This window comes from Elgaria multicarinata, chromosome 2 (genome assembly GCF_023053635.1).
Source record: "Elgaria multicarinata webbii isolate HBS135686 ecotype San Diego chromosome 2, rElgMul1.1.pri, whole genome shotgun sequence".
In the NCBI taxonomy this organism is placed as follows: Eukaryota; Metazoa; Chordata; class Lepidosauria; order Squamata; family Anguidae; genus Elgaria; species Elgaria multicarinata.
This window is the reverse complement of record NC_086172.1, coordinates 22,369,410-22,430,451: the sequence shown is the minus strand read 5'-3', so window position 1 is coordinate 22,430,451 and position 61,042 is coordinate 22,369,410. Positions and strand designations below refer to the sequence as shown.

Below are 61,042 nucleotides of genomic sequence, written 5' to 3'. Positions count from 1 at the left end.
CACTGACACACTGCTGCAACTGTATACACCACCTTGCTTTAAGTGAAGGCCTTACTTCGCATTCAGTTAGCTACCAAATGTCTCCAGGGGCCTCAAGGCAGTCAAAGCTGTCTACTTTCACTGTAGAACGATGTCCCAAGAAAAAGTGTTTCACCTTGAAATAGTTGTCTCATTTATGGCTTTACAGACACATGCTAAAATGCCCAGCTTCCTGCCAGCTCTTATCCCCTACCAACAACAACAATTCAACGACAACCAATTAATAATAAATATTCTGAATAATTGAAAACAGGCAGCTCCTTTGATCTTTTGTTTCTAAAGGGCCATTTCGCACTGGTTGACCTTCTGCCTCTCTAGAATGTGAGACTGGAACGTCTCCTGGTTGCTGAGAAACAAGATGCTACTATGGAGACGAGAAGCAAGAGGGAAGTAATTATCATTAACACAGGAAGAAGGACGTTATATAACAATGAGCTGCCATATTTACTACGAATTTGTGGTCTCCTCTTTAAAAAAGAAAAAAAAAGGCGAGATAAGAGATAATCTTTAAAATTCAAAACACACTTTTGCAGCTCTCAAGACGAGCAGCCTCAAGGGTTTCAGTACCTCAGAACAGTGTGGTTGTCTCATAAAATATCTCATTCTTGCTGGTGCCGTGGAAATCTGGTGCTTTGTAACTATAGTTTGGGGCATTTCACACAATTAAATATAAAACAGGATATTTAAAGTTCGCTGTGCTTTAAAATGTAGTAGGTTTTCTAATGAGAGTTTGAGATTTATGCAGGCAACCGTGAAACCTCCTTTATCAGATGGAGAGTCAAAAGCCTGCCAGGTCTGATGGTCAATTTCTGCATAGCAATTAATCAGAGTAACGGAATTTATCCCCTAGGATTCACTCTCTCCCTGGGTGCTCCACTCCAGGGTGGTAAAGAGAAGCATTATGGGTGCTTAGACAGAAGGCTCCTAGCGCTACCAATCAAAAGGCACCGAGAGCCAGTGTGGTGTAGTGGTTAGAACGTTGGACTTGGGGCTGGGCAAACCAGGGTTCAAGTACCACTCAGCCATGGAAGCTCATTGGGTGACTTGGGGCCAGTCACTGATTCTCAGCCTAAACTTCCTGACAGGGTTGTGGAGAGAATAAAATGGAGCAGAGAGGAATCACGAGTTCTGCTAGTGGAAATTAGCTTCCAAACTATGTGCAAGAGAATTTAGCTAAAGTTATATTTGTGGAAGCTGTTGTGCAACAGAAAGGTTTGGGGGAGCTCTCCTAGTGCGTGCGCGCGCGCGCGCACACACACACACACACACACACACACACACACACACACACACGAGTGGGACCTGCAACAGAATGTTGCAGTGTATCCATGCCTTCCTCCAGGCTACTACACGGTCCATGTAAGGTCCATACATTTCAAAAATTGTCAGTAGTTATTCCATTAGGAAAAAAAATCCAAAACCATACTATTGCAGTACCTTTATTAGGACTAACAAATCTGTGACAGAGCACTAAGCATGTTTTTGAGTTCTCCAGCACTCTTCTTCAGGCTGACCATTAAGCAAAGCAATAACGAAGGGGTAAAGGGAAGAGGAAGCAGGGATGGAAAAATGACCTTTAGGATGACCTTTTCACTGCACAAAAAAACAATTTCAACTGGTTTAATTCAAATACTTCATCTCAAATGGATAAAGTCGGCCATAGCACATGTGTTTAGTGGTCAAGAAAAAAGGCAAACATGCCTACATTTTGACATAGCTACATTCTTCATTACATAGAGAAAGAAGCACTGACGTTTTCCTGCACCGAATCTATTGTTGTTGAGTCATAGAAGCGAACATATCCAGGAATATTCTCAGCTACAGCTGAAGGGATCAGTAACAAATTATGAATTGTATTCATTATTGCTCAAATCAGCCTCTGCTCAAAACAAGTCAGGAGCTGCAAAATAAAAATAAATACATAAATAAATATAATTTAGTTTTGAGTTGTTCTCTATTTCCTTTTCCAAATAGGACAGTCTAAGACATTCATGGAATACCCAATTAAATGGCTATCCACGATGTTCATTCTTTTTGACTTTACCAGGGTACAAAATCTGCTTTTAGTTAATATGTGTGTGTGTGTGTGTGTGTGTGTATTTGAAGTTCTTGCTGCCATGGTATTTTATTACCTCATGGCTCTGTTTAGGTGGTCATGATTATAAAACAGCAAGTTGTGAAGTCAAAACCAATGTTAGCCTTTTTACAAAAACGTATTATTTTATAGTCTATAAAATTACATTTGCATCATTCCAGGGAATGAATGAACTTCTGGGCATTTGACTGATGGTGCCTGGTTTACTTAGCCTTCACCTGAAACACCTAAAGATCCAGGTCATTCATGACATGACTAAAGTAATGTCTTACTGTAAGTGATATCCTGACAATGTTAATGGAAGTCAGAAACCAAAGCAGATTTGAGAAGGAGATATAAACCAACAAATGTAAGCTGTAAACTGAAAATAAATTTGACCAATAATGACAACTATATTCATTCTTCACATGATGTCTTCTTGTGTTATATGGCTGTGTCTTTTCCCTTCTTACGTGGGAAGGCAATGCAGCTGTTATTACCAACACCCCAAAGAGTAAGAAAAAAGGTATTTTTCATTAAGCTTTCTGACCCACCATCTGTAGTTTCTTCATCATTTTCTTCGAAGAATTCTTCAACGTTTCCTTCTTCCATACTCCTTGACTCATTGGGAGAACCTTCAGTCTCTGTGATGAAATGAACAGTTAATTTTTCATATTCATACACAAATTGCTTTCCCTCCTCTATTAATATATTTTGACTTCACTTTTACAACGGAGTTTTAAGAGAAACACGTGGAATGTCCATTTGGGCTCTCCATCATTCATGTTGACCAGTATTCATGATTCAGAAACTGCTTCAGAATGAGAAGGGGGTGAAATATCTGTGTGCTCCAGTGAGGAGAATGTTGGGCTTTGGATGGAGAAAATGTGAATTCAGTCCTCAGATTGAATATGAACACATTGGATGGCCTTAAGCAAAGCCATCTTTTTGCCCTGACCCAGTTCCACATCTGTAATACTAGCTTGTGTTTAAGTACTCCAGGTTAACTGAGGTCAATGGGTATGATCTAGAGACTCTCTTTAAGTGTTTGCAAATGCTTGTGTGCATGCTTCTGGCCTTTTTTGGTTGCTCCTGATGCTGTATTAAAAGCCACTTTTAACCCTCCAAACCTAACTGCAAAATTGCCTTATCAAGCAGGGATGCCATTAGGAAAACAAGAGTCAGAAGCTATGGATTGTTCTAGGGTCATCCAAAGGTTGTTTAACTCTCAAATAACGCATGACGCCTGGGTTGCATGTGACAAGATAACATTCAGTGCCCACCTGCACATCATGGCTTACATGTTCAAAATGGTGGTTGGTGTGTGTCTCGGAGCACCCCGGGTTAGTTCACACATGATGTTTGTAATTTGATATTTGCAAACCAAGATGTAACTTGCACAAATAACATCAGAATTAGAACTTCCATATCTCCTCACAACACCTAAAATATCATGCTTTTCGTGGGATCAATTCACACAATCAGCTGCTTTTTCATCAAGTACAGATCTCTAACCTTGCACCAGCCATGGGGTGGTGGGGCGGGGAGCAGATGTGGGGGGAATAATTTGGAGCAGGAAAGTACCAGTGGGGAAAGACTTATGTAGCCTCTCTCCATCTAACCCCCCCCCTTTTTTTTGCCCTGCAGCACACCCTGGCTGGTTTTGGCTTTTAAAGACCCATGGAGGGAAGAAATCCAACCCCCCCACCCCCAAGCTCTATTAGATTTACCTTCAGCAGTTTGATCTTCACTTTCCAAAGGGGCTCCTTGTCCACTTGAGAAAACTAAAAGAAACCAAATTAAAGAACAGACCAATTCTGTAAACTTTTGCAATGAACATAGTAGTTCAAAGGTTCAGAAGTGCTGCCACAGGCACAGAAAAAGTCACTAGTGGGGCCGTGCCTGGTCTTTCCCTTTGTACAGCAGGCAGCCCCAGAGCCCACAACAAGCCCTTCTGTGGGTTTCTCAGAGCCATTACAGTTTCCCTAGAGTCCATCTGCTAGCAAAATTGTAAGGGGATTTTAAGGACAGGCAGTGGCATTTGCTCTGCCCTATTGCCAAGCATAAGATACCACTTTCTGTAGTGGTAGAAATCACTGGGGAACCTCCCAAATTCTTTAGTTGGTCTTGCAATGCTGTCACGTTCACTAGTTTCTATACTGACAATCTTTACTGGGCTCCACAGTCAGTTACAGAAAGTGCTGCCAGGTCCTGAACATGAGAGAGAATTCAAAAACAGTATTCCCATTTTTCAATACGGTCCACTCTCTCGTCTCAGGGTTCTATCACCTAATCCTTCTGCACTTGTAATCCAGGCTGGTTGTTATGCATATTAATTATTTAACTCACCCTTTTCACGGATAGGGACTTTGTAAAAATTAATTGTGGCATATCTTTGGATATATTTTAGCATAGTAATATATCTCAATTTTTTAGTATGGTTTTGTTGTTGTTTATTCGTTCAGTCGCTTCCGATTCTTCGTGACTTCATGGACCAGCCCACGCCAGAGCTTTCTGTCGGCCGTTGCCACCCCTAGCTCCCCCAAGGTCAAGTCTGTCACCTCCAGAATATCATCCATCCATCTTGCCCTTGGTCAGCCCCTCTTCCTTTTGCCTTCCACTTTCCCTAGCATCAGCATCTTCTCCAGGGTGTCCTGTCTTCTCATTATGTGGCCAAAGTACTTCAGTTTTGCCTTTAATACCATTCCCTCAAGTGAGCAGTCTGGCTTTATTTCCTGGAGTATGGACTGGTTTGATCTTCTTGCACTCTCAGAATTTTCCTCCAACACCACAGTTCAAAAGCATCTATCTTCCTTCGCTCAGCCTTCCTTATGGTCCAGCTCTCGCAGCCATAGGTTACTACGGGGAATACCATTGCTTTAACTATGCGGACCTTTGTTGTCAGTGTGGTGTCTCTGCTCTTAACTCAATAATGTTTTACAATGACATTTTACTTGCAGCCCCTGAGGAAGGAAACAACTTTTCGAAATGTGTCAGCCTTATTAAAGGATTTTCAGGCACCTGGCAATATAGAATCATAGAATAGCAAAGTTGGAAGGGGCCTACAAGGCCATCGAGTCCAACCCCCTGCTCAATGCAGGAATCCACCCTAAAACATCCCCGACAGATGCTTGTCCAGCTGCCTCTTGAAGGCCTCTAGTGTGGGAGAGCCCACAACCTCCCTAGGTAACTGATTCCATTATCGCACTGCTCTAACAGTCAGGAAGTTCTATCTTGTTTTTTGACATTGCTAAATGAAGAGTTTATTGCTTTGACTTCTCCATCTTTAGACCATAACAGATAAAAGACATTGTGAGCTCATTTGGAAAAGAAATCCGTGTGGAGTTGTTGATTGTCATTGCATTTGTGTGTGCGTGTATGGAACTAGAAATTTGTAATATTCTGCAGGAACCATAATTTGCATGGGGTGGGGTGGGGGGAAGAAGGCACATTCATGTATTTTTTTATCAAATTGTTACTACTTGAATGTCTACCATCATCTGAGCCATAAAAAGTCTATTTAAAATAAAGGAAGCTCAATATTGTGATACATCTTCTCAGTACCAGAGTGCATTGCTGCTGTTTGTATTTTTCTATCCTAAAATAAATCTGGGGTTAGGTTAATGTATTTTCCAGTAAAATTATGCACTTAAAATATTTCTTTGTCCTACCATCAGGGACTTGATCTTCCACTGAAGAAATGTGTGACACACGAATTTCTGTAAGAAAGAATGACTATGTTCAGCCATTTAACTATACTATTTTTATTATTTATTTATTTATTTATTACATTTCTATACCGCCCAATAGCCGGAGCTCTCTGGGTGGTTCACAAAAATGAAGAACCATTAAATACACATGGATTGAAGTGAAGTAAAATGTGGTAACAACTGGGTCATTATATCTTGGTTTTGAGGTCTAGAAGAAGCCTATTGGGGTTGGGGGGAAATGCAAGAAATAATCTCAAGAATGACTTGAGCCTGTAAACTCCAGGAATATAGTCAAAGGGCAGTGTCCGATGCTGCTGCTGCACTTCTGCTCAATGTGTTGTGCTGTGCAAGTGGGACCCACCTCACAAGCAACGGAAAGCAGTGGTTCGAAAAGCAACCCTGGAAACACAGGGGAACACTTGCTTCCGTATTGGGACAGGTCAGCAGAGCTTTCTTCTGCAAGTTCTGCTGAACTGCCTTGTATTGGAATAGAAGTGTTTCTGCTTGTTCCTGGCTGCTCCTTGAACTGCTAGTTCTTGTTGTATGGAACAGATTGGATACTGCCCAAGTATTGTAACAGTTCTTCAGTGTTGCTTGATGTTAAAGCTGCAATCCTATAACCACTTACTTCTGAGTAGACCTGGATAGGATTGCATTTTAAATCAGGTCTGGACTGTATTCAGCACTTCATAGTTTACCTGGTGCTTGAAAAAACTGATGAACTTCTTATTTGGGGGGCCCTACAGCTGCAGAAATGGTAAACCACGAAAAGCAACGCCTGGGATCCAAAGAACTGCTTAGACAGAATTTTCTGCTAGCTCAGTGAAATTTTGACTCCCCCTAATACCGCTCTGAAGAGTCGTATCGCAAATTATTTTTGAAACTCGCCCCAGTTTCAAAAGCAATTTGCCATGCGGTATATTTGAGGGGCTGTTGTTTGCAAGAAAAAACAAATGTAAACCATTTAAGCTCATTCAATTAATTTCACTGTTAACATAAAAACTTAAGAGGAGCCATGCTGGATCAGACCAAAGGTTCACCTAGTCCAGCATTCTGTTCACACAGTGTCCAACTAGCTGCTGACAAGAAACCCACAAGCAGGACATGAGTGCAACAGCACTGTCCCACCCATGTTCCCCAGCTTACTGCCTCTGATACTGGATTCTGGCCCAGATATCTCTTTGTATTTTGAGATGGAACAATCTTTTACCATTTTTGACATTACCAGTCAGTGTACATTGATGGTGCTATATAAATAAATAAATAAATAATAATAATAATAATAATAATAATAATAATAATAATAATATAAATGTAACTCAGATTGTATGGCCCAACACTGGACTTATAGTAGATTCCAAGAATCTAGTAATGGATGTGATGATTAGACTTTATTCAACTGTGGCTAAACCCCAGACATGCTCAATTCACACCTTTTGTTCAGTTTAAAAATCTACTTCTTGAAATTGCATGACTTTAAATTTGGGGGCCTTCCACACGCCGTACTGAAGGCGCATGCATGAGCCCCAAGTACGACCCCAAAACGATAGTGTGTACTACAGCCAGAAGAGACGGAAGAGGCGGCGGCTGGGGAATCCGGGCGCGTCCTTGCCGCCACCGCCTCCCCGCCGGCCTCCTGCTGCCTGGGTAAGAGCGACCCGGGTCGGAGAGCTCGGCTTCCGCCTCCGCGGAAGGACGTGCCCGGATTCCCCAGCCGCCACCTCCTCCGTTTCTTCTGGCTGTAGTACACACTATCGTTTTGGGGTCGTACTTGGGGCGCATGCATGCGCCTTCAGTACAGCATGTGGAAGGGCCCTTGGTCTTAAGTTTCAATTTGTGTAGAAAGCACTCTTACTCTACCGCTGATTTTTACCTCGTCTCTGTGGATACATTTCTGCTACTTCACCTAATGCAACTTGTTTTTCCTGCATGAGAAAAGAATATTTAGCACACAACAGCTCTAGTTGATACAGCTATTACATACACCTTAAAAGTGTATTCTGATTAATAAAAAATTCAGATAAACAGAACTAAAAATTCCTTTTTTCAACATATATATATATATATACATCTGTTTCTCTTGTTTAATGTTAATGCATTGCTTCCAAACTATCACTGGTGCTGTTTTTATGTGGGGAAACCTATATAGGATGTATGTGCAGCTTTGCAGCTACTGTGGGGATTTCCCATGAAGCTGCACATTGAAAAAATCGGGGACTTACCCAACTTTTTCAATGGGAGTGAGGTCAGTACAGCTCTTCTGCTGTCTCATGTCGCTCTGGGGCCAATCTGGGGCGCAGTCCCTGCTGGAAGGTGGGGCCAGTGATTGGTTGCCTTCCACCAGGAAGAGAGTGGGGGCGGCTCTGATACCCAGATGGCCACTGGAAACCACATGCTCCTTCCTTGGCATCGGGTAATCCCGACGCCACCGCACAGGCGTAAAATTGCAGGGTTTCTGAGGGTGGGGGCACCAACTCAGCGCCGTGAAGACAGCCCCACTATGCTAGTGCGGGATTTATCTGCTGATACCACAAGTGTTAGGGACTGAGCCATGAAAATAGCCAAGCCTTTCAAAACTTTAGAGTAGCGTGTTTCAAATATTCTTTTTCCACCCATTTCAAAATTCTGAACATGGCAAATTGAAAGAAATGAACAATTTAGCAGAAATCTCAACAATAGCACTATGCCGTCCTGGAGTTAATTCGTTTCCTAAAAGTTTTGATCCTAAGCGCACTACAACATCTGCTGAAATTGAAGGGAATGGACTAATTTGGGCATTATGCTTCTGCTGGTTTTGTGCTGGTGAAAATCTCCAAATGTGCAACTCACAGAGCTCACTCGCGGGCAACTTTATCTTTAGGGTGCAATCCTACGCATGTTTAGGCCAAAAAAAGTCCTATAATTTCCAGCATGCCCCAGCCATTGTAGCTGGGAGTTGTAGGACTTTTTTCTGTCTAAACATGCATCAGATTGCTCCCTTAATGTGCATTTTGTAACTTTCTAGAACTGTGAGTTACTGCTTCGAACATTACATGTTTGTGCCATCCATACAGATGTGGGAATTTATTATTTTGTGTCCTGTATGCAATAACCTGCCTAACTGTGAACTAGCCAATTAAATAGATGAAATCTAGCAAGTATTGAGCACCTTAAGTGTAACTAAACTGTACAATTTCATTTTAAATTACTAGGAAGGGCTCAGTTGATCTCAAATAGAGCCTTCATAGTAGGAATGGGAAAGAAACTTATTCAGTTCACATTTTAATGTGAATTTACATACTTTTGCAGTTTTGAACCCCTATATAAATTAAAATTCAGTTGTCCTTCAAAATTTGCACTTATTTGAATTTTAAAATGGAGTTTTCCAATTAAAAATACATACAAAAATTCATATATTAGAAAAAGTATTATACTAGGAAAACTGTTTTCAAACACACACATAGCAAAATGCATACAAAAATGTATATATTAAGGAAACTGCAAAAATGCTTATGAATTTTTATGCAATTTTTTAAAAATCTCAATGGTCAAGACAGAATTTAAGATTAGAAAAGGAGAAATTGAGAGAAATTAAAATTAATAGATTTGCCCATTCCTACTCCACCTCTCTGGATTCTCTTGTTTGGAATGTCTCCAAAACCATTAGGAAGAATCCTGGAATAAATATTACAGGACATGAAAGCATATGATGTTACCCGAATCAGCTCACAGGCTAGAATCTGAAGGTATTCTTGAGTTTTCTCATTAATTTCTATTTCTGTAAAAACCTTCCAGCTGCCATTCTCAAACCGTACAGGCATGGAGTAGACAATCCCTTCAGGAAGCCCAAACTGACCTAAGGAACAGAAACAGTTCCTCCAAAATGTGTTTCATCCACAAATAACATACTCGCTTTTAACATTAAAACCAGGAATGACAAGAATATGGAGCACGTCCCACCATTCTGCCTTTGGAACTTCCAGAGGAGGCTTTTATGACACCAACACGCTGCCTCGTTCTTGGAATTTTTCGGGGAAGGGGGGAGTTCCACATGACAATATCCTCCGCTCATAACCCTCCCATGTTTTCCCAAAAAAAACATTAAGCAAAAATACAGAATTGTGGCACGATGCCTTCTGATGGCTAATGCAAGAGGTAAAATCCAACATGTCCTATTTAGAACAGATTCATTTAAGTTAGTCATGCCTGACTGAAGTCCCATTCATTTCAATGGGACTACTCTAAGTAGGACATTTTGGATTTTACCCTAGGAGCCCTCCTCTTGAAGCACCCTTGTCTAGCTTAAGAAATGAAGCAGAAAATGCCCCCCTCTCTGGGGATCAATTTAGATGCTGAATGGAAAAGTGTGGAACATATGGAGGCATCCATGTCTAAAAGCCATGAGGAGGAAGGGCATGAAGGTGAGCTATTACCATGACCAGGAGCAAGGATTTCTTTGGGTTCTTTGTCAAGTCACAACTACATTTATATAGTCTGGAGGGTATTACAATATTTCTCAGATTACTTCAAGAGGTATTAGAAATTTAGATACAAATCATGCAATGAATCTTACTGCAATCTTGGTTTTGTCACATTTTTATATTTTAAAAATCAGAGGTATAAAAAGTGATAGAGAACTTACAGCTAGATCTTTCAGATATAGAGCTTACAGAAATATTTCTGGATGTACCTCTTCATGCAATAGCACAATGTGGTATTTACTAAATAATCCTGTTAACATCACCTCAAGGTCAAATTCAGACATTTAGCTCAATCCACGGGAACACAAGCACCACCCTGTGGCATACACTGGGCTATATTCAACATCACATAAATAGGAATCCACTTGTATAATGTGACTTCTCCTGCTTTCCTCCCGGCTTCACCCTTCTGTGCCCCCCAAATCTGCTCTGGAGGGACCCTCAGTCTTCTTGAGCAGATTTGGGGGCACAGGGGGGGCAGGAAATTCATTCTGCCAGCAGTATCCATTCTGTGGGCAGATGGACAGCTTTGAAAACAACCCAAACCTCCTACATAAATAGGGACTCACTCCTTTCGTATCAGTGACAGGGACTGTCAGAGACTTAGTGGATTCACATGACGCGGCAACCCATAATGGGCTGTTGTCTGAAACAACCCATGGAGGGTTGTCGTGTCATCCAAATCTGAACCACTTCTGGCAGGGTGACTTATTTTCGCAGCTCCCAATCAAAACAGTTGCTGCCATAGTTACTGCGAATGGGAACTGTGAAAAGGGAATGGACCCTAGATCTTTTTAAAAAGTACTTGCTGGAGACTCAAGTAAGTGTGGAATGGAAATAGCACCCCCCCCCAAGTGTTAGTTCCAAACTTAAAACTCTGGAGATCACCTTGCTAAGGGGGCGATCAGGTGGCCTTTTCCTCTCATCTGCCAAAACAGCACATATGCAGCATTATCTTGTATGTGTCATACTGTAGTCCCTTACCTGTGACAGCTGAAACATACAAGGCAATAGACAAGGCAAGGCTAAATGTATTTTGACAACCCCAAGTACTCACTTGCACAACTGTGAAAAACCAACAAAAACCAATTTTTTTAAAAAAAAATATTACAGAGACATTTGCATACATTCCTGTTTGTGCAAATGTTGGGCCCAACATTCCCCTTCACCAAAAACAAAACCAGGGAGCAAAAATAGAGTCATGATTTGAGGAGGGACAGGTTGGGCAGACAAATTGGGTTCTGAAGCATTGTAATTTCATTTCAATGTGTGATTTTGACATTGCTGATGGATATCCCCCTTTTCCATTGTATTGTCTATGTTCTCTACTGGAAAAAGGGGATAAAGTAATATATTAAAGGCAGAAAGTTGGCTTAATGACCTACTTCTTAAAAACAAACACCCCCGCCCCCACCAAAAAAACTTTCATAAATGTGGCTTTTCTTCTGTATTCCCATTCAGAATATTAAGGGCAAAATCCAGCCAAGGTACAGTATCATCTCTAAAGGTTTTAATTGGGATAGAAAAATACAAATCTTTTCCATGGCCTCTAGTGTAGAAGAGATAGAGAAGCATTTCGTAAGTACTTGACTAAAGGACAAAATTTACCTTCACTGATTACTCCCAGAGAGACCATCTCTCCTGGCGGGGAATCCTGGTACCAGTATCCCAGCAGAGTAGCAATGACATGTGCAGGCGCCATGCCTAAGCAATGAGTCCCCCAAGAACTCAGTAAACTCAGTGCAACCAAAAATTCAGTACGCATCCATTCACTGTCAATGAAAAAGGAGAGCTTTTCTTACGTGCAAATAAAGAAAACTACAGTAAAAGATTGTTTTCTATTAAAAAAATATATATCCCAAACTATTAACAAGGACCTTTTTCAAGAGGTTCAAATCTCAGATTCCCAGCCTAATATGCCACCACAATCTCTTCAGTAAGATTTGCAATGGAGTAGTTGGGACAAAATGTCCCTCAATTTTGTACCCCTCCACCTACAGGAACTAAAAAATGTCCCTCAGGCAGGCTGCCACCTGGAAATTCCTTTAGTCTGCTGCTGAATTGAGACATGAGGCAACCACGTCTTCTCCCAGCCATTTTCCCTCTGGTTCTGTGGTCTGCTTTTCTCCTCCATCTACTGCAGGACCTCAAGTGTGCCATAATGCTTGTGGAAAAGATCATGGAATATAGGCGAAGCGAATGGACTGGAGAAGGTGTAGCCCCCTCATTTTCTAATTCAGCAGCAGATCTGAATGTAAAAGTGATCCAGTGCGACGTAGTGGCTAGAGTGTTAGACTGGAAGTTGAGTGATCCGGGTTCTAGTCACCACTTGGCCATGAAAGTTCACTGGGTGACTTTGGGCCAATCACAGACTCTCTAGCCTACCTCTTAGAGTGGTTGTTGTGAGGATAAAATGGAGAGGAGGATTATGTACGCCACCTTGGGTTTCTTGGAGGAAAAAAAGTGGGATATAAACGTAATAAATAAATAAATAAATATAACAGTGGAGTCCCCAGGTTGGAAAGTGGCAACCATGTGTGGGAGACATTGGTCAAAATACTTAAAAACAAAAAAGCAACTTTCAACTTCAGATGTATTTCAGGACAAAATCTTTCTTTTGTATAAAAAGTTGTATTGGTCTGTGACCATAGTAAACAACTCATTCATTCATAGTAACCAGTACTTACAAACATTTTTGATGGAAATATGTGTTTCAAAAGTCCCATGTGGATTGACTTTAAAAGAGCACTGGAAGCAACCCGTTTATTTAGCTTCTTCATCTTAATAACTTTAAAGCAAACTACCACATTTTAGGTAATGATGCTGTTTCCTTAAGAACATAAGAAGAGCCATGCTGGATCACACCAAGAGTCCACTCTGCTCGCATAGTGGCCAACCAGTTGCTGACCAGGGGCTCCATCACACCAGCATTACAGCCCCCTGTCGACGTGGGTTGTGTGCAAAGGACTCAGATGACATCACCCATGTCCTGCCCTCACTCCCCCCCCCCCACTTAGCGCTGTTTTTTGGTGCGGGGAAAGTCTGGTTCTTCCGGTAAATCAAAAGGACAACACGCTACCCTCAACGTGCATTTTCATCCATCGTTTTCAATCCAATGTTCTGTGGGCATGTTTTCAAGGGGCGGTACTGATAACAAAAGAGAGGGATTGCCTTTTCTCCAGTGGGTGTTTATAAATTCCAATTCAAATCCTTTCCTCCTCCTGCTTCCTGGCTGCTGGGTTGAACGAAAGAACGGTCTATTGTACTTTCGTTTGTCCACCTTTGCTTCATGACTTGCTTTGGGCGGGTGGGGAAGCGAAAGGAGGATGCACTGGTGACATTATAAAGGCAGGTGGGAGTGAGGGAGAGGGTTCCTCACCTTCATTCCCTAGGAGGTTGGGAGAGGCTATCTGGCATGCTCTCTGGGCTGGTTTCTCCACCAAGGTGGTAAGCTGGACTGGGCTGGCTGCGTAGCTTCTCTCCTCAACTCTCCCCTTTCCCTCTCTCCCCCTCCCTCCACCTGCCTCTCTTGCTCTACCTCTCGCAACACTATGCAACCTCCAGTGGCAGCTGATAGGAGTTTTAGTTGATTAATCAATTAATCTATGGATTAAACTTGCATGTGGGTTATAAGCAGTCCCTCAGGAACAAGAAGAGGTCCCATTCAACTCTATGTGCTTACTCCTGAGTAGGCATTTTCACCTTAAAAGAAATGTGGAAAATGCACCCTCCTTGCTAGCAGCGCCCTTATTTTTAAAGAGATCAAAATTGGTACAGTGATAGCTCTTCAGCATGCCAAGTTGAATCAGATTGGGTCACCCCTTGATTTTTTATGAGTTTTCAAATCCCCCAAAACCCTTTTCCTGGTAGTGTACAAGTCTGAAGGATCGATCTTCCATGGCTTTGATTATGCGAAGCTGTGCATCTTCGAGTTCATAATCTATAGATCCTCTGGTTCCCTTACTCAAAAGTAAATCCCATTGATTTCAACAGCATTTACATCCCAGTAGTACTAAAATCACACGCAGGCTTACCTTTGAGTAAACCCCATTGAACAGAGAGAGACTAACTTCTGAGTAAACACATATAGAACTGATTTTTAATAGTGTGGTCACTCAGAAGCTTTGTTTTTTTAAGTCTTAAAACAGCAAACTGGAAAGAAGTGCTCTGCAATCCCATGCTTACTTCTGAGATCTTACTTCTGTTTACTCAGAAGTAAGTCTCTCTCTGTTCAATGGTGTTTGCTCAAAGGTAAGCCTGCATCTGACTTTAGTATGTTCATGTTCCAAAGCCTCCAGGCAGGGTGAGGGGAACGGGCGTTAACCACGTAGGGAGGATGAGGTGTCCAACTACCACCAACTAATGAACTGTAGGGGGAGGTACAAAGGAGCTCTGGAGGGGGGATGTGCATCTCAACGGAAGAACAGTGATAGGCTGGTGCGCAGGAGAGGAGAGGTGTAAAGATGGATGAAACGTAAAAGCGCAAAGGTGTAAGTTGATCAGGCTTTCCCACGCTATGGAAACAAGGGTAGATAATCTGAGGGTAAACCTGGGCAAACGTGCAGGTGTGGTGGAGCTCCAGGAACCCACAAGCAGGACACAGGTGCAACAGAATCCTCCTGCCCAGGTATATAGGCTTAAAGGTGTATATAGGCAAGTGGTGTATATATGCTTACTGCCTCTGATACAGAGGTAGCACATAGCTATCAGGACTAGCAACATTTCACATAGGTTCACATGAGCCTCATGTGGCGCAGAGCGGTAAGGCAGCAGTTTCTGCAGCTGAAACTCTCCCCACGGCCTGAGTTCGATCCCAGCGGAAGCTGGTTTCAGGCAGCCAGCTCGAGTCGACTCGGCCTTCCATCCTCCCGAGGTTGGTAAAATGAGTACCCAGTTAGCTGGGGGAAAGGTAATAATGGCCGGGGAAGGCAACGGCAAACCACCCCGCTATAAGGCCTGCCAAGAAAATGTCAGCGAAAGCTGGCGTCCCTCCCTCCAAGAGTTAGCAATGACTCAGTGCTTGCACGAGAGGTTCCTTTCCTTCCTTTCCTTCACTGGAGGGAAGCTTTAATTTGTAGCAGAGCTCTCCCTGGTGGTGGAAAGGATGCTTTAATTTTGAAAAAAAAAAAACTTGCACACCTTCTCTGCTCTTCACTTTAGGTGCTCCATTATTATTTTTAACAGTTGGTGTTCCGATGCAATTTTAAAGACAGGTAGAGAAAAACCTTGCTGTATTAAAGCCAGCCACAAAATCCTGATTGAATTACATTTGGGGAATTTTATCTTTGATTTAGCCCTGAAAAGACTCATGTGTCTACTTCTTAATACAATACTACATTTGGCAAGCCCTTGTTTGTTCAGGATTTTTCACACACCAACATATGGCCAAAATGTATTTTTAAGTAGATTTCAAGATAGCAAAATGCAAACATTGCTAATGTACTTCAGTAGATTCATAAGGCGCAAACACATTATACAAGTGCTTTATGTTTCTATAGTGCTTCAAGAACTACATAAAAGCTAATAGAAAGCAAAACATAGGTGTAAGTGTAAGTATCTCAAAACATACCGATCAAACAGCACGTCCAACAAAGGGCGGAAAAAGCTTGGGGGACCCCAGATGGCACCGTCATATCTATAGAGCTCTGTCTTACTCAGATCAACAAAGCTACCCCCACTGATGTTACCCCAGACGATGAGATTTTTTATTCCTGTTGAAGATAGCCAAAGAAAGATGAATGAACAAACTGGTAAGAACTTAAGAAGAGCCCCGCTGGATCAGGCCAGAGGTTCACCTACCCCAGATTCTGTTTCCCACAAAAGGTCAGAGCTCTATCACACCAGCATTATATTGTGCAATCACTGCGAATTGCATGCCAAGGACTCCCATGTTTTCTACCTTTTAATCTGCTGTTAGAACGAAGTACTCCGATGTGTCCTGCTTTGATTGTGCTTTATCCCCCCAAAAAGCGAGGTATTTTGGATCATCTTTTGTGCGAATCTTTTGTTGTTCTCCAGGCGGCCACTGGGGGCGCAGAAGGATGACGAGAGCAGAGTCGCCCATCCGCCAAGCAAGCGCAGCCCCCAAGCGAGTGCAGGAGAACCCTCCATACTGAAAAGTAAGTGTTCTGGCACTCAGGAAGGCGCTTACTTTTGTTAGTAAAGATGCTAACAGCTCAATCCTATCCCTGCCAGTCACAGCAATAGTAAGCTCTTTTGAAGTTCTGTTTGCTAGTGTGTGTGGTGTGTGTGCTTACTCTCGAGTAGAAATGCGCACAGAAAAAGCGGAGGGGCTGCTGCCGCCACCCGGGGTGTGATAAACTAAATACAACAACAGCTTTCAAACACTATGGGATAATTCAAGGGAAATGGGTTGGTGTGATGAAGCTTTCAGTAGGACACGAAGGCAAAAGCCTCTGCAGCATATTGCATGTAAACCTGAGGTTCCATATAGCCATCATCTTTTACAAGGAATGCGCCCGTCCTCCTATTGCCCCTTCTCCCCAAAGCAAAGCTTGCTCAGGATTCCTTTCCGCCATGCACAACGGTAGGGAACCGTTGCTCTGCTGAGAGATGGCATCCCCTATAGCAGGGACACAGATCTCCCACCTAAATAACAAGAAGTATCGGGTATCAGTTTAATGGATATTTTGTTAGCAAGTCCAAACGAGATTGTAAAGAGGTGGCAACATTTCACTGGAGAAATCTTCAACGGAATCTTACACATGTGCGTTGGTTAAGTCCCACTGCCTTGGACAGGAGTTAGCTGCTTTTTCTAACCCATGACTATTTTCAGGAGACGTATGTTTTCTGCTGTGTTCCAGGAAACAATGAACACTTCTGCTGTTTATAAGCAACTTCTATTGGTTTCAGCCCATGCTTAAAAATAAGTATGATAAAGTCACATGAGCACTGTGGTACTAGCAGTTTTAGTGGAAGGGGTTTTGGGACTAAGGTCTTGCATGTCATATTTTAAATCCTTGTGTCATACAGTTAATGACACTCTGCTCTTTTGGGGAGGATTATTGGGTACATGTTCATAATCCCAAACAAAGTTTAACCCACCAAAATTCTGCTTCAAATGTTCAGATGTACCCACTCTTTCATTGGATTCCATAGTGGTTACATCCATCATAGATACTGTTTGCTCTTTGCTGGTGATCTCAAATTGATGATTCAGCCACTAGGAGCCATTAGTCTTTCATTTGTGGTGAAGCTCCTCGTCCATTTCTAGATTTTCTTTCTAATTTGTTGGGGCCACTGGGTTGGTGGCAGAATATAAGCTTTGCCTTCAGAATATGCACGTTTCAGTCTCTAGTGCTTCCATTTAAAGGGATCTCCGATGGCAGGTGATGGGAAACAGCTCAGAGAGCTGTGGCCTGTTGGAGTGGACTAGATGGAACCGTGGTCTGACTCAGTAAAAGAAAACGTGCTATGTTCATTTCAAACAGAAAACCTTGTCAGTACAATGGAGCAATGGGAATTATATGAAGCATACAAATGTGCAAATCTGTGGTTTTCATGTTCATTCACTTTAAAATGTTTTAACGTCCATCATTATCTGGGAAGAGAATTCATCCCATGCATATATATATATATATATATATATATATATATATATATATATATTACATCATTCTTTAGAAAGATGTGCTCATTAAGCATAGACTAGGATACTTCCAGGCAAAAAGCTGAGTGCTCGCGTTGAGTGCGAGAACACAAAAGCAGAATGAAGTGTGTTAGTCACACGGAGGAGGCACGCGGAGGAACATGACGTGCCGCCTAAGTTGTTCACCCAGTCGCGTGAAGTGGAGAAGATGTATCAACCTGTCACTCCTGTGGAGGTTGCCCCTCGTGAACAGTCAGCTGGCTGATTTCTTATACGCACATAGAGGCATGTTTCGAGTCGCCCACTTAAACACCAAGCGGGTGATGGGGCTCAGTCAGAAGACAGTCACCCAAACTGAAATAGACTGGCCCACCTCTCGCTGCCGCCCCCCTTCAGCCCTACTCGAACACTGCGGGAGAGGGGGGGGGAACAAAGGCTACCCTAATGGGGCCAGCGTGTGACACCTCAGCTAGCTGCCATCTTGCCTTGTGAGGGCCGTGGTCCCTCAGACGACCGCCCACAAAGAAGCAGGGAGGGTGTCCCAACACTCAGAGATGTATGACCCTAATAACTACCCACAAGAACAGCCTATGCATGTCCATTCAGTTATCAAGTGAATTGAGAAATGTGTCAACATTTGCCCTGTTACCGCCCCAGGAGGCTACATACTCAAGGTTACTTGGGCTACATTACTAAACAGACTCAAGGAGTAAGCCCCATTGAATACAGCAGGACTCAGTTCTAAGTAAACATACCCAGGATTGCGCCACACATGTGAAATAATTACCACATGTGAAGTAATTAAGCTTCTTGTCACGCTCACAATCAAAGCAGTTACAAGTAATTTTTAATTTTTGTGAACCGCCCAGAGAGCTTCGGCTATTGGGCGGTATAGAAATGTAATAAATAAATAAATAAATAAATCTCCTAATACTGACAATCAAAAGGTATTGTGCAGCTCCCCTGTAAAATTCCAAGCTTGAGGCAGGGTAACAGCACAACGAAAGCTTGGTCTGGAAGTACCCTAGATGAGGGACAAATCCCTGAAGAAGAATTTTGCATCCGAATCGACCGCTAGGTTTTTGAGAATCTTCAGGCCCCAGCCAGATTTTATCTGAATCAGCTGAAGGGCTGTGAGGAATACTTTATCACAGTCCATAGGGTTCCGTGATGTGTCGTGCCTTGATATATCTGGTAGAAGCCTACAGGTGCCACGGTGGACCTATGGCATCATTGGTTGGCAAAAATGCCTAAAAAGCATTGTGGAGACTGTGGTTCACATAACACTGATCAGGTTTTCCTCATTATTCCCTTTTCCACTCACAAGCCACCCAACTGTACTACACAAATTGCAGCCCACATGGTGATTTTCAGTTTAAACCCAATGCCTAGCCCTAAGGTCCTCAGTCAAAGCCTGAACTTCATACGTCCTTCATTTTCAGTGTTGGCACTGGGATATGTAGTTCTTGGAATATTTGTAACCTTGAGGAATTTTATGGATTTTATAAGGATATATACTTTGGTCAGATTTTTATTTCTCATATGTTTTTTTGAAGTGTGGTTTCAAACATAATTTGCCCTGAACCAGGATAACATAAACATCCAAAATAATTCAATGAATAGTAATCAGCCCACAATTGTCTGCTGCTTACCTGCTGAATGCATTTTCATTTTTCTCGCCAACAAGGCCTTGGCTTCACTTTCCAAGAGTGTGGCTAGAGTGACAATATTTCGAGGGTTAATGGATGGAGCATGTGTCATAAGCATTAGTGCCTTCAGGTTGGCAAAGGTTTTCCCCATCACAACAATTCTGACATCACTTTTGGCATTCTTCTCTATCAGAGGACCATAGATTTCACATTGACTGGTCACTTGACGGATGCAATCTTCAATTGTTGGGATCGTGTCCTGAAGGATATCATCAAGCAAAATGATGACATCAGCGTCTAGAAAAGCCTCGTCCAGTTCAGTGTGCAAGGAGACACTGCGAAGGACAGGGGATGCCAAGTCCTGAGTCTCCATAACAATACTCTCAAGAATTTCTTCGCAGTTCTTTCCGTCAAGCAGATGGAGGCTGACTTCAGTTTCCATCCCAAATATTTTTCCATTGGTTAACAAAGGGATCAGATGATAGCAGACATGAGCAGATGCTCTGATTAAGAAAAGAGTGATAAGGAAATTTGTTAATATCAAACAAATTCTGCTGGTTTAATTACACAAGAGATTTTTTTTTTAAAAAAAATCCTTTTTATTTCATAAGTTTTCATGATCCTCAATCAACTGTTAGTGCTTACATTATAAGAAATGAATACTAATACCATGCCATGAGCTCTGGTAGTATCATTTTAAGACAGCAGAGCTGCAGCTGACTTTTTTTAAAAACAACAACAACAACCCTCATCTATGTGATTCATTATACGCCATAGGTTAAATCCTGCTTGAGGTAAGATAGGCTGCAAAACACCCTTTTGTTTCTATTCCTCTACACCCTCTCATGTTTTTTAATTAGCTGTTACCTTGCCCATAGGAAAAGACAGGCTTTTATATATATGGAGAAGGATGGGCCCCTGTTCCAGAATTTATTTTAAACTCCTTAAAAAGCAGGTTTACAAGTATGACAAATAGTCCAGCACACAGGTAGGCCAGCTTCCAAGCAAGGTAAGAGAAATCAACTCCAGTTTCCAATTCAATATATTTATAAAAGAACTAAGCACAGAGAAGGTGAGAAAAGGTCTGTTGCTTTAAAAATAAAAAGAAACTTCAGACTAGCTCACTAGCACTCACTTATCATCTTCCTAAGAGTAACTCACCACAACAGCTTACACTAGGCTGATGTTGCCACAAATACAAAGGAAAATCTCAAAGACCTAAAGTATTTCTAAAGCACTTCAGAAGTACATAAGAAGAGCCATGTTGGATCAGACCAAGGGTCCAACTAGTCCAGCATTCTGTTCACAGTGGCCAACCAAAACCCACAAGCAAGACATGAGTATTAAAAAGGGAATTTCAGCAGGTGTCATTTGTACATATGGAGAATCTGGTGAAATTCCGTCTTCATCACAACAGTTAAAGCTGCAGGAGCCTTGCCCTCTTTTGTAGCTGGTCACTCTAGTATAGCTCCTGCAGCTTTAACTGTTGGGATGAAGAGGGAATTTCACCAGGTGCTGCAGGTATACAAATGGCCCCAGCTGAAATTCCCTTTTTAATACAACTATTAAAGACACAGGGGCCCTGTCCTCCTTTTCATATGGTCACCCTAGACATGAGTGAAACAGCAACCTCCTGCTCATGTTCCCCAGCAATTGGTTTACAAAGGCTTACTGCCTCTGATACTGGAAGGAGAACATAGCCATGAGGACTAGCAGCCATTCCTAGCCTTTTTTGTTTGTTTGTTTATTCGTTCAGTCGTTTCCGACTCTTTGTGACTTCATGGACCAGCCCACGCCAGAGCTTTCTGTCGGCCGTTGCCACCCCCAGCTACCCCAAGGTCAAGTCTGTCACCTCCAGAATATCATCCATCCATCTTGCCCTTGGTCCTTCCTTTTGCCTTCCACTTTCCCTAGCATCAGCCTCTTCTCCAGGGTATCCTGTCTTCTCATTATGTGGCCAAAGTACTTCAGTTTTGCCTTTAATACCATTCCCTCAAGTGAGCAGTCTGGCTTTATTTCCTGGAGTATGGACTGGTTTGATCTTCTTGCAGTCCAAGGCACTCTCAGAATTTTCCTCCAACACCACAGTTCAAAAGCATCTATCTTCCTTCGCTCAGCTTTCCTTATGGTCCAGCTCTCGCAGCCATAGGTTACTACGGGGAATACCATTGCTTTAACTATGCGGACCTTTGTTGTCAGTGTGGTGTCTCTGCTCTTAACTATTTTATCAAGATTTGTCATTGCTCTCCTCCCAAGAAGTAAACGTCTTCTGATTTCCTGGCTGCAGTCAGCGTCTGCGGTAATCTTTGCGCCCAGAAATACAAAGTCTGTCACTGCCTCCATGTTTTCTCCCTCTATTTGCCAGTTATCAATCAAGCTGGTTGCCATAATCTTGGTTTTTTTGAGGTTTAACTGCAACCCAGCTTTTGCACTTTCTTCTTTCACCTTTGTCATAAGGCTCCTCAGCTCCTCCTCGCTTTCAGCCATCAAAGTGGTGTCATCTGCATATCTGAGATTGTTAATGTTTCTTCCTGCGATTTGTCCAATCCCCTTAAAGCCATCCGATTTGTTGGCTATCACAACATCATGTTGTAGTGAATTTCATAGTTTAGCTATGCACTGTGTGAAGAAGTGCTTCCTTTTATCTGTTCTGAATCTCCCACCAATCAGCTTCATGAGATGAACCCCGGTTCTAGTATTATGAGAGAAGGGAGCAGAGTATCTCTATCCACTTTCTCACCGCCATGCAGGTCTCCCCTTACTTGCCTTTTTTTTCTCAGTAAAACAATCCCAGCTGCTCCAGCCTCTAGATTTTTCACTCCAACATGTATTACTTTGAACCGCATTTGTTACTTCATTAATATAAGCTGAGTTACTGGGGAGGGGGAGGTAAAGCTGGAGAGTCAGCCTGGAATGTATAGAAATGTAATTCTGGGTGTCTAGGCTGGCCATGTTGTTGGTTCAACGTTGTGTCTAGAAAGATATGGTGGGGGAAGGTTGAGTTCGTCACACCTCTCTGTAATGAAAATGCTGTCCAATTCCATCACCACATTAAGTAAGTCAAAATTAACAATGGAAAGAAATCAAGGTAGCAGAGATGAAGAAAGAGATGAGAAGAGGAGGGGGGAAGAGATACTAGGAGCCAGAATGGATAGAGGAAACAGGGCAGTGGGTGGCAGAGGAGAATGGGAGTGGGGATAAGCAGTCGTTAGATCCTGAGAGTAGTAGTCACTTCTCCTACCATAGGGAAGAGTTAGATTTAGCACATGCCTCCAAGAATTCTTTCCATATTTACCCAAACACGTCATGGCTGCCTCACTGCTCATATGCAAGGATGGGGATCTTTGTATCACAAGCAAACAAACAAACGAACAGTGTATTCATTCATGCACATGTTCCAGATTCAGCAATCGTTCTGCTTTGCATGACAGTTGTATTATGTAAGGGAAAATGGATTAGACTGAAGGTTTTGAGACTCCATTGCAGTTCCTTTTCATCTTCTTACCTGTTCATCCAAATGTGCAAAGGATTGATAAGGCTTTTAAGTTCTCTCTCCTCCGTGTCAATTTCTATGTGAGTCTGCAAATTTTCCTTAGCTATCAGGAGCATCTCTGCAGTCATCATGTCTGATGTGATGTCATAGTATTGCTGAGTATTAAAAACAGTTATCAGCAGACATCCAAATACGGTTCAGACACACTTATCACCACTTACTGAAAAATCTGAAGGAGAGCAACTAATATTTTATTTTAAAAATATGGAAGAAAAAGAACAAAGGATAGAACTGGATGAACCCTCAGCAAAGGCCATCTATGATCTATGCTGTTAACTGCTTTGAGTACATTAGTAGAAAAGCAGGGTGGAAATAAGAAATATTCATCACTATCTAGGTCAATGGCAGCCAGAATTCATGCTTGTGTAGTCAAGCTGCCACGTAGTGGAGCTTAAGACACACTTTGCTCCAGTATTCCGTGAAATTGTGCACTGCCACTTTAAAGGCCCAGTGTAGCGACAAGCCTCTTTGAATGGTTTTAATTTTTGTGAACCGCCCAGAGAGCTCTGGCTATTGGGTGGTATAGAAATGTAATAAATAAATAAACCTCTAGGCCTTGAATCTCTGGCTGGAAGAGGCCAAAGTATCTTTCCATAATGGCTCAGTTCAGACAACATGTTTCTCAACAGTGGTTTTAGAACTCTACGGTGGAGTTTTTACACCAATGTTGAGAAATGTGATGGATGTATGGCGGGGGGAAAAAACCATGCAATGGTCGGGTTTTTTGGGAAAACACTCCACACAGAATATCCACACTGTGCAGAGGAGAGTTCCTGCACAAGCGTTGTGTTGCGTGCTGTGTGGAGCTTTCCGTTGTGTTCAGTTGACTTTTCCCACTGGCTACAGAGTTCCCTGGCAAGAGTGGTGAAAGGAGTGAATGCTACTCTAGGAGAGCCACTGGGATTGGGTTGTTTTTTTCCAGCAATGGCTGATGGGATACCATCAGGAGGACCAGGGGAGGAGAGAGAACAGAGGAACTGTCAATCAAGCATTACAATGGATTTTACTCTACTCCACGGTAGCCCACAGTCACACAAGGGTGGAGTTAGAACACGTTGTGTGGGGAGTACACCCTAAAAGCTAAACCGTTGAGTGGAATTTTCACACTGCGTTGACTAATGTGTTGTCTGAACAGAGCCATCTTCTACTCAGGACAAAATTAAGTAATATAACCAAAACAACCACACCAAAACTTGAGTGCCTCACAATTAGATTAAGGCACATTAATTAGTAAATAGGCCTGCACACACATCAGGCAAAGAGTTACATACCTCCAAAATACTTCCTGACTACTGATAAGTGTGATAAAATTGGGTAGAGGAATCTGCTCTATTGAAACTGTTGCCTGCTCTGGACAGAATCATTCCCCCCGCCCTCCATTATCTGTTGTGTCTAAAAAGTGGTTCCCACATGGACTGAGTGAGATACTCCTTTGTGTTATCCCTGCTTGAAAAACATTACCAAAATGCAGGACTTCAGTGTCCAGTGTTCCTGGCCTTAACAACAATACTGGTACCAAATGCTTCTGTTGCATGGCAATTTCCATGTTTCTGGCTATGTCTGTTGACTCCTGCTCCCTTTCTTGAATTCACACCAAAATCACTTTAAGCCATGGAACCTTCTGCCAGAAAGCCTCGACAACTTTTCCTGCAGAACACCCGGTTCTGGCTACCTAAGCCTGCACTTTTGACAAAGTGGTGACTGGCATACAGCATTTTTCAAGCTCCTACTTCCACAGCAACTGCAGGAACTTCCCTGCATCCCGGACCCATTTTCAAGACAATCCAATGGGGTCCTAGGAGAGGCATCTTTCAATTCTGCTGTATTTTCTGGCGGTCCTTTCCCTACAAATTGTAGCCTCTACCTCTTTGACCCACTTTCCTATCATGTATTTGTGTGAATGGAAATTTGTTCCATTTTTGGAACCAGCTTTGGTTTGGAATCTCGGTCACTCCCTGGTAACCCAGTGGAAAGGACTGCAGCCAGGCTCCTGTTCTGTGGTCCACCTTGTTGCCTCTTCATGCCTGTTGTGATTGCCAAAATCCCCTGGTGCAGAGGGTGCAGAATCTCAGGCCTGGGGATTAAATATGGCCCTCTGGGATTCCCCAGTTAGCCCCACCCCCTTCCCCTGTCCCACCCCTTTTCCCTAATCATTGGGTAGCTTTCTGGCTTTTGTGCAGCTTTCTCCCCATTCTAAAAGTTTGAAATGCCTTCCCTAAAGCTTAATTCCTGCCAGCAAGAGCTTTCAGCTAAAATGTGTAGGCATGTTTGTATTTTGGCCCCACCCTTTTTGCCATTGGCCCTGCCCGTCACTGGGATGTGGTTTCAAGAGCTTCTCCAAAATGGAATGCAGACCCTGGGCTAAAAGAGGTTCAACCCCCCTGCCCTAGAGTATTTTGGCAAGACGCAACATAATCTGGAGCCTTAGGAGCCCAGAACTGAAACAAGAAAGATGGACAAGCGGGATGTGCCACAGAAGGCACTGGAAATTGGTGGGGGTATTCTGAATTTAGTGCCCCCAACCACTAGATTCTCCCTTCTTGCCATGGTGATTTGGCACAAGGACTAGCTGATGCGCCCTGCGAACCCTTTTTCTGTCTGGGCAATCTCCCTCTCCCTTGCCTCTTCCCTTCCCTTTTTATCTTTCAGAAAGCTGGAGGACCCAGTTTGCCTAGCCCCAGCTTGAGCAGCTTTGGAACCACGGTCCAGCCATTCAGGTCTGTGGCCAAGCCTTCTGGCACAGCTGCTCTTAGTTTAAATAATGAGCAGGACATTTAGCTAATTTCTCCACTTCTTGAGTCCTGTGCGTGGAGATCTATGGTATTGGTTTGGTTTTCTGCTTCGTAAGCTTAATACGTTTAAGGATTGTAATTTACAAGCTAATCCATTCCCTATTGGAATTCTTTTACGCCTTAGCTAGACCTAAGGTTTATCCCGGGGTCATCCCTGCCTGCTCCCGGGATATCCTGTGTGTCATTTACATGAACAGGGATGACCCCGGGACGATCCCAGGATAAACCTTAGGTCTAGCTAAGGCCTCAGTGTCTCATGATCACAATCAGCTAATTATCCATGACATTTTTTATTCTTTTGTGACAAATAAACCATCCCCTTTTTGAATAGATGTGTGTGTCTGTATCCTTGGGACAAATCTTCTGAGACATGCTACTGCTGAGGTTAAAAAAAAATCCCTTGTATGCATGTATTTTGCAACATGTGTGTATGCTTTACGCATGTCTGGAGAGCACACTTGTTAATACTTGTCAGATCTAGTTTCTTTTTTTACTAGAACCGTCAAGACCCATCAAGCAAATGCAAAAGACATATACTTAGGTTAAAAGAAGAGGGTGCCTCTGAGCATGGCTTGAGCCCATGCCGGGGAATTTACTTTCAGTAGCAGAACTGAACTGAGCTCGTAGTGCTTTCACACAAAAGTCCACTCCTGGTTATCCTTTATTTCAGCAGCCTAATTTACATAGTAAAAGTCATTTTGTTGTTGCTACTGTTAAACAATTGGTAGACAGAAAGTCATGCTGTTCTATTGCAACACTCAGATCTACTAGTCGATCCCAATCTACCTGCCTACCCGTGATCTAGGCCAGTCCTTTGCAGTGCTGGGATTCTTTAAACTTAAATTAACCACAACCTGCCTTCACGGTGCAGAGTTGGCGCCGTGTTCCTCCTAAACTCAGTGTTTTCACTCCTACGGGGTAGTGTCGGGTAATCCCCACACCAGGACAGAGTGTGGGGCTCCCAGTGGTCATCCGAGTACTGGAGCCCCCCCTTCTTCCTGGCTTCCAGGGACCAATCTCCCATCGCTATTCACCCGGAATGCCCCATCTCCCGGATTGACTACTGAGTGAGATCAGAAGGCAGAAGAGCCGGGTGACCTTGCTCCCAGCAAAAATGCCAGGGAAAGTCCCCGACTTTATAAAAGTGCAGCTTCACAGAAAAGCCCCGCAGTGACTGTGAATCTGTGGCTACATCATATAACTGACAGCCCCCAGTGCTCTTGCACAGTGCTGACCTATATACACCCTACCTCTTCCTTGTGATGCCTGCCAATAAGGACTGGGGGTTGGGTTGCTTCCCTTAGGTTGCCATTCATTAGAGCCGGCCTAATGAACGCAGGGCTGATTCTCAGCCACCGTGGGGCTGGGTACACATATAGAAAGCCCCCCAGTTTCATGATTCCAAAATTCCTACAGTTAAGAATAATTCCTTGACCATCCAATTACATCCACTATTCTTGTCGAACTTATTGCTTGTTGTACTTTCCCAGTGGCCTCAGTAAACACCTGTTCCACCTCTTTATAGCAACATGTTATTTCACATTTCCCAAACCCATTATGTTCTTTCAATGCGATTCTAATAGGTTTACTTGGAAATATTTGCAATATTTTGTTGGGAGAGAAGAATAAACAAATGCTGAATACAGGCTAAATGCAAAGACAAAATAATCTTAATACTAATAATAGTGAGGAAAGAAGAAACAGACAGAAAATTCAGAAAGTAAGCATTTTACCTGAGCATGTTCTAGGAAATCATTGAATCCTCCCAGAAGAAGGCCCTTTCCCCCACGGTCCAACAATTCCCTCCAAATAATTGGAGAGCGTGTGTGTTCCCATCCATTTTTTTCACAGATCTCCTGCACCCACGTCTAGAAGCCAAAGCCCAAAAGGAAGCATGACATGTAATGTTAATGTGTATTAAATTTTAAAAAAGCTTTCAAGACAATGTTGAAACTAATGTTCCAGTTTCCCAAAATGATTCAACCAAATATGTTCCCTTCATATTTGACAAGAGGCTCATTATTTTGTATTTAAAAATCTATATATGCATACAGAGCGTAACATGAGAGAGGGTGGAATTCTTACATGATTGAATCCCTTAGATATTGGATTTCTACTGCTTCTAAAATCAGTGGTAATTCTGTCACCAAATTTCAGAGGCATCATGATGACATTTGCATTAGTCGTACAGTGTAAGTGGACATTAAAAAGTTGCAAAACTCACACAACTAACTTAGAGAGAAGGGTAGCAGTAACTGTTACTGGAAAAACCTTTCAGTTCAGTCACAATGCTAATTAGGTCACATATTACTACATCCTTTAAACTTTAATTGTGAGCAGGTGCATCAGAAATTGAAGCTGCAGTAAGGAAAGAGAAAATAGAAAATTGTGTGGTTGAATATGCGAGTGAGTCAATGTGGCTAAGTAACTAATAGTACAATGTGTGCCTTTTAGCAGAAAAAAGTCTTGACTCATTTTTGAGTCAGATTTATAAATAACGTATATTCTGCTACATCTTACTGGAACGTGAAGTGGATGTGGGGAAGACCCACACCACTTTCAGCAAAGCATCAGTAAGGGCTTAAAAATACAATTGCACCACTAGTGGACAGATTTTCAAACTTTCTACTAAGCCACTAACCAGCGGCTCCTACATCTCCCCATACTTACCCGGGTTGAATTATAATTCTTTCTAAAGAAAGAAAACAAAAGAAATACCAATGATCCCAAGCAGGGCCAACACAGGTGTTGTGAACACATTCGCTGTATGTCAGTGCTAGTCCATCTATAAATGTTTGCAGGGAGGGGTTGTGTGCTTGAGAAATAAAAGGCCATTGCTGATTCGCCCACACTTCATTGCCACCCCCATATCTGATATTTGAACTAAAATAATGATAAACATAATCAATTTCAGTGGTCAGGATCCTCTTGTGGAAGCTGAAAAGGTGCTTTGGAAGATTGTGGAGAATTCCCTTTGGGAATCCCTGCATTAGTGAACCAGATTGAAAATTTTTACCTCCCAGTTGTCAGGATGTTGAGTAATCTTGTGTATCCTGAAGTTAGGCAAATTTTTCTGCAGATAGTCAGCTAGGAGTTCTGCCTTAGCATAGTAGGGGCAATCTGCCTTACCTGGAAGTTAAATAGTTAATGAAAATTGTACATATTCATGAGCTTGTGATAGTGAAGGAATCTATTTGACGTTAAAAAAACGCTTAGTGCAAAAGTGCTAACCAAGAGAGAACAACAATGCCATTAAGTCACAGAACACACAGAATTTTCTGCCATAAGATGTAATGATGACCATTGATTTAGTTGGCATTAAAAGGCAAATTTGTGAAGGATGGCTTTTATTGTGCCATCTATCTCATTCATGGAAATTTATGGGGGTCCAGATGAAATTAATGCTTTTATTGTAGGAGATGCCGCTGTTGTCCTGTGGGAGACATTAGCACAGGATGACCTCTACTGCCCTAACAATTCCATGCATGGATGACAAGCGAGAGACAAAGCAGGGAGACCTGCCGAATATTTAATTTCCCCTTTTCCCTCCTCATCTCCGTTTCCTTGCGTGTCGTGTCTTTTTTTAGTTTGTAAGCCTGTGGGCAGGATCTGCCTTATTTTACAATTGTAAGGCGCTCTGGGAGCCTTTGGGGTGGGTGGGGGCACAAATATTTTAAATAAAATAAAATAAATTGAAGCATCGGTTTTTATTTCTCTCATAAGAACTGAGGGAAGAAAAACACACACTTCAAAATTGAGATATTTGGCGAGGGAAAGGCACTCTGCGCACGTTCAGAGACACTGTATAAACTGATATACCCGAAGGTAGAGCAGCCTCGGGAACAAACTAAACTTCGGAAGGTGCGTGAGAGGCTCCTGGACGGACCCTCACCTCACCTCACCTGCGAGCACGAACTTGGCCATCAGGTAAGTCCAGCGACAAGCGCCGTCTTCTCCCGTCGGAGGAGCGGCCGAAGGGACGTTGCTAGGCAACTTGGCGCGCACTGTCAGAGGGAGGGGGGCGGGGAAAACGACGAGAACGACCGGTGAATTATTTTGTCCCCTGTAAGCACTCGTAAGCGGCACTTCCGCCGGGTAGGTCACGTGCCCCGTTTCGTAATGGCGGCTCCCGAGTGAGGGACATGCGTGGAGTGGGGCCGGTAGGTGAGCTGGGCGCAGGGTTGAAAGAACGGCGCCAGGCCAGGTGGGCCCCGGGCACGGTTTCCATAGAGATGGGGGGGTGTTGCGTGTCCCTTCGCCGCCTTCCTCTCAGAGGTGTTACGTGGGGCACAGGATCATAGCAGGGTTGGAAGGGGCTTATAAGGTCATCGAGTCCAACCCCCTGCTCGATGCAGAAATCCACCCTAAAGCATCCCTGACAGATGATTGTCCTTAGAATCATAGAATGGTAGAGTTGGAAGGGGCCTATAAGGCCATCGAGTCCAACCCCCTGCTCAATGCAGGAATCCACCCTAAAGCTGGTTGTCCAGCTGCCTCTTGAATGCCTCTAGTGTGGGAGAGCCCACAACCTCCCTAGGTAACTGGTTCCATTGACGTACTGCTCTAATAGTCTTGAAAGCAGCTGGACAACGTAAGCTACTTACATAAATGGATTTTTGTGCAGTTCACCTACAAAAAGTCAAGAAATACTTTTGTAAGCCGCCGTGAGAGCCTTTTTTGGCTGAATGGCGGCATAAAAATCCTAAAATAAATAAATAAAAAGTCGTATGACAGCTTTTCCCAGTCTGATGCCCGCCAGTATATCGGACATAAGCCCCGGCTAGCATTTGCAATGGTCGGGAATCCTGGGAGTTGTAGTCCAAAACATCTGGAGGGCACCATGTTGGGGAAGGCTGACTTACTAGATTTGACGGGATCCAGCATCCAGGCTATAACAGTGGTCAGCCACAAGTTTTAGGGGATTTTATAAGCAGGGCACAGTGTTCACAGCACTCCCTTTGTTGTGTATCTCCCCCCCCCCAGGTATTTCGAGCTGCACCGCAGTTTGGATGACACGCTAATCAACTGGGGCAGGGGTAATAGGGACAGAATGGGAAACAACCCTCGATTAGCGTGTGGTCCGAACTCAGCCCACCTCAGAAAATGCATCCCTAGCTTGTAGACTCAGTGGAAGGTGGAGGTTCCAATGTCAGTGGGGCTGTGAATCTGCTCAGGGTTTCGCTCAAGCTTCGAATGGAGCTATTCAAGTTGCGGAGCCTGGGGATGGAATTCAACATGTTGGATAGCTTCTTTAGAGTTCTGACTGAAACCCAGAGCGGATTCACAGTTCCACTTACACTTGAGCAACCAGACTCCATTGAGTAGGCTGCTTCCAGACAGTGCTCCTAGCGCTGCTAATTAGAAAGCGGTGTGTGCAGTTTTACTGCCTTTTTCTCATCAACTAGTTTTCTGCAGTAAGAGAAAAAAGGGGGGGATTTGTCAGCGGACACGGGAGAGTTATGAGTAAAAGACAATGTCTAAACAACCTATAAAATTCTGTGAACGAGGCATGGGGCAATAAAAAACTCATCTGGAAGCACCTGTGGTCATTGCAGATCTATCCTCCATATATTTGACTTTTCCTCTTTTAAAACCATCTAAGTCTATGACTATCACTTCATCTTGTGGCAGGGAATTGTGAAAGTTAAATATGAGTTGCATGAAGGATTTCTATTTCTGTTTTTCTGATTCTACTGCCAAATCAATTTCATCAGATGACTCCCAAGTTCTATGAGAGAGGAAGAAAAACCTGTCTCCTGCTGTTATGACCGTCTCAGTTGGTTCTTTAAATGTGCATATCTGCAGGAGTGAGAGAGAGAGGGAGTAGTTTGAAGAAGTGTCAGCCTGCATTCTTACTGTGAAGTTAAGCTATTGGAGCACATAGTTTAAAAATGTCCATTCAATGAGCAGTAATGTAACAAAACAAGAAACTATCTCATCTCATTCTCTCCATCACATCCTATTCTATTTTGCACCAAGAAGTTGGCTAAAATGTAACTGAAGCATCCCAGCAACAGTCTCAGAATGTTGAATTTGGTTCACATGCATCTAGTTGTCCATGTGTCTTTATCTAATTTGTGAGATCTGGGTCCAAGTTAGTTCAATCTTCCTGCCAGTTTTTCTTCCGCCATTGATTATGTCAATACTGCAATTAGGGCATCGCTCCATGTTGGGAAATAGATTTAGCCTGTTAATAATTGATTATGCTACATAGAATGTTTCTTAGAATATTCTGTTTTAGTTATTCTGTGTCACAGATGTGTTTGTACATTTGAACATAAAGTTTCAAGTATATAATGTTAATGAAATTGCCATTTTGAATTCACTGAACAGATAATCTACGTGACGCAGTTCTGGCCTGCTTATTCGTGCTGCAAGAGTTTCTTCTGAAATTGTTTTCTTTGAACACCTCATTGTAAAGCGGTAAACGGCAAAATGAATAGGAAATGGAATTGTTTTATAGGGACAATGAAATGGTTGCAAGCATGTCACTATGCTCCAAGTCCTATTTCTAGAACTACAATGCAAATGTTTGCATTAGGGATGAACGGACATACAAGTGCTGTAGAAAGTATTTACCTGAGGCAATTCCTACAGTATGTTTCTCCACGCCGGTTTCAGTCATCTGTTCGGTTTTTCTCTGAAGATACTCTCACTATTAATGTAGAGGGCGCCAATGCAAATGAACAGAAAACTACTCATTCCCTATTGGAGCATGTGCAGGTCCCTGAACCACTGCCTGTCAAACCCACCCAACCTCCATCTGGTTTCTCAGTCTCTCCAAAAGAAGTCAGAAGTGCCATTGAAGACATGGATGGAAGGAGCACATCCCAACTGTTCTTTGATGACCTTCGAAAGTGTGTATCTCCCTGTGATGTACTAGACCTTGTTGCAAAATGTCCGGTCTCTCTGAAATATGTCAGTAACTGTCTTAGCACTATGTGGGTGCTCTTTAAAAAATTCTCAGAAGACCAGAAACATTATGAGAGACGGCTGATGCTTGAGCACCCTCAATTTAGCCAGCTGTGCCAGTGTCTGATGAACGAGGCCAAGTACATGTGGCGTGATGACCTGGCATACAGCATGCTGGCTGTGGTGAAACTAGGAGTCCCGCAGAACACCCGGGTGGTCCAGACCTTGCTGAGGGTTTGCCAGGTAAGCCACAGAATCTTTTACAATGGAGATCGTAGTGAAAGAGCAAAGCGCATGGAACATCAGTACGGCCAATGGGGCCCTACAGAAGACACAAGCACCAAAACCCTAACAAAGCTAAATGATGATTTCGTAATTCTTGGCATTTCATCGTCAATAATTAGCATTTACATAACCCTTTCAGTGTACAAGTACTTCACATACATTATCTTGTTGTCATCCTTTAGATAGGTTGGTTTTATTGTCCCCGTATTGCAAATGGTGATTTGAAGCTGAGAGAAAGTGGCTTTGCCTAAGGGCTCCATCACACCTACTTTTTTTAATCCAGTTTTCATCGGGGGAGGGGGGGTTTCCCCCCTTCATTTCCTTAGTGAGTGGAGCAATGGGCACTTTCGCGTCTATGCGTTGTTGCGCTCTTTCAGCTCATGTATCTTTTCACCTGGAGCGCTACTATGCTGGTGAAATCTCCCTCCCTGCCCCTTGGGAAAGGTTTACAGGGGAGGAGGAGCGAAAGTTTGTTTTGCTCCTTTCAAAGGGTGGGGAGATGAACAATAATTTTAACTCATTTCTTTAGTCAAGGTGGTCAGGTCCCGTCTTTTTCCCCAAGGTAAATAAAATGCTTACATCTGTGTAAGTTTTAAAGATCAAGAGATCAAAACTGGAACAATGATAGCTCTTAAGGAGGGCTTTAGCCACCCCAAGTTTGAATCAGATCGGTTCAACCCTTGATTTTGAGGGGTTTTTTTAATGGAATTAACAAAAATGCTTACATTTGTGTAAATTTTAAAGATAGAGATCAAAATTGGCACAGTGATAGCTCTTAAGTAGAGCTCTCAGCATGCCAAGTTTGAATGAGTTTGGTCCATCCCTTGATTTTTTAGGTTTTTTTTTTTTTAATCCTCCTTAAATGCTTTTCCTGGTAGTTCACAAGTGTGATGGATTGCTTTTCCTTTCTTTTGATCATGCGAAGCTGTGCACCTCCAAGTTTATAAAATAGAGATCTGCTGGTTCCCTTACTCAAGAGTAAATCCCATTGATTTCAACTGCATTTACATCCAAGTCATACTAAAATCCCATACATGCTTACCTTTGAGTAAACCCCATTGAACAGAGACACTTACTAAAATGGGCTTTACTCAAAGGTAAGCATGCATGGGATTTTAGTATGACTTGGATGTAAATGCAGTTGAAATCAATGGGATTTACTCTTGAGTAAGGGAACCAGCAGATCTCTATTTTAGAGCATAAGCTTCCTAGGATGAGGCCGTGTCACTTTTGTGTCTGGCATACTGCAGGTGCTTCATACGTTTATTAATGGTACTGGCTGGGCTTACGCTTAGACAGGCTTTCCCAAAAGAATTGCATTTTTAAGGGTTCAAAACTTGCAATATGAGAGAAGAAAAAGCATCCAAGGAGAGAAGAGAGTTGAATGTTAGTCATGACTAAAGTTCCATTGGTTTCAATGGGTCAACGCTATGGCCCTGTTCAGAAGACACCTTAAACAATGGCTTTAACCACGGTGAATAAGGCAAAAAGCCTTATGGTGTTTTCTGAACAGGGTCTATGGTTGAATTTCTCCCCACCCTTCTGTCTCTTTCATTCTTGACCAACAGAGGAGATGTGCAGCCTTGCCACCCCTAATAACCCATTAGGGTGGTCTTCTCCCTGGGCAGCAACGATGGACATTTCCATAGAGTGCCCTTAATGCTGATTTTTACCCATCTCTCTCTGATTTAAAGCCAGAGGACAAGGAAAGCCCTACGCACGCTCTCCATAGCACATAGCTCTATGTTATGTAAGGCTGTGCTGCTAGGGGCAACGTGCCATAAGGCTCTTGTTTGTCTCCTGTCTAACATTAAAGAACTAATACCTCTTTAAGGCTAGAACTACCTTGTTAAGGCTAGGTAGGCGAATGAGAGATCCATGTATACAATTGGCAGAGCTCTGTATGAACTGTGGGATAATGATGTGACACTACATGTTGTGGCTCTCTCTCCCCATAGCAGTAGGAATTTGTTTAGTCACTTGCAGTCAATTTTATTTTTATAGCCCTGGTGCATACAATATTGCTGAAGTATGTTGTTAACCAGAGGTGGGCAGAAAGTCGATCTCAATATTTTTTGGACTTCAATTTTCAGAATTCATGAACGTCGGCCACACTGGCAGGGGCTTGTGGGAGTTGAAGTCCAAAATATCTGGAGATCTACCTTCTGCCCACTCCTCTGTTAAGTTCTTAATGTACATGTTGCACACAGAAAAAATGCCACGTTTCTCTTCTAAAGAAACAAAGATAAACCTGGGTAATCCACTGTAACCAAAATAAATACATTGTTAATTTCACATAAGAGAATCCGTGTAAAGCTTGATTTGAAAATACATTTGCTGAAGCATAAGTAACTGTGTTTGAGATATAGGATTGCACTGCACGTTTGAAAATTTGTGTCTTTTATTTGGGCATGAAAACTGGCTAATAAGCTTTCTAACCTGTTGAATTTTCTTTTGTTTCGAATAGGAACGTCTCAATGAATTTGATGACCGAAGTCTCTCAGTTATTGCAGCCACTTTGCAAGTAATGGAAAAGTGCAAGAATGTGGAAGCTCTTCAAGTTGGATTGCAGTAAGGAAAGAAAAAAAGAAAAGAAAGGGACCTGTCTCCTCATAGGCCTCATAGCCTCATTTGGGTGCAGTTCTAAGTGAACTTGCGTTAGGCTCATGTACTCCCCCCTTCCTTCTCTTCTAGCACCGTGAAGAGATCAGTTTTTGCTAACATTTTTATCTTAACTGCAGTTTATCTTAATCGCAGTTTATTATTATATCTGAACTATGGTTAGTCTTTAACTGTGGTTTTTCTGAAACAAGTCAGCTTCAAACTACAGTTTATGAGGCTGTCTTTTCCCCCCAATAAACCACAGTTAAGATTAATATTCAATTATAAACCATAGTATAGTGTTACATTTGACCAAGGCCAGCGCATCAAAAGAATGAGATTGCTTTAGCACTCTATATTTAAATCTCCTGTGAGATATTTGGGGATTAAGGAGATTTGTATAAAGTTGATTCAGAAAATGAAACAGAACGTACAGCATAATTGTCTGCACATTTTTAGGAATACACCCAAATGAGCTTGATGAGACTTACTTATTTATAAATCTGAGTCTCCTTTCAGCCCAAATAGGGACCCCAAGGCAACTTACAGTTAAAATTTTAAAACAAAAAATGTGAAATTCAATATATCATGGCTCAAACTGATGTCTAGGTTAGAAATGAGTATTTTGCTGGTATAAACAATTTAATGACATGCCTCCCAATTACATGAGATAATGAATGGAAGAAATGTATGTTAAAATTTACCTGGAGCGGGTAAAGAAAGCAGGGCTTAGGCCCAAGCAGTCTTCATTGGAAGTTGTCCCATTAAACTCAGTGGATCTTAACTGTTAATATCATCGCTTCTTGAATTTATGCCTATTCCACGTTCTTTTTTCGAACTGATTGAATCCCTTGCTTTTCTTGTTAGGTTACTGGTGGAGCAGCGAGTTCCAAAAATCACAGATATTTTTATGTTGCAAACCATGATGAAGTGTATTGGGAAGGATGCACCACTCATGCTTAAGACAAAGTTGGAGGTAAAAAATCGGAATGATTCATTCACCACTGTATCTAATTATAGGAATATGTATATAATTCATTCTATGTCTGGAAGTTTATCCTAGAATTGTCCCCATATCATGGGTAGGCAACCTTTTGGGCCTGTGGGCATATTTGGCAATTTGAGAAACCGTCCTGGGCACCACCACAAAATGGCTGCCATGGGAGGCGTGGCTGGTCACAAAGGACAAGTAAACTGCCCTAAAGACTTGAATTGAAGGAAGAGGAGGGGTCTGATCCTCAACCAACTAAACATCTCCCTTGAACCCACAGTTTTTAGTGTCAACAGAAGCCTTTTTTTTTTTTTTTACAGAAGGCAACTCTTTTTCTCTCTTCTCCTCTTTGGTCCATCAACTCAACCCTTGCTATCTTTCTCTCTCTCACTCTGGATCACCTCACTTTCTTTTGAAATTATCTTAGCTGGTGGTAAGAAAATGTGTCAATTAAAAAAGAGTGTTAGCACAGGTGCCAAGAAAGGTATCTAGGACTCACTGGGCCCCGTGTTGCCTACTCTTGTAATATGCACTAAATGCACACATAAAACCCCGATGTTTTTTCAGACAGTGGAAGGAAAATTCCATTATTTTGTGGTTTTCAATGTGGTTCATTTAACTTACATGGACACTGCAGTGTCCGTGTAGTTAAAGCTGGTGGGTAGATTCTGCATTCCACCATCATAAAGCAGTAATTGTGTGTGTGTGTCATTCTAACATCCATAAAATCAAAAATGTTTCAACAATATAGTTATAAGTCCACCTCTTTCATTTCATATTAACTCTTGTAATTGCAGCTGCACCCTAGAATAACTATTGCCCTAAATTCTGTGTTCCTTTTTAAGCTCTTTGATAGAATGCAAGTTATGTTATCTGTTTCCATGCTGAAAGAAAAGGGGAAACTGAGAATAAGTGTTTAACTATTGATGCCCGTTCTAATAGTAAATAAATAAATAAATAAACCGGATGAAAATTGGATAGCAGATACCCATAGAAAGGGTAACTGGGGAAAACAAATCTTGCCTCTCCTTGTGACAGTGGACAATGATCTCATCAACTTTGTCATGGTTTTCAGTCCAATTCAAATCTGTTTAATTTTAGAAGAAGATTTTGAGTCAGATGGACCACTTTACTCAACCAAATGCTCATCATATGTTCAGTGTGCTAGCTGAAATGAATCACCGCTCTATTCCAATCCTGAATTCCTGTAGTAACAAACTAATAGGTAAGTTAAATTTGAAGGAGGATAATAGTTTATTAAGATATAATGCAGAGCATAGCCATTAGGCAAGGAATAGAAAAAGAAGACAAATAGGAATAATGTTCAGGTAAGGAAAACTGTTATCTTTGCATGTAGTCTTATTTAAAACAGTCTTAGCTATAGATTGGCCCACTAGTATTATATGTTCTGGACAGCTGTTAAGAATGTTGGTCCAAAAAGATATTGGCCAGGATTCAAAGAATGGTGCATCACGTTCTGAGAGCCGAAGGGGGCTTTAGATTAATATTTTTAACATTCTCCACTCCCACATAGCAAACAGATTTTAGAACTAAGAAACGGGTTCAAAAACAGTTTGTTTTATTGGGAATCAGTTGTTCAAAGAAAAGAAAAACCCCAAAGAGGTGCTATTCCTAAGTGTAACCCTAAACAGCTGTTTGGCTCTGCAAGTCATATTTTACCTCTATGTCCTGCTGTGATGTGATATGACATGTTTTCAACAACTTAAATGCACACGTGTCTTTACTCTTAGTGGTCTTATCCTTTTACTGCAATTTCTGTTTTCTTTTTGTGTGAATTAGAGAACATCGAGGGAATTCCGTTTTGGCGGCTGCTGAGTGTTTTGAGATCCTGCAAAGACCTCATGTACTACAACACTACCCTTTATTCTACAATAGCAGATTATGCAGCATCAACCTTCTATATGTGGGACACAAAGCAGGTAAAATTTGGGATGGCAGTATTCATGCATGTCAGTGTGTTTTCTGATAGGAAATGAGTTCCACTATGGGGCTGGCTTTAGCCTCTAGTTAAATTGTAAAATTGTCTTTGTGTGAACCATAATTTCTAAATATCCATTGCTGTTGGGGCACCTTTCTGGTATTTCATGTAACTGCAACTTTAGAGGTCAAGCAACAGGCCACAGCCCAGTCTGTCTGCTGAAGTCCAGCTAAATCTGTTATTTTTTATAAGCTCTTGCATCCTATGGAATTCTGCTAGACTTCAGCACATGGATTGGACTGTGGTAGATTTGTACATTTTTGCTACAAGAATGCAAGTGATGGTGCCATTCTTTTCTCTTCTATTGTAACTTTGAATGGCAACAACAACAACAATAACAACAATAATTTCTTCATTCTGATCGAGGTGGGGAACAGCAGCAAATATAAAATGCATAAAACTGAATTAAAACATAATATACGTTGTTAAATCATCCTAAAAACATCCTAAAATTCCACTGGATAGGCCTGCCGGAAGAGATCAGTGTGGGTAACAGTTGTCAATCTAGTTTTTGCTGATTGAAGTAGATTCTTCCCAGAGGACCTGAGCGTGCGGGGCGGATTGTATGGGAGAAGGCAATCCCGCAGGTAGCCTGGACCCAAACCATGTAGGGCTTTAAAGGTGATAACCAACACTTTATACTTCGCCTGGAGGCTAATCGCCCGGAGATTTTAAAACTGGTGTTATGTGGTTTACAGGTTTGCATAAAGCTTGAAAAAGTTGACTGAATGCTTTTTCTTTAGTTAGCCACCCACCCAAGAGGAGTTCCTTCTGAGCAAGTTCAACGACAATCTCCCCTTTTCTCCAGAAATGCTTCAGAACAATAGTTCATGAGAATTTTGACAACCGTACTATAGCATGACAATGATTAGCGAAGGGGTTTCTTTCAATCTGATTATTTGTATAAACCAGCCTTCCCCAACCTGGTGCCCCCAGATGTATTGCCCTGCATCTCCCAGTATCCTTAGGAAGCATGGCCAGTGGGAATTGTAGTCTAACAGATTGGGAGAGAAGCAAGTTGCAGAAGGTTGGTTTAACAGGTCAAATAATTTATGTTAAGGCTATAAGAAGCTCAGAAATGTAGAGCTCATTTTCTTTCATGAAACTCTAGTAGTGTGAATATTAAGAATATTAAGGTTATATTTGTATTAGGGTTATTGAAAGGGGTGCTTGGCTTTACTACATCTGAAAATTAACCATATTCAGATAAATATTCAGAACACCTCCTGTAGAAGTATCCAGTAAGATTTTTATTGTTGAATTTCGTAAACAATCAACAAAGTTGCTTGCTAGGGCAACTAGTTCAAACTATCCTGTGATATGAGGATCAGGTAGACTAGTTCTTGTGAGCTGTAATTCGGGGGGAGGTTTGTTTATTGAATTAATTTATAGAAATGTTTGTACCTTGCAAGTCAGCCCTAATAGGGCCCCAGGGCAGCTCATTGTCATAAAATAAACATGAAGTACATAATTAAAAGAATAAAAGGGTAAAGAATAAAATATATAAAACAACAAAGAGAGCATTAATAGAAGCAGTAAAACATAATTAAACAGTGGGGCAGGAATCATCACAAATTAATTGCTTGGTGAAATAGATGCCTTCACTATGCATCTAAACACCAAAATAGAGGGACCATCTGGGTCTCTTGAAGGATTTAATTCCACAGTCTCCATATACCACTTAAGAAGTATATTTCATGTTTTAAAAACTTCAGATGATGGTGGAATGTAAAGTGTAGTGTGGGAGAAGTAGCCTGTTCCCAAACTGTTTAGAGCTGTAACCAACACCTTGAATTCGGCCACGAACCAAATTGGTAGCCATGTTTTTATGCTCTCAGCGATAATAAATCCAGATGTCATACTTGGTGCCGCATTTTGCAACCTGATGTGGAACGCATAGGCAATAGTCTAATCTAACTTGTGCTTACTGGCAAGGCTGCTGTAGTGTGGTGTTTAAAATTATTTGTATAGTACCATCAGTGACAAGAGAACAGAACTCCAACTGATGAGTTCACAGCAGAGGAAGGAGTGGGAAATGGAGGCAATGCTAAACAGGAAATGAATTTGCATTTATTTCAATTTCACATATTTAGGCTCCTCTTAAAACACTTTTCTTGTTAGTGCAGATTTGTAGATTTCTCATTTTGATTTCAGGTAATCCTATTTGTTTCGGCCTTTGAGAATCTTGGCTTTCGACCAGTCGATCTGATGGATAAACTTGGTAGGAAAGTGATATCTTGTCCTGAATCTTTGAATATGAAGGATCTTATGTATGTTCTACGATCCTATTGTCATCTCAATCACATCCCCGGAGGCCAAAATCAAGAGTAAGTTCTGGCTTGGGGGAATTATTGTTCTGTTACATGGCGGTTTCAGAGAAATTTAGCCATCTATAAGTAGTAGCACAATTTGCACACAGTTATCCTATGGAATTCTTCAGTGGTGGTGAGCACGACCAAGATGGCTTAGCCAGGGATTCCCAAACCCACCCACCCCCAGACCACTTGAAAATTGCTGGGAGTCTCCATATACGTCTTAATAAGTATATTTCATATTTTAAACACCTTTTTCTTCAGTGCCAGCATCCTCATCAAAATGAGCACTGTATTACGAAAATCACAGACCCTAGGACAGGTCCTTGAAAAGAGTCTCTTGAATTGGTTCATTTTAAAGGAAAATTTAGTAGACCAATGTCATCCTGTGAAAATTCTGAACCCTAGTTCAGGGCTTTGTCAGGCTGTTCAATAATCTGGCCTGGCCCAAATGGGCTCTACCTTGTCACAAAAAAACCATCAAGTTCAAGGCCAAGTACAGATATTCTCAACTGTTTTGCAAACTGTCTGCAGACTGTGATTAATTAAATTATTTGTGTGTGACAGTATCTCTCTTTCCACATTTTTTTAAAGATTCCTTGAGGCTCTGAATAGTGTCTTGAATAAGTATCTCCCCAGTATCTCTAAAGTGAACTTGCTAAAGGCTGTATATTCATTCTGCATTTTGGGTTATCTTCCCCAACCTGCACTTAATCAACTACTGCAAGATGAAATCCTCCATGATGTGGTAACATCAGGTCAGAAACTTGTTTTGACTCATATTCTTATTCTAGTCAAAGTTGAGGCCATACTGTTTCAGGATGTGTATAAATCATGTTTTTTGTTCATGCAAGGTTAATACTGTGTAGGACTTTTGTAAATTAAGTCTGTAATAAAAAGTGCATGAAATACCCATCTTCTGTTTCATAGTATTACCAACAAAGTGTTAGCCATATTGCTTTTGCTCTTTTTTAACTATTAGTTCATCATTACTGTTATAGATGTATTCCAGAAGAACTAGATTTTAGCATTCGTTCATTAGCAACGTTGCTCTTTCTTTTCTTTCCCTCAGATGGTCAGAATATAGAGCAAAATGAAATGATGTTGCGAACTATAAATGTTTGTCTAGCACTTGATGGAAATTCTTTCATTAAGTCAGCATCCTTACCAGTAGAGAAACTACCTCCGGCCTCTGCTTTTAATTTTCCTGATGTTCAGGAGGTGCTGCTTACGCTTTTGGGAGATGGAAGTCTGTTTCAACCAAATGTACAGGTGACTCACGGCTACAACATAGGTATGGGATGTCACACTATTGTTACTTACTGCCTTTAATAATAGTTTAATGCAGAAGACCTGAGATGGTTGAAGTGGGAAAAGAGGAGGTACTTGGCACGAGCAGAAGCTTATAATAGACAACAAAGAAGTTAAGGAAGAAGATTAAAAATAATGATTTTATAGATTGAATAGCAATGTTTAAAAATAATATATACAAAACATTCTATCACATGTGCAAAAATACAATCAATCCATCAAATAATTCAACAAAGAATGCTCAGTAAAGTTGTTTCCGTTGGCCAGACGCAAGGTCTTCCTCAACGGCCTGTGAGCTCAAAGCTGGTTGGAGCCAAGAGCTGTTTTTATTGTTGTTATTGGGACTGACTTTACAGGTTTCAAATAGTAAAGGAAATAAATGAAATCAAGTGTCACTTCCCACTGTGTAGTTCCAATCATTCGCAGGAAGCCCATACAAAGTGTCTCCAACAACCTCTGCTCAAACACTCCCATTTTATCCTCACAACAACAATCCTGTGAGGTAGGTTGGGCTGAGAGTCTGTGACTGGCCCAAAGTCACCCTGTGAGCTTCCATGACCGAGTGGGGACTAGCACTCTCAGTCCAGCACTAGATTAAAATAAAATCAGATGAAAATTTTCTGCCACGTTACTGTCACACTTCAAAGCATACTTTTTTGATGGCAGGACTTCGATCCTATGTGTAAATCAACAAGGAAAAAGGCCAATTTGAAAAACTGTTTTAATTCCAGTTTCCCCATTGATGTTGCCTCATACATTTCCTAAGCAGTGGAATGAATCTGGCAACTAAACTATGTTAATTTACAATTAACTAGTTGTACTGTTTCTTCTTTACAACCAGGCCTTGTGTATATTTGTGGCACCACATACACTTTGCACGCTTTCCTTTTTTTTAGGGAGTTTAAAATATTCCGGTATAGATTCCGTGTAACGACCAGCATTCATGGCACTTTGTGAGGTCCAGGATGGGACCATAAGAACCTGGCTGCTTGACAGTGTTTTCTTCTCTTCTTTTCAGCGTTGCTCCTTTATGCTTCTCTCTGCCTTGACCTTGTTGCACTGCCTCAAAGTAGTAAACAAAAATGAAATGCTCGTGAATGATAGGTAGACGTGAGATATGACAGTTAAATCAGTTCTTCACATAGGCAGAAAAGCCTCCTTTAACTCCACATGCTTATATTCAGATTATTTAATATTAAATTATTCTTCAAGAGAAATGTAGTGCTTACAATTTTTTTAAAGAGAAATCTGTTTTCTTTAAAAATCGAACCATCAATTTTTATACGCGTTGCTTCCTTTATTGATAGCATTCAGCCGCACATGTCCACATAAGCTTATTACTTTGCCATGCCCCTGAATTTGATGCTAATCCCATGTTGCAATTGCTTTCACCAATTCTGTTTAGTAAGATTTCCCCCCCGCCCCAATCATTTGTGAGATAGTGCTATTACAAATATGCCCTCCATAAATCCATGTCACAAAATCAGATACTCCCACACACACACACACACACACACTACAGTATCCCTGAGTAACACACTGGAACAGACAAGTGTATTGTCCCATGGTTCTGCTCCCAAATTCTATACTAAGTATACTACTGCAACATTTGTGGTTCAGACTGGCTTTGTATAGCCTTCGGCTCCCTAAGCGATGCCTACATCCAACAAAGAGAAAGAAGTGCTTAAACTCGCTGAGTTCCGTGGGCCAGTGTTTATTTTCTAGGGGAAATTATGCTGAATCTCAAGTTTCTGGGAAACAGTACCCTGTGATCTGGGAGTTCTTGCCCATCTCCATATCCCTGTCATTTGGAGTCTTCTCAGTGGAGAAAGAAACACACTCGAAACATTTTGAGAAGAACTTTTATCCTTTCATACATTCCAGGGTTAAGCATTGGGAACAGATGCCAGGATTGAACTCTGGCGTGAGTTAAAGCTACATAGTAAGCTAAAATGCACCTGAGTCTGTGCTGAATTTTGTCTTATATCTGCAGTTCCACTTCTTCCACTTTCAGCGTACTTCTTTCAACCCATCAGACTGCAGCGAAAGTTGTAGTTTCCTTTATTTGTGTCTACAAAAATGTATAGCTTTGGTGACTCTTATTTGGTGTAACTTTTCTTGAAACACTATTGTTCTTGCACTTTCTCTTTACTGTATTCCCGAATAAAATGTTACCTTGTAACAATTTATTTCATAAGAACTTCATTTTTGCCTCTTTTTCTTCAGATTTTAAAATCTTAATGGATGCAAACAGAAGAACAGTGATGTCAGACACTGAAGCAAATCAATTAGCAGATGATTCTAAAATCCAAAGGTATCCTTCTCTAAGTACAAGTTTTCTTTAATTTGCTGTTTGGGCTTTCTTCCAGCTGTAGCTATTGAGCTTTCTTAATCTTCAAAGACACTAAGAGCTAATTTCTTTGCTGAGTGGACTATATGCTTGATTGAAGCAGTCCGCTAGATTCTGTTGAAAAAATAATTCCAGTAAATGGAGATCTATACAAGACTCTTTGCCTTAGTTTGGGTTACTTGTATTGCAAAGGCATTAACTAGATCACACTTATAAATAGATACTCATTCACCTGGTTGCCTGTGGCTAGTAAGCATTTCATATAGTGAACCAGAATATTGTGCATCTATTTACCATTAGTAATGGGGTAACTACACAGGAGTCGTTGTTGTTGTTGATTCTTGTGACAGAGAAGCTACACTGGTCTTACTTCGACATGTTTGTCATAAGGTCAGATTCAACTGTCACCGTGTGGCTTCTCTTTACTATTTTATCCTTCCTGTTGTTATAAAGGCAAGTTATATGTGCTTGATGGTTTATTTCTGTTTCCAAAAGCAATTCAAAGTGCTGTCCTTACCTAGGGTGACCATATGAAAAGGACAGGACTCCTGTATCATTAAAGTTGCATAGAAAAGGGAATTTCAGCAAGTGTCGTTTGAATGCATGTAGCACCTGGTGAAATTTTGTCTTCATCATAACAGTTAAAGCTGCAGGAGTCCTGCCCTCTTGACCATATACAAGAGAGAGGAGGGCACCTGCAGCTTTAACTATTGCGATGAAGAGGGAATTTCACCAGTTGCTGTATGCATACAAAGGACACCTGCTGAAATTTCCTTTCCTCTACAACTGTTAAAGATACAGGAGCCCTGTCCTCCTTTTCATATGGTCACCCTACCTTACCTTTTTGTGCCTGCTGGTGCATTAATGTCATCCTCTTGTGGGTCTCCCTGCCCTTCGAAGTTGGGTGCGTGGGGATTGCTAAGAGGGTTTTTTCAGTCTTAGAAGGACTTTATTTTTGGAAGGGTCTCTTGGCACCCATTCTTCTGTAATTTTGATGCCACAAAAAGCTGCTACTATGCCAGGCGTTTTTTTAAACAGTAGTTAGATCTAATTTTAAATCTGCTGCTAGGGTGACATTTCCTTTTTAATCTGTTCTTTTAATCCCTGATGTTTTATTGCCTGAATTGCATTTTCCATAATTGTCCTGAATATATCTATACCTAAGGGTGGGATGTATTTATTTTAAATAAATAATATTTGTGTCAAGGCCAGGGATTGGCAATCTTTGGCAATTTGAGAAATTGCCTTGGGCACCACCACAAAATGGCTGTTCATTATGAGATAAGATGCCGTGGAATTTTCTTGCTTGGGTGGATTTTTTTTAAAAAAAAAAAATTGGTAAAGAAAAATGAAAACAGAGAACGATTAAGATTAGGCAGAAACCAAAATTCCCCCACTGCCCCAATTGCAAAGAAGCTGCAGCTATTTGCTGTGGGCTGCTGCTTCCTGTTTCACTGCATCCAGCTGTTCTGCCAACCACAGCTTTTGTGGGAATGGAGCGGGGAGCACACAACCCTTGACCCCTAAAATCCTATTTGGAGGGTCTCAGAAGTGTCTTGCAGCTCTGGATTAGTGAAGTGGTATTTTTTTTAAACTAAGCATTATTTAAATGCCATTTTAAACTGAACACATGTATTTAAATGGGAAGGAGACCAAAAGGGAGGCAAGTAAAAACATACCACACTGCTTTTTACAGAAACAGACCTGTGTATGGAAAGAATTGTATGCCTTGTTTGCAAAACAGCAAGGGAGCAGCCTTCAGGATTATGATTCCAGTTTCAGTCAACAGTGAGCCACAACGTACTCTAGCTGTGTGCAAATTAGTTTTATTACCATTGCTGTTGGTTACAGGATAGCTGTGCTGTGTGTGCCTGGGTCTGCCTTTTGCATTGATTCAAGCCATCCCCGAGGCAGGCTGGCAATGAAGATGAGACATCTACATCTTCAGGGCTATCATGTGATCCCGGTAAGATAAACCAAACCGATATTGTTGTATCAAAGTATCCCGTGATATATAAATTATGATCAGGAAATCTGGGCTCTTCGAGTGTCTTTTAAGAAATGGAAGGTTGGGATAGAAACGTAAAATATAATGGTGATATTATTAACAATAACAACCTAGCAGAAAGTACCGATCTGTATCTGGATATAAGAACTAATTTATTTTTAATGTCTGAATTCTTGTATTCAGATAATTTTTTTAAGGCAGCTAACTATTTACATTGCTTTGGAATATGGCTTGAATGTATTACTCTTTAAATTTTGGGGACACAGCAATACAATTTTCAGAGAGGTAGCCATGGTAGTCCATTGCCATAAGAACAACAACATTTTGTGACACTTTACAGACTAACACATTTACTATGGCCGGGGCGGGCAGCATGCAGCTTGTGGGCTGTGTGTGGTCCCCAGGGGGATTTTGCCAGCCCCACTGGATCCCCTATCTCCGTGAAGCAGCCGCCACCACAGCACTTAGCCCCACCCCAGCGAACGGCTTGTGGGGGAGCTGTCTGGCCGGTTGTGGGTGGGTGTAATTCTGCTGGAAACAAGGTGTGCACTGCCTGCGTATCTTGGTTCCCTGGGAATGGATCTGCTTGGCCACTTCCATTTTTGGTTAGGGGGAGTCTGGGTTCCCAGTCCAATACAGACCCCACACACACACACATCACAATACTCCCAGTTGCCCACCCCTGTGCTTTGGCGTAAGCTGTTGTGGATTGGAGTCCACTTCATCAGATACACAAAGTATTATCCTAAGTTGACAAGTATGTGAACATGTGGCTAGAAGCAAAATATATATAAGCAGTACGTTCAGAGGGAAGGAAAGGAAAGGAAAGGAACCTCTTGTGCAAGCACTGAGTCATTACTGACTCTTGGAGGGAAATGTTTCGCTGACGTTTTCTTGGCAGGCCTTATAGCGGGGTGATTTGCCGTTGCCTTCCCTGGCCATTATTACCTTTCCCCCAGCTAACTGGGTACTCATTTTACCGACCTCGGGAGGATGGAAGGCTGAGTCGACCCGAGCCAGCTGCCTGAAACCAGCTTCCGCTGGGATCGAATTCAGGCCGTGAGGAGAGTTTCAGCTGCAGAAACTGCTGCTTTACCGCTCTGCGCCACACGAGGCTTCTCAGAGGGAAATGCAATGCAAAAAATGAAGATTTATAATTACATTAAAGCTTATTATATGCAAAGTAATTACAGTGACCATTCGCAAAAGCAGTGTGGATAACAACCCCCCTGGCATTGGTAAGCTAATTAACACATGAAGTGGGATTAAAAGCCCATTATCTTAATGCAGGCCACAAGTGAAGGAATTGAATTTTTTTTCTCAATATGAAATTGCTGAGTTACAATTTAACACTCCCTTCCAGGTTCCTCTGTTCAAGAATGGCCTCTTTAAGGTCAGCGATGGAGTGTCTTCGGGGACACAAATGTTCTCTCATTGGCTTGAATATTGCCATTTCTGGTGTCAGATCTGTGTCCATTTACTGTTTTGTTTTGTTTTTTCTATTCATCTTTAGGCTCAAAACTGACATTCTTTTCTGCTTTTCCCCCCCTATTGAGGTTAATTACCAGAAATTCCAAAAACTGAAGAAAGAAGAAGCGCTTGATTTCTTGAAGGGTGAAATATTTTCAGCAGATGCACATCCAGATTCAGATTAGAGATTACTATTTAATTTTCACTGCAGTCCTATGCTCTTTTTCTGGGCGTAAGGCCCATTGAACCTCTGAGTAGACATGTATAAATTTGCATTGATAATGAACCACATTTCAACATTTTTGTATTTTAAGTATCTCTGAATATGATCCCTCAATTGTCTTTCCTTCTTTGAGGGCCTTAAAATCCTGTCTGTTGATTCACATTTGTTTTAGAACTGCGAAAGAATGTACATTTGTGGCTGTGGCAATATTTATTATACCAGTTTGGAGGCCAGCTGTTCAGCGAAGGATGTTGAATGTGTGTTTGAAATAAACAAAAGAGATCTATGATTTGCCTCTATTCCCAGTAAGAACTTGAGTACATTATTATTTATTGGCATCATCATCATCATCATCATCATAATCCGCCTCTCTCTCTGGATCGAGGCGGGGTACAACACAAATAAAAACACCATAAAATACATACAACTAATTCAAACATTTAAAACCAGTGCATCATTAAAAGCAGCGCACCATTAAAAAAAGGCATCTTAAAATTCAACTGGGTAGGCCTGCCAGAAGAGATCAGTCTTTATGGCTTAAATTCTGGAAGACTGTTAAGTTGATGAATCTCTCCCAGCAAGCCATTCCACAAACTGGGAGCGGCAGAAGAAAAGGTCTTCTGGGTAACAGTTGTTAATCTAGTTTTTGTTGGCTGTAGTAAATTCTTCCCAGAGGACCGGAGTGTGCAGGGCGGACTCTATGGGAGAAGGTAATCCCGCAGGTAGCCTGGACCCAAACCCTGTAGGGCTTTAAAGGTGATAACCAACACTTTATACTTTGCCAGGAAACTAATTGTCAGCCAGTGAAGAGATTTTAAAACTGGTGTAAGGAACTGTTCATCTAGTCCTGGGATAAGTGGTGTGGTGCCCGTGGGTACCAATGTGCCCCTAGACACCTTCCTTGGTGCCCACTGAGACATCCTACTCCTCCCGATTTTGATTTAAAAATTCTTTTATGTTTTCTGGGATTGCTTCAAAGTGAAGTGGAGCCTCAGGCTCCTGCCATCTTAATTTCCCATGGATGCCTCTGGGCTAGTTACTAGCCACGCTCACCCTGAGCAACCATTTTATGTTTGTGCCCAGAACGGTTTCTCAAATTTCCACATGTTGTCTTACCCTGCTCTAGCCTCACTTCTTGTTTGTTTGTTTGTTTGTTTGTTTGTTTGTTTGTTTGTTTGTTTGTTATGTTTGATAACATTTGAAGTGATCCTATGGAAGGAAGTCATCAACATTTCTAAAAAGAGGTGATCCTGGTTCAAGCCTGACTAGAACTTTACCGCTTCTGCCCTGGAAACCCTTCCTCCTATTTCCAGGGTGATGATGTTCACATCTTAATAATGTGTAGTCCCTCAGCATGTGCTCAGAGACACTCGTTTTATTAATACTTTTCTTTGTCCCAGCAATTCAACTGTGGAATTAAACCTGGTGTCCCTTGTCTCAGATTAAGCCCTGGAGTGTATACAAGCGGGATCCAAAATAGATCCAAAATGGATACACATGGGTTATCCCCCCTTCACCACATTCGTGTGTGTGTGAGAGAGAGAATGCACACACACACATGCACGCATGGATACTTGAGCATTGTTTCCCTGTGTTGCAGTCCCAGACCACCATGGAGTATATGTGAATTTCACAACCACTTACATAAGGCCAAATGTATGGATATCTCCCACCTAATGACCACCCTGCTGAGGACAGTAATACTGATGTTGGAAAGTCTTGCACTAGTCTGAGGTCCCAGACCAAGAGGAGCCTTAGAGGGCCCCACCCCCTTTCCCTGGCCACTGGTTGTTTTGTGGTTTCCTGGGTTTTGCTCAGTTTTCCCCCATTCTACAAGATGCCTCTCCTAGGGCTTAGCTACTGGCAGTGAGAGTTCTAAGCTACAATATGCTGGTATTTGTGTCTCCGCCTCTTCTACCTTTGACTCCGCCCACCACTTGAATGCACCCCCTGAGAGCTTTTCTGAAACTAAAATTGGCCCTCAGGCTGAAAGAGATTCCTCGCCCCGGTCTTACACCATCAATCCTCATATTCCTCACCAATGGTATCATAGCTATGTGGCTCCCGCCATATAGGGTCCTTTGCCAAAGTTACTAGGTTGGCCCATTCTCATGCAACCTTTCCACGTGTCGTCATAAGAGTGGGGCCAATTCCAGTGTTATATTGCTTCCTGACTTGACCCACTTGTTCTTTGTTATTGAGTACATTTGCTGAATTCTACTGTGAACTGAAAATACTCTGCCTCTTGTGCTGTATTATTTGCTTTTCACTCACATCCATTATGAAAGATTTTGGAAGCAAATAAAGCAATTTCATTTTGTCAGAACAAGCACATGTATTCTCATCCCCTTCTGAACTGTTTCCTCTCTTTCTGATCCCCTCGTGTCTTCTGTTGCTGCTATGATTGATGAGTCAGTATGATGTAATAGATAATGCCCAGTTTCATTTCTTTCTCCTTTCCTCATGCTTGTGAAGCCTGCCCCATAATCTCTTCCAGTGAGCAGGAGAATATGCAAGATGCTTCATCTGATGGTGATTTCCTAGCCAATTATTTCTCTCTTGGGGACAAAAAATATTACTTTGGTGTGATTGAAATAGATTGCTTTCAATATACATAAATCTGCACAGAAATGCAGCCTCACGTGCCAGCGTGAGGCAACCTTCCTAAGCTTTCAAGTTTTTTTCATCCATTCCTTATGTGTATAAAGAGCATGTGTGTACAGCAGTACATTGCACTGGCAGACTCTGTGCTTGACCTATGCCTGGTCATCATTACATCCCCATGGGTACAACTGTACACATGAAGAGCTCTCTGCCCATTTGAGAACCCTAGGAAAAAACGCCATTCCATTCATGAAATGTCATAGGAGTTGATAAAGTGGAATCAACTCTATAGTTCCATGACTGTGTTTTCCATCAAGCTCCATGGTTGGTTTGGTACTTTGAAGGACATGGAACACTGGACCAATTCAAGCACATGAACAGTTTCTTTTCTGCATGCGATTCTTTTCATGTATGGTGGGATCCTTAACCATTTCCCATAAAAATGCAGGAACTAAATGCCAAAATAAATACCGAAACCTCAGTACGAAGGTGAAAACAACGTTTCTTGTGGCACTTAAAACATGAACAAATTTATAACGGTTTTCATGGGCTAGAGTCTCCTTCAGCAGATAGTCCACAAGAGTTTATGCCATAATGAATTTGTTAGCCTTTAAAGCGCCGCAAGGATTCATTTCGTCAGACTGACACAGCTCTTCTGGGAAGTGTGAAGGGGGGGGGGCTGTCCAGAGAGATGGCCCGCTAGCACAGTAATTGTGGAAATGGCTGAAAGTGTCTCCTCTTAGAGACTGGTTCATTTTGACGTGTCTCCATGTTATTCTGTGTGGGAGGTCTTACGCTGAGCTTTCCTGAAAGTTCATTTACTCTGAGAACTGAAAAGTAAGTAAATATTGCTCAAATAACGTAGATATTTGGGAATAGACAAATATTTTTTCTTCTAGCTCTTCTGAAAAACTTGGTCTTGCAGACATGAAAAGGCAATTTTGTACAATCTACACAGTCCTTTGTAAATACTCAGGCAGACGCACTAAGGTAAACTAGAAGGAAGAAGAAGGACCGAGGGGACAGGAGCAGGCAGAAGTAACATCGGGGCCTGCTCCTGCTGGACTCTTCCCCCCCCCCACAGGGCAAACTGCCATCTTGGCCCTGTGGGGAAGAAGAAGGACTGAGAGGACAGGAGCAGGCAGAAGTAACATCGGGGCCTGCTCCTGCTGGACTCTTCCCCCCCCCCCAGGGCAAACTGCCATCTTGGCCCTGTGGGGAAGAAGAAGGACCGAGGGGACAGGAGCAGGCAGAAGTAACATTGGGGCCTGCTCCTGCTGGACTCTTCCCCCCCCCAGGGCAAACTGCCATCTTGGCCCTGTGGGGAAGAAGAAGGACCGAGGGGACAGGAGCAGGCAGAAGTAACATCGGGGCCTGCTCCTGCTGGACTCTTCCCCCCCCCCAGGGCAAACTGCCATCTTGGCCCTGTGGGGAAAAAAAAGGACCGAGGGGACAGGAGCAGGCAGAAGTAACATCGGGGCCTGCTCCTGCTGGACTCTTTCCCCCCCCCCCCCACAGGGCAAACTGCCATCTTGGCCCTGTGGGGAAGAAGAAGGACTGAGAGGACAGGAGCAGGCAGAAGTAACATCGGGGCCTGCTCCTGCTGGACTCTTCCCCCCCCCCCAGGGCAAACTGCCATCTTGGCCCTGTGGGGAAGAAGAAGGACCGAGGGGACAGGAGCAGGCAGAAGTAACATTGGGGCCTGCTCCTGCTGGACTCTCTCTCTCTCTCTCTCTCTCTCTCTCTTTCTTTCTCTCTCCTCCCTCCCTCCCTCCTTGACTCCTTTTCCTTGTTTGTCATGTCTTTATTAGATTGTTAGCCTAAGGGCAGGGACTGTCTTTTTTGCTAAGTGTAAGCCGCTCTGAGAGCCTTTTTTGGCTGAGGAGCGGGGTATAAGTATGATAAATAAATAATAAATAAATAAATAAACTAGGTTTAGTATGTTAAAGCATATCAACACATTCAACCAGCCTCGGGGTGGTGCTACTGCTTCACCTCACAATCTCTACTGAGCGAGATCTCTATGTTGCTCTTCCCTTAGTGAATTAGGCTTTTGATTTAGCTGAAGCTTTGTGGCCAGCGATAAAAGGGCTAATGGCCAAATAGCACATGTTTTTTAATTGCTGCTTTAACATTCAGGGAGGTAAATACTACGATGAATGTAACATGTTCATGGAGTAAAGGTAGTAGTAAAGGTTAATCTAGTCCAGTTTTATTTACAAGTAAATAAAGGAGATTTGAGGTATAAAAAGATGTTGGCAGAAGGTAAAAGGTTGATTTTCACATCGCTTGTAAGCTGTTTTGGTTGTGAATTAGTCCTGCCTCTGAAGACGCTCCCAAACCTCTTGTGGAAATGAGTAACATATGCTAGTAGCTCTGAGGCAGACCCTTGAATTAGAGCATTCCCAAAACAGCTGTATTGTCATGATTCTTTGGGAGATAGTTGTATGCAGTGTTGGTTCAGACATAACATTTTTCAAGAGGTCTGATGCCATCTGGAGCTGGTGTAGTCGAGTGATTAAAAGACTTAGCTATGATGCCAAAAAGAGGAGGCTCAAATCTCACCTTTTCAACAAACTCAGTAGATATAGTCTTAGGCCTTGGATAGGCCACTTGTGACCTTCCAGATGCTTTAGCTTACAACTCCCATCAGTCCCAGTCAGGATAGCCAGTGGTGAGGGACCATGCGTTGTAGGCCAAAACAACTGGAGGGCCACGTGATGCTCGCCTCTGTCCTACAGGGTTGCATGAAGTTTCAGCAGGTGTCATTTGTATGCATGTCGCACCTGGTGAAACTTCCTCTTCATCACAACAGTTAAAGCTGCAGGTGCGCTGCCCTCTTTTAAATCTGGTCGCAGTATAGCTGCAGTATAGCTCCTGCAGCTTTAACTGTTGTGATGAAGAAGAAATGTCACCAGGTGTGACATGCATACAAATAACACCTGCAGAAATTCCCTTTTCTATGCAACTGTTAAAGATACAGGAGCCCTGTCCTCCTTTTCATATGGTCACCCTAGTGAAGTGCCTTGAACACTCAAGGCTGCAGTCCTAAACACACTGGGGAATAAACCCCATTAAACACAGTTGATGTCCAGGTAAACATGTATCACACTATATTTTATTTATTTCTTCCCAGCATTTCTGTGCTGCTTCTCAGGTCCCATTCCATTAGCTGAATCCTCCTGGTGAGACAAAGGATCTAGATCCACAGCCCTTTTTTAAGATTCTCTCCCGCTCTTAATTCTGCCGGGAGGAAGGGATGTTTTAAAGGTTTCCCCCCATTGTTTTAAGTTTTAACTGTAAGCCACCTTGAAGATACTATTAAGACTGAAGAGTGACTGATAAATTTATAAATAAAAAAACATAAAATATAATTATTTCTCCTGGAGGAGAAAGGGTTAGCTTTCCTATGTCGCATGGGACAAATAGCATCTTAAATTGAACCATATGTGCACAGAGAACATGACCATTGTGTCACAAATAATGGGGTATGTGCATCAGCCTATAGATGTACCAGTCCTTCAATAACCTTTTTGTTTTTTGTCCATGGGTTTCACAATGGTGGATGGTGTTCCCAAGGTAACCAATGGTATCTATGGGGAGCTTTGAAACAGGTTTAAGTGTGGAAATAGGGGCAGTGACTGCAAAAATGAATGTGCTTCCTACCTTTCAACCATTGGGTAATTAGGTAGACTTGAGTACGCATTTCTGTATATTCATGAAGCCTCTTGCCAAAACCTAATGTGGTTACCCTGCCAAGAATTTTTAAATAATAATCAGGAGTCTGAATGCAATAGTGTAGTTCTGTCACCACTGAATTCTGATCTTAAAATTATGCAGGCTACAAAATAAAATAAATAAATGACATTAGTAGAGATGCTATATTCTTGCTGGATTGGATCCAGAGTGGAAGAAATTCCGACAAGAAATAGTGGGAATATACACTGCGCTAGGAAGCATCTTAAGACCATGTGCAAGAGCTTGTGCAAATGGAAGCACAACTCTGGGTTTCAGTTGTCTTCTTGCTTAAAGTTCTTCTGCTATGCCAGAAAAAGCCCTTATGCATACAGAAGACACCTGCAACTTGAGAAAGGGTACATCCAGATGTATCCACAGTCTCACAATGTATCAAGTGGGTGTGGGTGTGTTGCAGTGCATGCATTCATGCTACACCACCTGTAATCTCACAAGCAAAATATACATGTTTGGGACCCAAGCAATTAGCATTCATGTGATATATTAACCTTTCCCCAGAAAACTCTCTCTCTCTCTCTTCTTGTGTTCTAGTGTACTAGGGTCTGTGTCCCAATATTTTGGCCTTTTTGTGCCAAAACATCTTTATTTTTGTATTATTTGAGCTCTCTTGTGAATGAAACACACACATGTAAGAACAGTATAATATAGCTCTAAGACAGCAAGCCAATGATGTAGTATGGCTGGAAACACAAATTAGCATGTTCAAAAACGGTTGCAGCCTTCAGTTAAAGTCATTAATACCAACAGGGCAAATCACGAGATTTTCTGCGAAAATGTGCTTCTGGAGGATTCACAAATGGTGCGTCTCCAGCAGGTTTTGAAAATACCTTTCAGACTGAGTTCAATGTGATTTACTTCCTTGTAGCTGTTCCATTCCTGTCCTTTTTTGTGGTGAGAAAACTATGGCTCTCTAGTAAACAGCATGCTTTTCTTTGCCTGTTCTAGTCCTATAACATTAGCAAAGATTCCTCTGCTGCCCAAAATTGTATGAAGAAATTTCCACTTAACCTTCTAAAGAAACCTAGTTACCATAGCAGCCAGCCATGTGCTGAGTCTGTTCCGCTGCAAAATGGGCACTCTGAGGAGATGAAAAGTATACCTTTGCTTGCCAGCTTCACGCTTTATAAATGATTCCTTCAGACAAGCAGATACTGAATATTGTGTTACAATAGGGTGACCATATGGAAAGGAGGACAGGGCTCCTGTATCTTTAACTGTTGTACTAAAAGGGGAATTTCAGCAGGTGTCATTTGTATGCATGCAGCCCCTGGTGAAATTCCCTCTTCATCGCAACACTTAAAGTTGCAGGAGCTATACTAATGTGAACAGATACAAAAGAGGGCAGGGCTCCTGCAGCTTTAACTGTAACCCTATGTTACAAGCCTCTGGTAGTGCTTTACTTGCCAAGGCCTCTGTATTTCTACTTTATGGTTAGGTTTCAGTGAGATGCCAAGGCCCAGATGGTCAGCTCCTGTCAACAGGCTTCATTCTTCAAGGCACCTATGCCAGCAACGACTTTGCTGGCAGATAATAGGATTGCTTCCCTCAGGTCTACAGTTCCTTAATGGTGAAATCTTGAGTCTTGTGAGAATTAATCAGCACTCACATCTTCACGGCTGATTTATAGATAACCAGCAAGATCAGTCTTGTCCTACTCTATATTAGGGATGGACAGACTTCAGTCTTGTAGGATTTACTTATTACTTTATTCAAACCCTGAGATCCACCAATTGGAGCCTGGTACAAAAGACATAGGCCATTTCTACACCTGCCTTTTTTCCTGGGATCATCCCTGTGCATCCAAATGACAAGCAGGGATCCCGGGAGCAGGGTGTAGAAAGGGCCGTAGAGTCAGAATTGAAGTTGTTCAGGACATCAGAAACGCACGGGGCTCTCATCCTTCTGTTGTATAAACTCGCCTCAATCGACCACAAGCCCCGAAATATGTCAATTTCCCTTAATGTGAGCCTCAGGAATTTTCCCTTCCATTGTTTATATCATCAACAGCATATTGTCAATTTCATGTCGGAGAATGGCGTGATTTAACACACACAGAACTTGGCCATAAGGATCTGGCATTGCAGCTCCATTCAGCTTTAGTTAAATGTCACCTGGACACATTCCCAACCCCAATTAACTTTGTTGACAGCTCAGGTCAGTTTCAGGTAACACTGTCCAGTTAAATCCAGCTGAATCCCTACAGCTGTTTTCCTGGATACACCACCTTATTAGGAAAAGGCTACCTGCGGGAATGTGAGTATGCAGTGCAAAGGATACCTGCGAGCAGGTAAACCACACACGTGTAATGGCGGCAGCCAGGTATTTTTCGGCTGCAATTCTCCTTCTGACCACTGTATGTATGTGACAGCGCATGCCTGGGTGACATGACAGGTGATGCAGACAATGGGATGTGGGTTAATGACATGTAACACCTGGGCAGGATCTACACTATTCATTACACCGTTGTTTAAGTGCATTGTTGCGTCCTCCCTTGCTACGTTACAAAATGCAACTTGAGCCCAGTCAATCGAAATACCTTTTCTTCTATCGTTTTACCCCGGCACACTCTTCTTTAGAACGTTCTTCATTATGCTCATACCGGCTCTGAAGTAAACCTCCTTCTTCCGGTGACTCTGAGTTAGACCTGCTGGGATAAGCCGGCAGGGAGGCGGGGCGACGCGTAGGGACGAGGGAAGCCCTGCAGCGTCTTAAAGGGGCCACGTGTGCCCCGAAAGATAAGCGGTTTTTTAAAAAAATTAAGCCTCTGTCCCCTCTTTCACCGCCCTCCCTCCCCCTCCCCCTCCCCCTCGTCGCGTTGTGCCAGCTCTCCCTCCCCTAGAAAAGCCCTCACTTGTCCTAATCAGGAAGCAAAGACCATGGTCACGAGACATGACTTTGAAAGATGGCATTGAATACAACGAAAGGTTGGGGCACATTGTTAGTTTTAAAACGATTTTAACAGAAAGTGGAACGGTTTTAAAAGTCAGAAGAAACGTAACAACAACAGCATCACGTGACTGCTGACGTCATCTCTGCCAACTTGTTACGTTTCATCTAGACAAGTGTAGACGGGCTCCTGGATGTATATATGTTATTGTTTTGCTCCAGCGCGGTGTGATAATAATTTCTTACCCACCTCTCCATTTTGATCAAGGCAGGGAACAACAATAAACGATAAAATACATAAAACTGAATTAAGAACAAAATATACATTGTTAAAACATCCTAAAAACATTTTAAAAACATCCTAAAATCCCCCTGGATATGCCTGCTGGAAGTGATCAGTATTGATAGCTTTTTTGAATGCTATTAGACTGTCAAGGTGATGAGTCTCCTCTGGCAGGCCATTCCATAGTCTGAGAGCAGCAGAAGAGAAGGTCCTCTGGGTAATACCCGTCAGCCTAACTTTGACTGACTGAAGTAGATTCTTCCCAGAGGACCTGAGTGTGCAGGGAGGATTGTATGGGAGAGGGCGATCCCGCAGGTAGCCTGGACCCAAACCATGTAGGGCTTTAAAGGTGATAACCAACACTTTATACTTCGCCCGGAAACTAATCGGCAGCCAGTGAAGAGATTTTAAAACTGGTGTAATGTGGTCACCTCTAGGTGTACTGGTGACCAGCCTGCTGCCGTATTTTGAACTAGTTGAAGTTTCTGGACTAGGCACAAAGGTAGCCCTATGTAGAGCGCATTGCAGAAGTTGAGCCTCGAAGTTACCAGCGTGTGCACTACCGTCTTTAGGTCTTCCGACTCTAGGAAGGGGCGCAACTGGCGTATCAGCCAAAGCTGATAGTAGGCACTCCTGGCCGTTGCATCTATCTGGGCTGTCATTTGGAGTGACGGATCCAGAAGCACCCCCAAGTTGCGAACACAGTCTTTCAGGGGGAGTGTAGCCCCATCAAAAACCGGTTGACACACCTCCAAACCCAGGTTGCGCCCTATGACAGCAAGCACCTCCGTCTTGTCTGGATTCAGATTCAGTTTGTTTCCCCTCATCCAGCCCAGAACAGTTAATGGTGGCAGCGGAATGGGAAACTGAGGGCTGGGTTGCTGGGCTGTGGAGCCTAAAGAATAAAGGCGAGACAGGAGCAGCAGCAGTAGGCCAAAACCCTCTCACACGTCATCAGCACAGGGGGGATTGAGTGGTCCTGAGTGCTAGTGGCATGGATAGTCCTGTCAGGTAGCTTGTGGGCATCTCAGGTGAAGCCAAGATGACACAGGTGGGCAGGACGTCACAAGCTCATCCCCCCCCAATCTCTGCTTTGTTCAGCAGAGATACAAAGGCAAGTTAATTTTCTTCTTTCGAAAAATGAGTGTGACTGACCATGCCCACTATGGCAGCCATTTTATGACTAGGCAAGCCGCTATGGTAACCATTTTGTGAGAGCACCCACAACACACTCTCAACATTCCAAATATGCTTACTGACCCAAAAAGCTTGAAGCTTTCTTTATTTCAGCAGTATACTTTAGAGTGAGAAGGAGTCAATTTGTTGTGGCTATTGTTAAAAAAACTGGAAGTCAGAAAACCTTAGTGATGTACTGCAAATCCCTCTGAGTTTTACCAGTAGATCCAGGTCTAACTTCTGCCCATTCATTTTAGGATCTTGAAGACTTCAAAAAGATTAAAACATAGAAAGTATATGACATCAGTAGGTGTTCTCAAGTACGTCCAAGCTGGGATCCAATCCATTATGTTAGGGCTGGAAAAATCCTTCCTGAAACCCTGCAGAGCCACTGCCAATCAGTGTAGGCAATACTGGGCTAGGTGGACCAATGGGCTGACTCACTATAAGGCAGCTTCCTAGGTTTTGGTTTTGTTGTCACTGGCAAATTGGGGCTACCCATGGGGTTTATGGGGTCTGGGCCAAACGTGCTTGCTGCTGTCCCCTTCAAATGCCTATGCATGTATGGGGTTCTGGATAGCAATATAGCAGCGACCAATGGTCCGCCCACAAGTTTAGGAGTGGGGACCTTGCTTTGCAGGAGCCCAGGGGAAATTGCCCCATTTGCCTACCCACCCCTCAGCAGCACCGTGGCCAGTAGCCAAGGGACCTGAACAGGACACAAACCATCCACAAACAGATGTATGCATAAGTGAGATTTGAGAATTAAAACACATACCCTGCAAAAACTAACAGAGCACAAACAGATAATTTACGTTGAGAATGAATATTTCCCCCGGCTTCGTGCTCATATTCTAAAGTTTTCAACTGTTGTCATTTATACTGTGCTTAAATAGTTAATATGCTGTTTTATTGCTTGCAATAAAAAAAACCTATAAAAACTTAAGTGGCTGGTTATCTCCCAGTGCATTGCGGTAATCTTTTTCAGACTGGTAGAGAATAATAATGGGTTATTCCTTCTCTTTTACGGATATGCTGATAGTAATAAAATTCCATCTATATACAAAGTTTCATTATGTTATTACAAGTAAAGCATTAGTAATAAATGAGTAAAGTATTTAGCCATAAATGTATTAACAGAAGCTTCCGAAGGCGTATTTGAATAGCTTGCTGTGCTTTATGCATTTCTCTTGCTGCAGGCTGAAGTCTTCTAGCCCACTTACCTGGGAGAAAGCCCTGGTGAACACAATGGGGATTACTTCTGAGTAGGTATTTATAGGATTGCACTGTTAGTGCTTGAATGCTTCATAATCTTTATTTCCTTAGGGGATCATATGAAAAGGAGGACGGGGCTCCTGTATCTTTAACAGTTGCATAGAAAAGGGAATTTCAGCAGTTGTCGTTTGTATATACGGAGAACCTGATGAAATTCCCTCTTCATCACAACAGTTAAAGCTGCAGGAGCTATACTAGAGTGACCAGATTTAAAAGAGGGCAGGGCTCCTGCAGCTTTAACTGTTGTGACAAAGAGGAAATTTCACCAGGTTCTCCATATATACAATTGACACCTGCTGAAATTCCCTTTTCAATACAACTGTTAAAGATACAGGAGCCCTGTCCTCCTTTTCATATGGTCACCCTAATTTACTCATCTCATCAGTGGAAGTAAGGAAGACTAATGTTTGCATGCTACTAAACGGAAGCAAAGACACAAGATGGCCCCTTGTTCAACCCCTAGAGTATTCCAGTATTCATACCCACCAAGATGTTCAAAGCCTGTCAAAGAGGCCGAACTCTGCATCAAAAGCATTCAGATTCTACAGTAAAGATTCTGCCAATTTATGGGTCATTTTGCATACATGTTCTGTTTCAATCTATACCTAATATTTGTCATTTTGCACAATGTGTATAGGAATGAATGCATCAAAAGCGGTAAATGCATGTGCTGCAGGAGTAAACCCTGCACTACAACTCCCATCTATGCTCATC

General features: G+C 42.3%; 2 protein-coding genes across 4 annotated transcripts; one reads left to right on the top strand and one right to left on the bottom strand.

Annotated features, from left to right (window-relative positions):
- Positions 1–315: 315 nt before the first annotated feature.
- Positions 316–29,816, bottom strand: MDH1B (malate dehydrogenase 1B). The gene is made up of 13 exons (XM_063115875.1): positions 29,789–29,816; positions 28,903–29,015; positions 27,620–27,754; positions 23,047–23,189; positions 19,545–20,044; positions 15,853–15,994; positions 11,892–12,055; positions 9,519–9,658; positions 7,697–7,748; positions 3,844–3,897; positions 2,668–2,757; positions 1,773–1,863; positions 316–403 (listed from the first exon to the last, which is right to left on the bottom strand). Exons 1-13 carry the CDS (start codon positions 29,808–29,810, stop codon positions 316–318), a joined length of 1,734 nt encoding a protein of 577 aa, XP_062971945.1. The 5' UTR covers positions 29,811–29,816.
- A 150-nt stretch (positions 29,817–29,966) lies between these two features.
- Positions 29,967–48,646, top strand: FASTKD2 (FAST kinase domains 2). Of its 3 annotated transcripts, none has more exons than XM_063116125.1 (12): positions 29,967–30,046; positions 32,220–33,041; positions 35,551–35,654; positions 36,552–36,660; positions 37,777–37,900; positions 38,476–38,615; positions 40,829–41,001; positions 41,581–41,744; positions 42,059–42,280; positions 44,524–44,611; positions 46,499–46,613; positions 48,212–48,646. In XM_063116125.1, the coding sequence occupies exons 2-12, from the start codon at positions 32,322–32,324 to the stop codon at positions 48,308–48,310; spliced, it is 2,058 nt and encodes a 685-aa protein (XP_062972195.1). In that variant the 5' UTR covers positions 29,967–30,046; positions 32,220–32,321; the 3' UTR covers positions 48,311–48,646. The 3 variants fall into 3 exon arrangements, with proteins under 3 accessions (XP_062972195.1, XP_062972197.1, XP_062972196.1); XM_063116127.1 differs by having other exon boundaries at positions 30,030–30,050; XM_063116126.1 differs by having other exon boundaries at positions 30,031–30,090.
- Positions 48,647–61,042: the final 12,396 nt, after the last annotated feature.

Bases quoted from the DNA above. Each gene is read 5' to 3' on its own strand.
- MDH1B (XM_063115875.1), bottom strand. From the start codon at position 29,810: ATGGCCAAGTTCGTGCTCGCAG. The intron at 3,898-7,696 runs GTAAAAATCAGC...GGTTTCTTTTAG, and splicing joins AATGTATCCACAGAGACGAG to TTTTCTCAAGTGGACAAGGA. The intron at 404-1,772 runs GTAATGAAGAAT...TCGTCTCCATAG, and splicing joins GTCAGTGCTTCTTTCTCTAT to TAGCATCTTGTTTCTCAGCA.
- FASTKD2 (XM_063116125.1), top strand. From the start codon at position 32,322: ATGAATAGGAAATGGAATTGTTTTATAGGGACAATGAAATGGTTGCAA. The intron at 41,745-42,058 runs GTCAGAAACTTG...TCTTTCCCTCAG, and splicing joins CCATGATGTGGTAACATCAG to ATGGTCAGAATATAGAGCAA. The intron at 42,281-44,523 runs GTATGGGATGTC...CTTTTTCTTCAG, and splicing joins GACTCACGGCTACAACATAG to ATTTTAAAATCTTAATGGAT.